The 53,970-nt window shown below is 38.7% G+C and overlaps 1 protein-coding gene across 1 annotated transcript; it reads left to right on the top strand.

Annotated features, from left to right (window-relative positions):
• The first annotated feature begins 21,547 nt into the window (after positions 1-21,547).
• On the top strand, positions 21,548-53,438 carry LOC124281736 (WAS/WASL-interacting protein family member 1-like). Its single transcript, XM_046717709.1, is given in 9 exon segments — positions 21,548-21,591; positions 22,139-22,320; positions 44,604-44,774; positions 45,358-45,671; positions 45,674-45,885; positions 45,941-45,978; positions 46,986-47,093; positions 48,730-51,691; positions 51,756-53,438. Coding segments are annotated over 8 exon segments (1,110 nt in total). The 3' UTR covers positions 48,771-51,691; positions 51,756-53,438.
• Positions 53,439-53,970: the final 532 nt, after the last annotated feature.

The raw sequence follows: 53,970 nt of genomic DNA, 5'->3' as shown, positions 1-53,970 counted from the left end.
TCACTCCAATTACGATTCTAGCACCATACCAGTGACATACATCATAGACCTGTATCACTTCGGGCTTCTCTTGCACTTGAACCTGCCATACCGTGATGTATCTTGAATATTATCCAAGGCGGCCTCAAACCCAACTCACTCACTCACTTTGTTTCACTGTGTAACAGAGCACCTCATTGGCTCTGTTCGTTGCTCATTATTCAGTGTTTGCCCTTAACCCTGAACAGCTGCAGGCCATATGAGAACCCAGAACCATCCATAGAAAGTTGTGGGTCCTGATCAGAATGTGTAGACCCTCTATTTGAATATGGAAATAATATTCTTAGTTATTGGGGATGAAAAAGCTGTCGGACATAAGGCCCTGCAGAAAACAAAAGCTGTGGGTCCGAGTGGTTTTCAGTCGGCTTCGGGCCTAAGGACCGACGTTAATTTCGGTTGATAATGCCCATATTATCAACCACCTTTTTGACTAGTCCAGAATCAACCTGGTAATACATGCTGCCGTGATATATCTGAAATATCGATGACTTCATGCACTTCGCGGAGCTGCATGTAACATGGTACGAAACAAACAAACACGTCAATTGGGCTCTTGGTGCATCATGGATGTAATGGTGTTATATAGATAGTATTACAGATTACACATTACATTTCTATCAACCTTGCTGTTACATAAGGGTGATACAACCATTTAACCCAGGTTAAATAGAGAATATACACTTTGATTGGTCCATTCCGATTATGTAGCCCGTTGGCACGGACGCAACGCCATCACACATAATGTGTCTAACTCACCAAAATGAACGATAAGCAGGTGGCTTCGGGCGTTGGGTCGAGTCCGGAGCAGGTGGTGTTCCTTTATCCATCGGCAAATCCGGCCTAGTCTGTCGTAAAGACTTTGGATAGATGGATATTTCGGATATTTAATGTTAGCTAAGAGTCATGTCGGTACATATCCAATTCACTACTGTAAAACGTAAACTAAAACCGCAAAACTGCAGTAATCTAGTTGGAATACTGCCGGGTGCAGCCAAACACAGCAAACAAAATACAAAATATTGTAGAGGGTGAGTGAGGTTAGTTCTATGCCGCACTCAGCAATATTCCAGCTATATGACGGCGGTCTGTAAATAATCCAGTCTGGACCAGACAATCCAGTGATCAACAACATGAGCATCGATCTGTACGCAACTGACATGTGTCAACCAAGTCAGCGAGTCTGACCACCCTATCACGTTAGTCGCTTCTTAGGACAAGCATGGGTGAAGATCAATTCTAACCCGGACCTTCACGGGTCACGTCCTTGTTTCCACTAGCAAACAGAAACAGTATATATAGAAAACTCAGCTATTCCTCCTAGTACTGTACAAGAAATTTTATCGGTTGTCTTTATTGTTTTATTTAGTTTTATCTTTTGTCTTTATTTTTATGTTGTTTTTATCTTTTGTTGTTGTTGGGGTGGGGGTTTTGGTGTTTAGGGGGTAAATGTTTTTTGGTTTTATATTAAACGCTGAACAATTTTACAAACAAACAATTACTAATGCTAAAACAATTGCTCAAGCAGTGATATATAAAGTATTAATTTTGAAATCAGTGTTGAAAAGGCATTACGCATATTGTATTCACAAGAGGCAGTGGTGACGTTCGGGTTTACCTTTAATAGTTTTGTGTGCAGTAGAGTGGAACATGTCGAACATACAAATTACGAAATGATATCACATGGATAGGCGTTCTTTAGTTTATCTTGCATTCGGAATACGTTGCTAAAACTTTGATGTTTTACGTATGTCATCCATGCAGTTATGTCGTTAATTTGTGACGAGATAAGCAAGGTCAAGTATGAGTGTTTCGATTGCCACAGGTGATCTTCCGTCTGCGCACGCGCAGAAAAGTCCGCCATATTATGACAAAATAAGGTTCCTCGTTTCGAAACCTAAACATCCTTCCGGGTATAAGCTGATCGTGTTCCTGATAGTAAACGGCACCATGGAATCTCTGTGGCACATTCCGGTCGAAGCTATGTCATAACTGTCACGGGAGGATTTTTTTAATAAGGTATAGTTCATGTAAACTTGTGCCATTGAGGTGGCAAGTCTCTCGTTTTTACACATTCAATCCTTGGGATACTCCCCATTTCGTGATATTACAAGCATCGTGTGTATGAATTATTGAATTATTCATATTACATATTACATATATATCATACACATTTATTTGACAAGTAAAACGATGCATGTATGAATTTGATTGCTAGAAATATATCGAAATTGCGAAACGTCAATATGAATCACTTCAATGTTGAAATGTGTCAGATCTCGATGACAGTCATAACACTTAACTTCTGACAGTCATGGAGCACATTCAGGCATTACTGTGTTCCTGGAGACTGATATTTCCAGAAAGAGAGCCTATGCAATTGTGCATTTTTCTTTGTTTGGGTCACAAACAGCCTTGGGTATATCAGTCTTAATTATTCTAACCAGGTACCTATCACTGCATAGTCTCTCTGAGTTCGTTCCACTCATTTGATATATTTATGTAATTTGCAAACTTTCGTGGTCCAAAATTGTTCGTTTCAAGGTCCGTTCCCCAACCCTAAACCTAACCTCTAAACCTAACCCTAACTTAACTTTTGGACTTTAGTCATTTTGTGAGTTCTCTAGTAATTGTTGTGTTAAGTTTTGTTAATAATTTTAGTATATTTATAAATATTATTTGGGATGGGGAAACGGGAGGAACTCTTGCCGTATAATTTCAGTCAGACAAAAATTGAAAATTGAACAAATATATTCCTTCACAGAATGTAACATTGCTAGTTGATTGGTGTGTCTTGGCCTGTCAACTCTGTCACCCACATATCTTATATAGTGTGATTCTGCATTTAGGTGTGCGCACATCATTGGATTTGCTTGAACTTTGATATTTGACAATCTCCGCTGCTGTACATCAATCATATTTCTTGGATGCAGATAAGTGCATGGCAGTGTTGTGAGGGCTGCCTTGTCACTTCTTAACTATTCCCACTGCTATCATGGTTATCTGTAATATGTATACGATAACCTTATAAAGACAACTCAGTTTGTGAAGCATTCTCCAATAATATATCTTGTCAAATTTGAAATTATCAAATAAGTTGTACTGGCAATAAGTGAGTTACTGTTTTTGCAAGTAATCAGTTGTGTCATATTTCTTTAATTGCATCCATTGTGGGCATGGGGTCTTAAAACCCAGATGACTTCTTATCTCAGTTTGACGGAACCTGTGATGATCGGGTTAGAATTTGTCTTCAACAAAATGTTTTGGTTTTATATTAAACGCTGAACAATTTTACAAACAAACAATTACTAATGCTAAAACAATTGCTCAAGCAGTTATATATAAAGTATTAATTTTGAAATCAGTGTTGAAAAGGCATTACGCATATTGTATTCACAAGAGGCAGTGGTGACGTTCGGGTTTACCTTTAATAGTTTTGTGTGCAGTAGAGTGGAACATGTCGAACATACAAATTACGAAATGATATCACATGGATAGGCGTTCTTTAGTTTATCTTGCATTCGGAATACGTTGCTAAAACTTTGATGTTTTACGTATGTCATCCATGCAGTTATGTCGTTAATTTGTGACGAGATAAGCAAGGTCAAGTATGAGTGTTTCGATTGCCACAGGTGATCTTCCGTCTGCGCACGCGCAGAAAAGTCCGCCATATTGTGACAAAATAAGGTTCCTCGTTTCGAAACCTAAACATCCCTTCCGGGTATAAGCTGATCGTGTTCCTGATAGTAAACGGCACCATGGAATCTCTGTGGCACATTCCGGTCGAAGCTATGTCATAACTGTCACGGGAGGATTTTTTTAATAAGGTATAGTTCATGTAAACTTGTGCCATTGAGGTGGCAAGTCTCTCGTTTTTACACATTCAATCCTTGGGATACTCCCCATTTCGTGATATTACAAGCATCGTGTGTATGAATTATTGAATTATTCATATTACATATTACATATATATCATACACATTTATTTGACAAGTAAAAACGATGCATGTATGAATTTGATTGCTAGAAATATATCGAAATTGCGAAACGTCAATATGAATCACTTCAATGTTGAAATGTGTCAGATCTCGATGACAGTCATAACACTTAACTTCTGACAGTCATGGAGCACATTCGGGCATTACTGTGTTCCTGGAGACTGATATTTCCAGAAAGAGAGCCTATGCAATTGTGCATTTTCTTTGTTTGGGTCACAAACAGCCTTGGGTATATCAGTCTTAATTATTCTAACCAGGTACCTATCACTGCATAGTCTCTCTGAGTTCGTTCCACTCATTTGATATATTTATGTAATTTGCAAACTTTCGTGGTCCAAAATTGTTCGTTTCCAAGGTCCGTTCCCCCAACCCTAAACCTAACCTCTAAACCTAACCCTAACTTAACTTTTGGACTTTAGTCATTTTGTGAGTTCTCTAGTAATTGTTGTGTTAAGTTTTGTTAATAATTTTAGTATATTTATAAATATTATTTGGGATGGGGAAACGGGAGGAACTCTTGCCGTATAATTTCAGTCAGACAAAAATTGAAAATTGAACAAATATATTCCTTCACAGAATGTAACATTGCTAGTTGATTGGTGTGTCTTGGCCTGTCAACTCTGTCACCCACATATCTTATATAGTGTGATTCTGCATTTAGGTGTGCGCACATCATTGGATTTGCTTGAACTTTGATATTTGACAATCTCTCGCTGCTGTACATCAATCATATTTCTTGGATGCAGATAAGTGCATGGCAGTGTTGTGAGGGCTGCCTTGTCACTTCTTAACTATTCCCACTGCTATCATGGTTATCTGTAATATGTATACGATAACCTTATAAAGACAACTCAGTTTGTGAAGCATTCTCCAATAATATATCTTGTCAAATTTGAAATTATCAAATAAGTTGTACTGGCAATAAGTGAGTTACTGTTTTTGCAAGTAATCAGTTGTGTCATATTTCTTTAATTGCATCCATTGTGGGCATGGGGTCTTAAAACCCAGATGACTTCTTATCTCAGTTTGACGGAACCTGTGATGATCCGGGTTAGAATTTGTCTTCAGCAAACCATGCTTGTCATAAGAAACGGCTAACAGGATCGGGTGTCACTCCTGGTTGACACATTTGTGTAGACTGGTGCTGATGTTGATCACTGGATTGTCCGGTCCAGACTCGTTTATTAACAGACCCAGGTCTTATAGCTGGAATATTGCTGAGTGCAGTGTTAAACGACAAACTAATTGATATAATTTGACACTATTTGTGTAGACTGGTGCTGATGTTGATCAGTTTAAACGACAAACTAATTGATTGTCTGGTCCAGACTCGTGTATTAACAGACCCAGGTCTTATAGCTGGAATATTGCTGAGTGCAGTGTTAAACGACAAACTAATTGATATAACTGTGACTTGTAGTACTGAGACTAGCAACAAGGCATTGGGCTCTATTGTCACTGCTGGGCTCTTACTCTTAGCACTATGATTGTAGTTTTTGTTACAAGCACCAGTGGTCAGTATCATATTGATATTCCTGTGTTCACTGCACCTGCTGTTTGTTTAATCACCTATTTCATTTTTGTGGGATGACTGGAGTAACTCCAAAGGGTAACACCCAACAGTTACCATGGCAACACGTGAGGTTTCGATTGCCTGCAACCAATTCAATGACAAACTCACCTGAAAAGATTAGGATTTTTTTCCAATCCAGTCCTGCTATTATTATGTAAAGAGGAAAATTGCATATTAATCTGATTGTAAACTATGGCATAATTATACTGTGTAAAATTCATAATATTATATGTGAATTTAGCATCTATATGTTGATCGGGGTATTTCCAGATTTAGGATTCCTGTGAAATCTGAGACTGTCCTACATTCAGATGTGTCTCATTATCAGGATTATGAAAGCATCTGCACCACACATGATGCAAGTATGTTATTGTGGGAATATAGATTTTACATGGATATACACCAGGTGATTGACTGGCCATTCGTGAATAGAAGCTTGTGAAATCTGAAAGCATGGAACTAACACAACAGTATGTGTGAATGTTGTCCCTGTTTCAGTCATGACTTCAACAATTGTGGTTCGATGCATGCTATCTTTGCTTGCTTGAGTGAGTTTAGTTTTACACCATGCTCAGTAATATTCCAGCTATATGGCGGCAGTCTCTTTGCTTGAGAGTCAGCAGAACCCATGTCGATTTAAAGGCACCTTTGAACTCTGGTAAATGTAAAAGTTCACAGGACAAGTTCCATATAAAAGCAAGAATTAATGGATGTTGACTTCTTTATTTTCAGTTGACATCCAAGAATTCTTGCCTCTATGTGTGTCATTTCTAAATGCATTTCAGAGACTATATATTTCAACTAATTGCAGGGTTGTTATGGTCGTTTTAGTGATTCACATTTATTTTCGTAAACTTAATAATATTGCATACATTGTTGTGTGACAAGTCCCACTGACTTATTTTCATGATAGAACGGATGATGATAATTTGGAGATTTTGCATGCGCTTTCCGACATAATGCATATTTCACACAGGGAAGGAAAGAACTGTAATCCCCACATCTCTTAGTTTTAGGTTCAGTTACATGGATCAGTAAATTGCAGTTATGTAATGACCAGATCAGGTAGTAGCTAACGAGTTTAGGTTACTGCCAGTGAGAATGTTCATTGCAGGTATAGCACCTGTATAACCGCATCCAGGTGTGGAATCAGCACCTGTCTGATTAGTTGTCTTATCAGTTGGATTAATTTATGTACGCTGCAAGGGGGGTGTATCCAGTGCAGTGATATGGGCAAAGTCAGGATGATATTTCTATCAAATGGCCACAAGCATGTCTTGTTGACAGCTCATTTTAGACAATGGTATTTGTAAAATAACAAGATTTGAGCCTAAGAGTTTAAAGTCTCTGAATAGCATTAGGGAGTGATACACATAAATGTAACATGTATGGATGTCGGCTTCTGTAATATGAGAAACTCGACATTTCAGAGTATTAGTCTTAGACTATACAGTAAGTAATTTGAACTAGTCTTCATACCAAAGTCATTTGTCTCATATATATTAAAATTATACTGAACTTGAGAAGAATTAATACATTTAGGCTGTTATTTTTATCTTATTACTGTTCACGGTCAGTTGAACAATTTCCAGAGAACAATTGCAGTAAAATGTGTGAATGATTGAGCCACACTTATGTCTGAAATAATTACTGTAATTCATTTTTTGTTGTAAATTGTTTTGACTAAAAATTGTTTGATTAAATATGCAAGACTATAAGGATTATTGGTTGAAAGCATGTCAGGCACAATAGCAATTATCCTTTGCAAGAGAATGTGGGCACATCAAACATGTGGAAGTCAATAATTTCATGATATTTATTTGTAGGTAAAGAAATTGGCTAACTTTCAGAAAACATAACCTGTCCTGTTATGACATCATCACTGACAGGAAGGCACTGTCTATTTCTAGACTAACACTCAGTCTCTGAATATATACGATGTTGACAGTAACAAATAAACCCATGCAAATTGAAAAGGAGCCCCAGTGAGATGCGAGATTCAGAAGCTGAGGAAATCTAGACTTGCTTCATTTAGGGCTGTAACACTGCAGGGAAGGCTAGGTAGTTGGGAAAATAATGTGGTTCGGGGACTGTGCGACAGACTAGGTCTATTTCCAACACTGTACATAAGCAGAGTTTCTGCTAGAAACAGATCATATAGGTCTATAGTGTCTACCACAGTCATACTTGTACTATAGCATGTCTGGAAACAGCTTGCTAGACAATAATAAAATGAGTCCCTGATGTTCAGCAAGCCAGGTGTCCACACACACCACCAGCAGGCCTGCAGGTGACCTTGCAGGTTCTAGGACACACTTACGCTTGGTATCTGAATATGTATATATGTATTGTTGATAGCAACAAATAATACCATTTAAATTGAAAAGGAGCCCCATTGAGATGCGAGATTCAGAACCTGAGGATATCTAGACTTGCTTCATTTAGAGCTTTAGCATTGCAGGGAGGGCTGGGCCGTAGGGAAAATAATATGGTTCAGGGACTGTGAAACAGACTAGCTCTAGGAGTGAGTGATACCAGTGGAGCTCATTTCTATTTTCAAAGGTCCTTTCAGGAAGTATGACGGTTCTGTAAAATAATGGTGTCAGCACACAGGGGTGGAAATAACCCATTGCCCAACGCCCGAGTCCAGTGTTTTATTCTGTCGGGCAAGCAAATTTGTATATCACACTGTACCGGTGTCCAGTTGACTTTCCAATATTAATTATGTTGTTTATTTAAAAACTCAACAAGAAAACGGCCGGTATAGTGGAAAAATTATCAGGGCAAGTGATTTTACATGTGCCACTGTACCGGAGTACACTAGCAATTTTAAAGTTATTTCCACCCCTGGCACAACACAACACAGCACAGCACAGCAAAATGTAATAACTATGTATATAAAAGGTGCTATATATTTCTAGTCAATTTGAATTGTTACACATTCAAATTTAGTATTTTACCTTGCTCCACAAAACTGTTATCAATTTCAAAGATCTTTTCAGGAAATATGAGGGTCCTTTAAAGTAAGGAAATAGTGTAGCTTCAAATAACACATGAATATTTGAACCACAATTTAGTTTTGTATTTCTGTTTTATGCAACATTAAAATATCTTGAAATTGTATTTGTCAGTGAAAGTGTTTTGCTTTTCTCTCAGTTCAGAGTTTTTCCAAGGGAGGTTATGATTCATTCACATATTCAGTGAATGAAAGTACAATAATCTCTCAAACCGTATTTGGTAAAGTGACCTGATGAACAAAAAACTTTCAATTTTCAGTGTGTAGTTAGGAAGATAAAGAGAGAAAAGTAAGCAATTCATTCTATTATGTCAAGCAAGCTTAATGGTCAAAGCGTTCGCTCATCACGCCGAAGACCCGGGTTCGATTCCCCACATGGGTACAATGTTTCAAGCCCGTTTCTGGTGTCCCCGGCCATAATTTTTGCAGGAATATTGCTAAAAGCGACATAAAACTCACTCCCTCACTATCATGTCAACTCATTAGAACTTGCCTTATTTGAAATATGCTTCGTGACTATGCATGAACATGATAAAATGGTGTTTTACTCATAGCCTCTTTTTATGTATATTTGTAACATTCTTTCTCCCAAAGTCTAAACATAGTTATTTAGTTGCAATAGAAAAATGATAATACTTTGTCCTGAAATCAACATATCTAAGAAGTTGATTGTAACATATGGTAATACAGCAACGTGTACTACAAAGTGTCTTTTACTGGCAAATGTGGTAAAAGCTCCTGTCTTTGTGGTGATACTGTCAATAGAATACAGATCACCTTGACAGTCTATTGCTTTAGTTAAAAGTATAACAGCATGAATTTGGAAAGTCTTAATTCCTGTTTTTGAATTTGCTCTGATATTTCATGCAGGCTTGGCTGAATATCAACTCCAGACCATGTTGGAATGAGTCCCAGTAGGGCTGGGCTTTATGATTGCTGTGGCTCTCCATACAAGGAGTACTTCAGTTTGTCAAGGGGCACCCTACCTACACCCCCATACTCATATACATACAATGCGTCCCTGTATGTCGCTACGTCGCTAATACCTGGCCGGTGATGTTCACACACAGAGCGTCTCTTGGCCCGTAGATATTCAATTCAAAAGGAGCTCTGCCAAAAGCTATTTAATTGTTTCAGGCTATATTTTCTTAGTTACGCCTCAGTGTTACAGAGCTCCAGATAAGATTTAGCTCATGTGGGTACTGTACCCACTGTATTATTTTGGAGTGGGTATTATGAATGTTGAGTGGGTATTTCAATTTCCGTTACCCCCTGCTTTCAAATATGTGCGTATTTCAGTCATTTTACTGACCTAAGTATTATGTCATTGAGTAAGTTTACTAAGCAGGTATGTTCTGCCTTATGTCATACCTAATCAAAACCAACTTAAATATAATGGAAATCACTGATCCTATACTGACAGTACAACACTTGCCCTATACTAACAGTACAACTTGATAGCAATCGATGTCATTTTCATTACGCAAGCGATTTTTATAAATATATCCCGTACGCATTTGTTTAAACTTTTTGCGTATCTAACATTTTAATTTAATGCACAATTGGTACGCAACAATTATTTTTCAATGTGTAAATGGGAATTTTCCATGCGTATTTTACCCGGATACGCAGCTTATCTGGGTCTCTGGTGTTCTACACCTCATGCTGTTTGATTATGTGTATTAAGTTGTTCAGTTTATGTGGCATTTTACTTATATACTCTCCTGTCCAGACCGCCTCCGTGGTGTAGTGGTTAGAACGTCCGCCCGGAGAGCGGAAGGTCGCGGGTTCGATCCCCGACCGTGTCATACCAAAAGACGTTAAAATATGGTACGTGTTGATCCCTGCCTGGCGCTCAGCATTAATGGGTACAAAATTGCTCATGGTCGGCTCGGAGTCAGTATAATGTCTGAGTGGGGTATTCATGCTTCACTGCAGCATGGTCTCTCAGTGGGCTAGCACTATAAAACCAGCTTCAGTCTGGGCTAGTACAAGCAGCCGCACATACACATACACACACATGCACGTCGTCATATGAGCGAAATATTCTCCAGCACGACGTTAAACCCAATTTCACCTCACCTCACCTGTCCAGTATTGCATTAGCATATGAAGGCCTATTTCCATTCACAACTACTTTCAACTTGCTCAGAGACTATGCATGGTGTAAAGGTGACTGTTAGGTTTATTTGTTTAGGAAATTGTTTGCAGGTCGAATATAAGATCAGGCATTTACTAAGACTAAGGTTGGGAAGAGGACAGTGACCTATATTAGACTCCTATCTGTCAGACCAACACTGTTGGGACCTGGGTTGAAATTGGTGTGCAGTACCCTGTTGTTTGGGTTATGAACGGTGTGCGAAATAGCCACTGGCCCTCTAGCCCGTGACTAGTAAAAATCCTGGCCAAGGTTCAATTCCCCACATGGGCCTAATGTGTGAAGCCCATAATACTAGTGCTCCTTTCGTGATATTGCCAAAGTGGCGTCATACCTTACTCACTCATTTGATCCCAGAGTCATCTTATTTAAACATATCCACAGTGGAAAGTACAAATGGAGCCCCAAAGTTTAGAGCTGAAGCATACAAGACTTGCCAGCGTTGATTTGGATTCATGTTGGGGTTTTTTAACGCCACACTCAGAAATGTTCCAGCTATATGGTGACAGTCTGTAAATTTTTGAGTCTGGACCAGACAATCCAGTGATCAACATCATGAGCATCAATCTATAATTCACACGAATAATCTGCAAAGTTTTAACTGGCCTTGTATCCTTGCTTGAATTTCAGTGTTGGACGGTGCTCACCGTGTCAACCACTGGTTTGTCTGACCTAGGTTGTGTTATGTGCTGGAATATTGGTGGATTATTGCTGAGTGAAGCGGTAACAGACTTGCCTTTCCTTATGATTTGGGCATAAGGCTTACTATTTTGGTGCTAAATTACAACCTTACACGATCATGCTGAAATTCCTTACGAAATCTACAAATAAATGGTAGAATATTAGATATAGGCATGCCCATGCTATTTATAATGTCATTTACAGTACATTAAGTACAGAAAAACAGAAATCGCATCATAAACATTATAAATAAATAATCTTTGCATCTAACAGTGCTGGTAAAGTTTATTTCATAGTGAAAGACTTTAGAAAACGTAATTACATCGGCACCACATTTTACTATTAAACACTATATTAACATTTTAACCAGAAATGTTCTTACTTTATTTCTTGACATTAACATGTCTTACTATCAAATGCACCTGCCTTACTATTTTTTTTAGCTGATCTTACTATTTTCTTTAAAAGGGGTAGGCAAGTCTGCAGTAATGGAAGCAGGTGAATTGCAATTGTTGTTTAAAGTTTCCTATGCTTATCTTGATTTAAGACAATACCAATCCATAATCCTAGTGGGTAAAGCGTGTGCTGATCACACCGAAGAAATGGGTTCGATTCCCCACATGGGTACTATGTGTGAAGCTCATTTCTGGTGCCCCCTGCCATGATATTGCTGGAATATTGCTAAAAGCGGCGTAAAACTAAACTCACTCACTCACCAATCCATAATCAGACTGATTAACACTCTTCATAATTAGTGACATAGATTAGTATCAGAAGGTTTCTTAAGTTATTTTCAACCTTTTAAACCTCAAGAATGAATTTAAAAACAAATCCATCAGGTTTTCAATATGTAAAATGTAGATTTGATGATGAAACTTATCAGACTGTTTATATCTGACAAGACTGTTGTATCACTTGCAAGTCAAATCCAACAATTAAACATATAATGATAAGACAAAAGTACGCCAATTATCAGCATGATTAGTGTAAGACTATTAGTGCAATTACAAGCCAGGTATGTCGGTGTCTCGCCCCACCAAAGTAAACAAACATGGTCTCTATAATCAGGCCCCTGTTGTGTCTCAGCAGTCTGTCAGTGGGGCAAGCTAATCTGCCTACAGCAGCTGGTGATGGTCTTCTGTGAAATCCGATCTGTGCTCAGTGCTGTTGGAGGTGGGGTTTATTCACCAGATGTAATCATTGCACAGGCTCACTTAGCTTCTTATGACCTCTGACCTTTGACCCTGATGAGGTCCTTCCTGTATTTCGGTTCCTTAGCTTTCAACAGCCAATTTATGATTAAAACATTTTCTGACAGTTGATCTTGACATCATTTTAAGTTTCAGGAGAACAGTATAGTATCTTCTCAATAAGTGGTGTATATTATGAATATTGTTCATCCTGACGTTGTTGACTGCATGTCAATTTTATTCTTTTGAACCTTGACCCTAGTCATGTGAATAGGAAACAGCTGTTTTGGGTGAACTCAGACATCATGTCTTGGGAATCATGTGAGTGTTTTTTGAAAAGTTGAGGATGGATGGCAGGAGAACTTCCACAATCCAGATGTGACTGTTGGCTGATGCTATTTCTCCTCTTGCACAACTTTTGTTCAAGGATGACATTTTAATGTCAAACTGTGAGTCATATTGGGTTTACATGTTTGACTCTTGAGAAATGTAATTGAACTGATATCTCTTTGCAATCATCTTGTTTGGAGGTACGTAAGGCTGACCATGAATGACATGGAAAACAGCTTTGCAAACCCCATCTATATACTGTTATCAGTTAACCTTTTTGGGTTGTCTCCATACAATCTCTATTGGAATAATGATGCTGTCTGGTACTGAGACAAAAGAAGGGGTTAACATAGTTTACATTGAAAGCTGTCTTGATTTGTTTTTTCTACACAGGTATCAGGGATTTACCTTGAGTCCTGTTTTTGAGGGTCCCTGGGACTCATACTCTTAATTTTCAGGGATCCTAGACTACAAAATGGGGGCCCCAGACACTTAAATATTATTATTAATAGTGTTATTGTCTTGTGTATCATGATGATCACATTATTTGTTGCAGTAATTGAATTGCATATGATACCATAACCCAGCTTGTAGCAAACTCTTTGATAACTTACTCAAAGTTATTGTTACTTGATTGAAATTTTTACAAGAAGTATTTGGACTTTTTCTGCGTCCCTGTGGATCCACTAACAAATTTTGTTGCATCCATTGTCAATTTTTATGCATATAGGACGCAGGAATACGCGTCCTGTAAATCCCTGCAGGTATTACAAAAGACAGCATATGCTTGTAGGTAGAATCTATAATCATGAGAGAAGAACGTATTTGTTGACAGTGATATATATGCTAATCAATTGAAGTTATTGACAGCTGGAATCTTTACTGTAGTTAATCTGTCATGTGATATACTAGTTCATTTACTGTCCTTTGATGATAGGATTTATAGTCTGAAAATATATTATAAATGTATTACTTGTTGTATTATGATATGGCTGAAATATTGTTGATGCGACCATAAATATTAACTCAGCCTCTCGCTAACATTTGATATAGCAATATGAAAGAATAAACTGTTCTTTAAGTATTTTATATGAAATATGTACTATATATTTTAAGAATAATTTGATCTTTTGTCTTTTTAAAATGTTCAAGCTCTTTTAATGGTTGAGTAAGCCAGACTATTGTATTTCGTTTTGTTTTGTTTTGTTTTGTTACAGAAGTAAGACTAAGACAATGATTAATTTTAAGGGATCTAGCTGGTAACGTGAGTGCCCTTGATAGTGGTGAAATGGTGTTGTTTGGTGTCCATGAATTAAGGAGTTACTTGAGCAACTGAGTGAGAATAGTTTTACCTTGTTTTTAGCAATATTCCAGCAATATCATGACAAGAAACACCAGAAGATGGGCTCCACACATTATACCCATGTGGGGAATCAAACCTTGTGTCACATGACTAACTTAGTCGCTTTAACCACTGGGCTACCCCGGCGTCCTCTCATGACTGGAATGAATCAGGGTTCATTAGGGGTGGGTATTGCAGAGAATTTTCATATTTCGATATATTGCGATGCGAAAGCATATATTGCGATATGTATTGCAATATATTGCAAGAATTTTTTTTTAAACAAAAAACGACTTGTGATCGAGTTACTGCTTGATTTATGAAGCAGAAATACAACAAAATCACTATGCTTGATTAAGCTTTGATAAAAACGTTTAATTATGACAAAATATAAATGTAAATAATATTTGGCACAAATGAAACAAGGAAAAGAACAATTTAGCATTAACACAGTGTTTAATGGTTACTAGTTTGAACTAGTTTCTCCACTCTCCAAAAAAAAGCCCTGAGATTTGAGACAGCAACTTGAGCTGGTCAGTACATATCAGAGATCACTGGTCATTAATGAATAAATATTTAAAACATTCAGATCCAAAACATTGCGAAACACTTGAACAAAACTTAAGAACACAAATTCAAACCGTACGTAACAATCCAGTTAAGTGTAATTTTCACCACGCTCATACCCACCAAACATTACCACAAACGCCACAATCATAAACATCTTCATCACCATCATCACCACACCATACAAAACGGAAATATCCGAAGATTTCCGAGTGTTAGGAAGTTTTCCGAATGCATGTCAAAATACCGGTTTTTGGTCAGAGTATCGCAATACGTATCGTTTTCATGTCTGAACCGGTAAATACCAGTAAACCGGTTATATTGCGCAGCCCTAGGTGAGGTGAGGTGAGTTGAAATTGGGTTTTACGTCGTGCTTGAGAATATTTCGCTCATATGACGACGTGCATGCGTGTGTATGTGTATGTGCGGCTGCTTGTACTAGCCCAGACTGAAGCTGGTTTTATAGTGCTAGCCCACTGAGATACCATGCCGCAGTGAAGCATGAATACCCCACTCAGACACATTATACTGACTCCGAGCCGACCAGTCCTTGTTGTACCCATTAATGCCGAGCGCCAGGCAGGGACAACAAGTACCATATTTTAACGTCTTTTGGTATGACGCGGTCGGGGATCGAACCCACGACCTTCCGCTCTCCGGGCGGACGCTCTAACCACTACACCACACCACGGAGGCGGTCGCGCAGCCCTAGGGTTCATGTGGACAGTTGTTATGTAGGATGTATGAAGTAACACAAACCCATGACAGATCATACTGGACATACGTGTGTGCATGACCTAAAACTGTGGTTAGCAAATAAATACAAATCTTATTTCCTCATGAGAAAACTGATAACACTTGCTATCTATTGAAGTTTGAAAATTTTACCTTGGTCAGCTTTAAAAGAGAAAATATAGATCAAGGCTCTTGATAATGTTCTGATCCTTTGAGCAGAGCTACAGATAACTTTCCGGGTCATTGAGTTATGTACTGCTTGTGTTCATCTCAATTGGGTATCCTAATTTTCCTTTGAGTAACGAAATAAATTGTACTCACCTCAATCAAACTCATTTGGGTATTTTGCCATTTTCCATTAATTTTAAAAATATATTATAGTTTAAATGTTAGTGTTTGTGTTTTAACATTTGATCTGTAATATGAGAAACGATAACAAAGACTGCAAGTTGTCAAGTTCATGTCCTAAAATAGAACCTATCAATATACGTCAGTTATTTTATCTATCCACCGGTACGCAAGCTACGATTGGACATTTTTGTGTGTACGCATGTAAGATCACATTTATTGAGTATTTACAAAACTTCAAGCGTACTTGTACGCAATAGACTTAATAGGAATTGAGTTTTCACATAAATGTTTGCGTAATTTACGCAGATACGCAGCTTATCTGTACCTCTGTTTGAGTATTTATTCACATGTTTGTTTTCAGATTGGCTATTGATGGATGGATTTCTGTTGGTTTTCAACTTGTTTGGGCCAAGTCTTTACACTTCAGTTGACATATTTTGTGATAATTCTGCTTAAATTGTTGTTAGGTGGCTTCTAATTAGTATCTATTAAATGCTGATGCAAGTGTGAAACATACTGCATGAACTGACTACAGCAATGCAAGTCAAGTTAATAATAAGCAAGACTTAGGTAGCCTGAAGACCCGGGTTCGATTCCCCTCATGGGTACAATGTGTTAAGCCCATTTCTGGTGTTCCCTGCCTTGATGTTGCTGGAATATTGTTAAAAAGCGGCGTAAAACTAAAAGCGATATAAAACTAAACTCACTCACTCACTCTAACCCAATGATATCAGTCAGGAACGGCTAGCCATAAACATAACTTCAGCTTGCTTTGTTTGGTTTACAAGGTCTTTGGTCACAGGTTCTCTGACTTAACTGTGTACAGCCATGCTCAGTTATTTACTCACTTCAACTCATTCACTCACTAACCCACACTCACTCGTCCACCCTTGCAAGTGTTCACCTTTTCACTCACTCATCCACGCTCGCAAGTGTTCACCTCTGTGCACTCACTCCTCCACCCTCACAAGTGTTCACCATTTCACTCACTCGTCCACCTTCACAAGTGTTCACCTTTTCACGCACTCACTCCTCTACACTGTCAAGTGTTCACCTTTTCACTCTCATCCACATTCGCAAGTGTTCACCTTTTCACTCACTCACTCACCCACACTCGCAGTAGTGTTCACCTCTGCGCTCCTCCACACTCGCAAGTGTTCACCTTTTCACTCACTCACTCATCCACACTCGCAAGTGTTCACCTATTCATTCTCACTCATCCATGCTCGGAAGTGTTCACCTTTTCACTCACTCATCCACACTGCGCAAGTGTTCAACTCTGCGCACTCACTCCTCCACACTCGCAAGTGTTCACCTTTTCACTCACTCACTCATCCACACTCGCAAGTGTTCACCTATTCATTCTCACTCATCCATGCTCGCAAGTGTTCACCTTTTCACTCTCATTCATCCACCCTCGCAAGTGTTCACCTTTTCACTCTCACTCCTCCACACTCGCAAGTGTTCATCTTTTCACTCACTCATCCACCCTGGCAAGTGTTCACCTTTATACTCACTCCTCCACCCTCGCAAGTGTTCACCTTTTCACTCACTCACTCATTCCTCCACCCTCGCAAGTGTTCACCTTTTCACTCACTCATCCACACTTGCAAGTGTTCACCTCTGGCTCACTCACTCATTCACTCACTCACTCACTTATCCACTCGTGCATGTGCTCATCTTTTTGCTCACTCGTTTGACCACCCCCACACACAATTCACTGACCAGCCCTTTCAGCTTGTAGACATGTCATGTAACACAGGTCTAGTTTGAGATGTATGACACGCTGATGCCCAGCCAGATCTGTCAATATTACTGCAGTCAAAGTTCACGCAACACTTACTGCACCTGCAGGGCCTTCAACTTGTGGCCTGCAGTTTATAATGACTGTCTTGGTCCGGTATTGTGTAGAATAGGACAGTCTCATGTACAGACAGGTCAGACTGAAAGACAGCCAGTATGTAAGTGTTAACAGGGTCAGACTTGTTTAAGGAGTCTGTGCCCAAATTTCTTTGAAGGGTCATTGCTCTTATGATCATATTTAGCATAGTTCATTGTTATCAAATATACTATTCACAATGTGCCAAGGATCAGATCATTGATTCAACAGAAAACTATGATGTGGGGTCAAATTTGGTTTCAGTATCTAAGCCTATTGTAAGCATGGATCCAAGGTTTCAGTATGTCACTGCATCTTGTGGATCCCATACCTGCTATTGACAGGTGCTGTGTGCTTGTCAATGACCCGTGCCATGATTTGCAAAATGGTCGATAGGTGCCATGAAAGCCATTTATGGTTACTCATGCATCAAGTGCAGACAGTTAGCTTAAAGGGGCTGTTTTCCTAAAGATCTGTTACCATATCAACAGTTATCCAGTTTTAAATGGATATAATTTCAAATTATAAATCTACTTTTAAGTAAAGTTGCAAATTTTTGTGATCCTTGTAGAGAGGTGAGGTGAAATTGGGTTTAACATCATGCTTGAGAATATTTCGCTCATATGACACGTGCATGCGTGTGTATGTGTATGTGCGGCTGCTTGTACTAGCCCAGACATAAGCTGGTTTTATAGTGCTAGCCCACTGAGATACCATGCCGCAGTGAAGCATGAATACCTCACTCAGACACATTATACTGACTCCGAGCCGACCAGTCCTTGTTGTACCCATTAATGCTGAACGCCAGGCAGGGACCAACAAGTACCATATTTTAACGCTCTTTATGACGCTGTCGGTATGACCTTCCTCTCTCGGAATCGACCCACAAGACCTTCAAAAAGCCACAACAAAAGCCTCTCTACCTATGGATGTCAATCAAATCTAACCGTCAAACTATAAAAAGGATACAATGCAACAGGTTGAGGTTGGACATGGTCATTTAGTGCTAGGCTTGCATTCAGATCAGAACAGATATATTAACCTACAGTCCGTTTGATTTCATTTGAGACCTATGAATTGCTCACTAACTCAAAATCTAATAATTGCAACAAAACAGTTATTTTTATGAGGGGGGCCACTTGCTGGTAGAACAGCCAAGTAATCAACAAGTGTGTGTAGTGAAATTTCAATTTCACACATGAAGCTCGCACACCTGGCTGTTCTACCGGCAAGTGGTCCTCCTCCGAAAAAAACAACCAAAAGTGACAGCAAAATCATGATCGTTTGTTAAACAACTTATTTATTCAGGTGTCCAAAATTATGAGACAAATCATCAGAGTTGGTTTGTAGACTGTCGATCTAATGTGACTGTGCCAAATTTGGTTTTGTTGTAATTATTAGATTTTGTGCTTGTGAGCACTTCATCAGGTATCAAATGAAATCAAACGGACTGTAATATGTATGCTGACATGGCGAGAACTGAATTACTGGTTCAAAAACTTTTCCTCTCTGAGAGACACAGTGTGTGCATGAGTTCTCATTTAGTATGTATAGGACATCCAGGGCTCGATTTAGTGCTTTGCTACTTGCACTGGTGCAACCCAATATTTCAAAGTGCAACATAGTTATCAGTATAACTTGCACCAGGTGCAAGTCAATTTTTGAGTGGGTAAACTGCTGAATACAACATCTAAATAATTGCATCTACATACTGCAATATAAGCAGTGCAACTGGAATTGAGTTTTATCTTAAGTTGCACCTGGTGCAAGTAGGTTAACATCTGTTAAATCAAGCCCTGACATATGGATGTGGTCCAGAACGCAGTATTTGGTGATTGGAAACACCCAGCTGACAAATAGATATTTTGACTGTGGAGTAGTGGATTCATGACACTGGCAGTCTGTTGTGTAATATGCACTAACTGGTGAATACCCACACCTTTCCTGACTGCTTATTCAATGTATGCCACACCCTATATTGCTACTTCACCTGGATAGTCTTTGAATGGTGAAACTGGCTATTTATGATGTGCTTTCAGATAGCAGATAGTATTGTCAGGACAGGCCAGGACAATCCCTGATACTGTGTACATTGATATCGTACATGTACCGATTGAGGAAGTACCCAGAAACACTACACATAGTGCAACATAGATAGCATGTTATCATTGCTGTATACATCAGCAACAAACTCACTTGCCCAGCCCAGCCCAGCCCAGCCCATCCCAGCGTCCAGCCCAGCCCAGCCCAGCCCAGCCCAGCCCAGCCCAGCCCAGCCCAGCCCAGCCCGGCTCAGTCCAGTCCAAGCCCATGCTAATGGATTTTGTCAAAATGTCATCATCCAAAACTAGCATCACTTTGAACATTCAATACACATTATGGTGAATGAATCTTTCTAAAATGTTGTTTAAGTGAATCCGGGGCGGCAGGTTAGACTAGTGGTTAAAGCACTCACTCGTCCCGCCGATGATCCGGGTTCAATTCCCCACGTGCTGGAATATTGCTGAAAAGCTGCATAAAACCATACTCACAAGAGTGAATCCAATTTTTCCCACTGACGATATTTCCAGCTATCCACATTTTTAGCCAGCCCTAATTTCAATGGCATGCAATCAACCAAGTCACCTTATCTGACCACCTAATCTAATATTTACTCAAGCTAATCATCTCTTACTGTCTTTGACTTTTAGAAACTAATCTGAAAACTGAATCAATTCAAGCCTAATCATGTTGACTCGGAAGTATTAGCCTATCACTCACTCACTCCTCACTCACTCACTCACTCACTCACTCACTCACTCACTCACTCACTCACTCACTCACTCACTCACTCACTCACTCACTCACTCACTCACTCACTCACTCACTCACTCACTCACTCACTCACTCACTCACTCACTCACTCACTCACTCACTCACTCACTCACTCACTCACTCACTCACTCACTCACTCACTCACTCACTCACTCACTCACTCACTCACTCACTCACTCACTCACTCACTCACTCACTCACTCACTCACTCAAGTATGTTTGTATATGATGCTGTACCTGTGTCCAGTTGACTTTCCAATGTTAATTATGTTGCTTGTTTAAAAAATCAAGAAAATCGGCCGGTATAGTGGAAAAGTTATGATGGCAAGTGATTTTACATGTGTCACTGTACCGGAGTACACTAGCAATTTTAAAGTTATTTCCACACTCACTCACTCACTCAAAGTATAACTGTCGTTAGTAGGTGACTCACAATTCATGATGTGAATCCCAAGAATTTACTACTCATGAAAATAGAACTGGCAGAAAGAAAGTGTCCTTATTGTTGTGAGGCTGAATTTCCTGGTAAGACAGAATATGTAGTACAATCACATATATCTGAACATTTCCTGATGAGGATGAGAGGCTGTTGCACACAGGATGTGACAGATTATGGTGATTCATCTGAAACTCTTTGAAGATCTATGTAAAGTTCAGACCCATAACAAATCTGAAGCTAGATTAACAATGATGTGATGAGTGTTCGAGAATAGATAGTGAAGATTCATACTGGTCGCAGGTAGGTAACATTAGTCCAAACATATATATATATATATATGGTGTGAGAGTGATTACTGAATGCAACTGTTTTCTGTTTCTTTTTAATACTACTTGGGTGCATTGGGAGGCTTGTTTTGGCAAGTTGATATTCTTTGTAATGACCTTGTATGTGCAACACTATGAGATTCGATTGGACAAGAGGTTAGCTATCAAAAATTCACATAATGAGGGATGAGAATGGTTCGCAGATCCACTGATCACGCTGGAGTCATTCTTGTGGATTGTCTAAATCCAAGGAGAAAGACCCCCAGCTCATATTCCTCCTTATACACTTATATAAAATAATTGGTTAGTGTCATTGATGAAATTTGTTAATGCACACAAAAATAAGGAAAAAAACATGTGGTCCTTTGGGGTTTTATTGGCACAATTTTACATCTTTAAAGGATGACTAGTATGTTAGGAACATAAAATTCTTGGAGTCTTTAAGATAAATTCAATCTTGGAACGAGCTTGTAATGTTTATGAAATGTAACAGACAAAACCAACCTTGTGAAAACTACTGTTAATGAAAGCTAGTGTTCCAGAATTGTTTGTGTTCGATTATGAGAAAACATGATCGATTTCTTGGTTGTTTAGTCACTGCGACCAATCTTCGATTATTTCAATAAATCGCACCACCACTAATATGTTCCATTCTGCTCATGTTTTCTTCTTGTGCTTCAGCGTTAGGATCCAGACTGTAAAGCCGGGCAGGATGCCGCCCCACCCCCTCCCCTCCTGCCCTGCTGCACCCCTCCCCTCCTGCTGCAAAGTTTGGAAAGGGTGGGGGAGGAGGAGCCGGTCGTGGGGCTCTGCTGGGACAGATCCATGGCGGAGCCAGGCTGAAAAAAGTTCAGACCAATGACAGAAGTGGACCGGCAGTTGCTGGTGAGCTCAATATACTATCTCTTCAAGTTTTCAAGTTCGCTATGCAGAGTTCAGGCTCTTAGATATGCCAGGATTATTATTTGAAAAGCAGAATTCACTCGGCCCTGGATCTCGTAGTTTAATAAAAGATAAGAGAAGCTGTGTCCTTAATGTTTGCTGGAATTCGATGATCATTGGTTCTGAATCTGAAACCTCCCTGACTATGGTCATAGCCTTGTGAGACAGCACAGTGGCAGACATCGTCTAGACCTGCATCACTTCCTATAGTACTGTCGGAAATAGAAAAAACTGTATTTTCTGATTTATTTCTACAATTTATGTAGTTTATGTGATAGTGTGAAATATCTGTTGAACTAAGTTTGGCCTAACTACAGTCTCAGTGGTAAAGAGATAGGAAACGGAGAAAAAGGAATTTACTGAGGGGAAATTAGTGCAGAAATGAGCATTGCGGCTTTTTGCTAAGTCCAAAAAGATTTATCTGGAACAGACCATGGCTTTATGCAAATTAGTGTGCGACGATATTGTTTTACAAAGGACACTTTTTAAATGCCCAATTTGAAATTAGACGTAGATTCATTATAAACGATAGCTGACATAAAAAATAATAACTTTTATGCCGAAACTATTAAGAATGTAGCTACCATACAGTCTCACTGTCACTATAAAAAGAAACATAGGAGGGGTCGTCTCAAAAGCAAAACCTGGGTTCTGTAGTTCATTGTCATTGTCATAATCATCATCCCCATCACCCTCCTCCTCATCATCATCATCAAACTGACACCTCATCACTGCAGCACACATTGGTTTTAGTTCCATATCTAGCCTCAAATAGCTGCAAAATTGCTCATGCGGGTAAAGCAACATTCACAAGTTCACTCATAAGTTCCATATCACTTGTCTACTCATCTTTGATTATAATCCAGTATATGTTGTATCTCCATACTTTGACGATAAATACTCTGCACTCACTCACCCAGCTTCGTTTATGAAGAGTTTTCATCATCCAACCTCTCTGCTATCACAGACAATATTCTTACAAAACTTCTAAATCAATTATGTCATTGCCATAAATATTTCAAATAGCCATTTCTTTTATTTTTTTAATGTTATACACTTTCCAAAAATTCTAGTCCTTAAAGATGAGAAGTGGATTCTCAGTTACCTCCCTTGTGTGCATACTTATAAAGTTATTCCTACACATCCTTCAACAACAGGGGCGGTGGGGTAGCCTAATGGTTAAAGCGTTTGCTCGTCACGCTGAAGACCCGGGTTCGATTCCCCATATGGGCACAATGTGTGAAGCCCATTTCTGGTGTCCCCTGCCATGATATAGCTGTAATATTGCTAAAAGCAGCGTAAAGCTAAACTCACTCACTCACTTCTTCAACAACATCCAGATCTCAAACATAACTCATGGTCGTTTGTTATCACTAGCGTCTTGTTTTGTTCTTTTTATATACTTCTATTCATGCAATGATGTTTCTTGTTGTTTCTGAATAAAAATTTGGAATTATACAAAATATCATGAAGCATATCACAATACGGCAAATATTGCAGTATATATTGAAACACTTAAAAGCTCCACTACCCATGCCTAGTGCTTTGCCCAGTATCATGATGTTAGTCTACAAGGAAAAGAAAAGAAAAACCTATTTAGAATAAGGTTATTGATAACAATAGCTACCTTCACTGAGACTTTAGTGGCTAAGAATATATTTCCTTTTAATACGCAACCTCTATTATACATAAATTCTACAGTTTCTATCACTTGAAGTCTCTTTTTGTTAAATTAAAGGATTGTAGTGTAGCCAGTCCCACAAAACATGTTACCAGTTATAGTCCGTTTGGCTCAAAAGCGGACAGATGAATTGCAATCTAACTCGAAAACTAATAAACATAAAATACTCAATGAAACACTGATCATAATCAAAACATCATACCAACTCTGTGAGGTTTTTGCAGAATGTTTGTCCTAAAAATTAAAAATTTGTTTAACAATCTATCATTAAAATATTGACACAGTTCACCATTTGTTACGAGGGAGGAGTGCAGAGAAAGGGACAGCCAGGTGTTCGAGAACGGATGGAGACAGCACAGCACAGGTTAATGAATAAATAACTTTGTCTGTGAACGTGCTTCTCGAACACCTGGCTGTCCCTTTCTCTGCACTCCTCCCTCGTAACAAACTGAACAGTGTCAATATTTTAATGATAGTTTGTTAAACAACTTTATTATTTTTAGGACAAAAATAATGAAAAAAATAGGAAACATACATCCCAGAAACCCCAAATCTGTCATGTGGAATATTGCAGAGAAGGGCATTAAAGAACAAGTAAACTTTAATGTTTGTTTAAATTTCCGGCGTTGAATGACACCCATTGAGGTTGTTTAAAAACCAAGTATGTGAATTGCATAAGCTTTCCTTCAGCAATATGTGTAAGTATTCAATGCTAAGCTTTATTCTGATAGTACCTTATAATACCCAGAAAATGGGTCAGCAAAATGCTGGTCATATTAGTAATGGTGTTCCGATTAATTGAAATAATCGAAGATTGGTCGCAGTGGCCAAACGACCAAGCAATCGATCACATTTTCTCATAATCGAACACAAACGATTTTGGAACCGCTGTAATGGAGTTTGAAATACTTGATGACGGAACATATTAAGGACGTTGTCCGTGTTTAATTCTTAGAAAACTCACTTCACTTTCTGAAAAGTTATGACTGAATATTTCTTGAAGAATCTGGGAAGTTTATGTTACAATGGAACTGAATCATTTTACACTGGATGTGAAATTTGCAAATGTAATTTGTGCAGTTTCTAAATAAAACAAAAAACAACAGCAGAGAACCAAATGTTTTTTTCTTTATACTTATCTGCAACTACAACCTGAATAGGAAAATCTAAAAAATAATGCTAACCAATTTCTTTCGATGATTGGTCATTGGTATTGAACCAATCATCAATTGTGAGATTTCAACTAATTCCCAACACTAACTAGTAGTAACTATTAATACAGACAATCTGCAGTTGACACAATAGGGTGATATCATAGCTGTATTTGAAAAACTAAGAAAGTAATTTGCTATCATGCAAGTGACATGCATTTAAGTAGCATTCAGAAGAACTGCAACATTAAAACCTCCCCAAAATTGTGTAATCTAGTTCCGTGGCAAACCTCAACCCCCATCCCATTTGTGCTTGTTAAAAATAGCCGTCTGGTCAAAGGGAGATAACTCTATCTTTACTATGTGGTCAAATGTATCTTCTCTGATGTGTAATGCCTAACTTGGCACTATTTTAACTATAAGGTGCCCCCCCCCCCCCCTCCAAAAAAAAATGTTGTTCCGATTTCCTACATTTCAGAAATAGGGTAGGTAGGTAGGGGTTTTGTTTTGTTTTTGCAAAATATTTTTACATTACTCATATGTCAGAAAATAAATTTAATTTATTATGTGGTGAGTAAAATGTTAGGCTCGGCGGGAATATTTAGGGTCGGTCGGGAAATCGGAACCACAAGCTTTTGTTCAAACTGAACATCCGAGTTTGATTCTCATATGGTTAAATTGCTGAGACAATAATTACTATCTTGATAGACTGACTGAACATCACCCACCCACTCACCTACACTCACACATCATCATACTCACTCACTCACACTTACACCCCCTCATGTTCACATGCTCGCAAACACCCACTCTCACTCAAACACTCAAAACTCAAAACTCACTCACTCTCACTCACACACTCACTCACTCACACTCACTCTCACTCACTCACTCACTCTCACTCAAACACTCTCACACTCACTCACTCTCACTCAAACACTCAAAACTCACTCACTCACTCACTCTCACTCACTCACTCACTCAAACACTCAAACACTCACTCACTCTCACTCACTCACTCAAATTCACTCACTCAAACACTCTCACACTCACTCACTCTCACTCAAGCACTCACACTCACTCACTCAAACACTCTCACACTCACTCTTACTCAAACACTCACTCAAACTCACACTCAAGAACCCCACACTCATTCACACCAACTCACATTCCCACCTTTCCTTTCAAGCTCCCTGTCTCTCTCTCTCTCTCTCCCTCCCCCTCTCTTTCTCTCACACACAATATAAGTATCACTCAGTCAGTCTCACAACATAACTCAATTTTCCTTTTTCACACACACACACACACACTCACTCACTCACTCACTCATTATAACACACACACTCAAACACTAACTGTACGACTGCCTCCGTAGTGTAGTGGTTAGAGCTTCCGCCCGGAGAGCGGAAGGTCGCGGGTTCGATCCCCGACCACGTCATACCAAAAGACGTTAAAATATGGTACTTGTTGGTCCCTGCCTGGCTCTCGGCATTAATGGGTACAACAAGGACTGGTCGGCTCGGAGTCAGTATAATGTGTCTGAGTAGGGTAGTCATGCTTCACTGCGGCATGGTATCTCAGTGAGCTAGCACTATAAAACCAGCTTAAGTCTGGGCTAGTACAAGCAGCCACACATACACATACACACGCATGCACGTCGTCATATGAGCAAAATATTCTCCAGCGCGACGTTAAACCCAATTTCACCTCACCTCACTAACTGTACAGTAACTTATCAGCAAGTACACCATGACCCGACCCTGCTAGAGGAGGACAGAGGAAAGCTGTGTAGATCCACCATTTCCTGGTTGCCAGATAAGGCAGCCATGTGTTCAGTACCGAGTACACAGTGGTATTTACAGTACCGAGTACACAGTGGTATTTACAGTACCGATTACACAGTGGTATTTACAGTACAGAGTACACAGTGGTATTTACAGTACCGAGTACACAGTGGTATTTACAGTACAGAGTAACATACAGTCAATAATCATCATGATCCTCACATGCTTATCACACAGGTCGTCATGTGGGAGTGGTAGAGTGAGTGAGTGTGGCTTTGCGCCACATCTAGAGATGTTTCAACAATGTCAGCATTTTGGGGACAGGAGAGGGGTCACACAATGAACTCATAAGGGGAATCAAACTGGTCCTTAGCGTGATAAGCAAGTTCTCTAACCACTAGGCTACCATACCACAATTTGTAGGAAGATATGGTTACAGGGCTTTCAAAACTAGGGGACGTTTAGTTGTTGGATATTGATTATTCAGTAGGGTCTAAGAAATATAAATGTCCTATGCCTAGAGTTTCGAAGCTCTCTTAGCACTAAGATAGTCGTAAGTTAATGTATGGCACTTACGACTAGCTTAACGCTAACAAAGCTTCTATTATCTAGGCCCTGTTAAGTAGTGAAATGGTGCTGGATGGTATACTTAGATTTAATAATTATATTAATGACAGTACCTTTATGGTTCTTGTGAATAATTTGGTACAAATCTTACAGTGAATATTCTTGTGGGAATAACGGACATCCAGATGTTTTGGGGGCATCCATTCGATAGTTTTGTGTGTTCTGGATGCATATTTATGGGGGCCATGGGGTAGTCTAGTGGTTAAAGCATTTGCTCGTCATGCAGAAGACCCGGGCTGATTTCCCACATGGGTACAATGTGTGAAGCCCATTTCTGGTGTCCCCAGCTGTGATATTGCTGGAATATTGCTAAAAGCAGTGTGAAACCATACCATACAAATTTCTGTCTTTTGATACCCTGTGGTTTTGAATAAAACGAAATAATATAGGTGATAATAACCTGAACTGACCCAGTTAATTAGGAATTGTTTAACATCAAATCACTGAGCATTATATCCTTAGTTTGGCTGGCTATCAATATAGATCAATGAGATCAATAATCATTAACTGAAATATTGATTGGTTATCGATAAATTGTTGAGAAGTAACTTGGAGCAAAAAAAAAAAAAAAAAAATCTTAAAGGAATCATCGTATTTCACATCTCTGGTGAGAGGTGGCATATTTAGGCTTGGATTTAATACTAAAAATAGGTCCAGAACATTATTTAGAAATGACCCATGAATAAAGACTTAACTTTTTATATTCTGTGAGTAAATTTAAACTTTATTCCATTAATGTACGATATTATTAATGACAATTTTCATAGCATTAATCATTTAATAATCATTTTTCCAGTCGATGATGAATCTTATTACCGATATTTGTAGGCAGAGCTAATCCGTAGATCAAGATGTGATGCATATCACCTGTGATATGATACAATTCATATCATCATCCAACAAAGGTGGCACAAGATCTGTGATTGACGTGTCAACTTAACACAAATAGTTTTTGTCTGTAGTCCATATTTTCGGCGGAAATGAAACATTTCTACATGATAATGTTATGATACATGATGACATTCCCTAATTATTCCAAGCACATCCCTGAAACTTTCTACACACCAGGGCATATGTTTACAGTGAATGCATGGACCTATGATATGATACCATATTGAAACTTTACCTGGTATCATTGAAGCATGCCTAATGCTTATGTAAGTCCAGAAATCTGATTTTTGGATGTTTATTTAATGTTTGTAGTTATCCTTCATAGTACCAATGTGATTAGTGATTAGAAAATCCATATACTAACTGTTATTGTCAGTTTTCATTTTTGTTTAAGTTAAACATATATTCAGCATTGATATAAAATTGTCTCTGAGTTGGTTGTAAATTACAATGTCGTACTATGTTGGTATTAGAGTACTTTGGGTCCATGTATTCCAACCTCAAATCCACTTACAGCATTAATCTCGACCAACTCGTCATTCACTAGGAGGAAAAAGTTAAAAATGTTTTGTGTTACTTCTGACCTAGCAAGCTGAAGATAAACCCATGTGGTTCAAGGAATGTTTACCAGCTTATCTGTAACGTCATCAGGTGTAAACACCAGACTATTATGGCAAGGTCTTGTGCACTTTATTGCTTGTGAGAGGTGGTGTATAGCCAAGTCAGATTCTGGGACTTTCTTAATTATGATCACTGGGCCCGTACTTGGTGTGATATGCTCATGATATTTACCACTGGCTGTTCTGGCTAAACTTCCGTTATATGTTTCATAATGTGGTGTTGCAAGCATATAGCTAACTTTTGAAAGTCTATGTTAAAACTGATCTTCAGCAATCGGGCCCTTGTGAAACGGTATACCTCAGTATAAGTAGAACCGCGGTATTTTGCCTTCGGTTCGGTATACCGTAATGCAATCCAAAAATCCGTATTTTTGGTTTTCGTACCGTCATTTTATTCACCTTTTTTAAACCTTTTCTAAAATGTCTAGAATCAAATCATTTTGTCAAAATCTATGCTTTTCTTTTCTGCATTATGATCATGTCTCATGAACCGAACCGAACCGAAACAGACCGAACCGAACCGAAAGCCTTGTACCGCAATACATACCGTACCGTGGTAAGAACGTACCGTACCCTAATCAGGCCCTTGCACCGAGTTCACAAAGCGATCTTAAGAGTTTAGATGGTCGTAACTCCCATACTTCAACATATGCCTACAACATATACTATCTTGATCTGGACACTCATCTGTAACATTGCAATGGTTAGAATTCAAGCATCATAATACAGCTATGCACAAATTCAACATTAGCCACGAAAGACAATTCTGAATCATAAAATGACAACAGAGAAACAGAATGTAAATTACGTACGAGACCAATCTTCTCTTGAAATGATGAAAATACCATCAGTGTTGTCTACTGAGAATCACTTACAGAACAATGGCACATACACACTGACCTGCTTTTATAGCCAGCTTGTTGATTGCCGTCATTACAGAAACGTGTTAATATCAGCACTGTGATAATAGTCTCTTGAATGTCAGAAATATGTTAATAACTAGCGGTTATGAACTAGTACATACTGGAACCAGGGATGTTGAAATTTGTTCAAGGTAATCTTTCATTTTCATTGATCATTTGTTTCCTCCTTCTCTTCTTACTTCTCGTTCATGTCATCTTCCTTCATCCGTCTATTGTTATGTGCTTGTTTCGGTTTGTTTGCGATATGATCCAATTCGGTCGGGGTTTGAGTGTAGAAGTGTGATGTAGGATTCTGTTGTCTCTGTCACTGGGGATGTTTTCAGTGCTGGTAATGAACAATATGTTCATTGTTTTTGTTACAACATAGTATGGTCCTGTTGGACATAGATCTCAACAGTATGTGAGAGTTGTTTTTCGTGGGTTTACAAGTTTGAACAGTAACCCTGTGAAGATCCAGGTTAGAATTGGTATTTGTCAACCCAAGCTTGTCGTAGGAGACTAAAATGGTTGTGTCGTCAGTTGCATACTTTCTTTTAATGCTTTTCTTTCAGAGGCATTGATGTGATACTGCATCAAATGATTCATTGTAACCCAATTGCATGGATCGATGTTCTTGGTGTCAGTCACTGGATTGTCTGGTCTAAAGTTATTTTTACAGATTGCAGGGATTGGGAAATGCAGGGGCCATGGGCCATTTTGCAGATTAGAATAAAATATGGCCCATTAAAATTTTGAAGTTTACTATTGATACAAGGGCAGTGGCCCATTCTAAATTCAGAAAATGGCTAATAATCCTGAAAATGGCCTATTGTCTAAGTTCTCTATCCCAATCCCTGAGATTGCTATAATTTTGCTGGAATATTGATGTGTTCAGCAAACAAACAAACATTAATATGGGAGAAAAGGATAAAGTGATGCAGGTCCGAGAATTTTAGATCGTCATGACGAACCAGTGATCATCAGAGATAACGTTTTAGGTCATTGAGTTATGTACTCCCTTGTGTTCATCTCAATTGGGTATCCTAATTTTCCTTTGAGTAACCAAATAAATTGTACTCACCTCAATCAAACTCATTTGGGTATTGTGCCAATTTCCATTAATTATAAAAATATAATAAGTTTAAATGTTAGTGTTTGTTATTCAACCTTTGATCTGTAATATGAGAAACGATAACAAAGACTGCAAGTTGTCAAGTTCATGTCCTAAAATAGAACCTATCAATATACATCAGTTATTTTATCTATCAACCGGTACGCAATCAACGATTTGACATTTTTGTGTGTACACATGTAAGATCACATTTATTGAGTATTTACAAAACTTCAAGCGTACTTGTATGCAATAGACTTAATAGACACATACATGTTTGCGTTAGATTTACGCAGATACGCTGCTTATCTGTACCTCTGGATCATTATTATTCCAGCTTGTCACTGTTAGATGCAATTATTGTTGATTGATGTGCTGCAATTGTTTATTTGAACTGTAATTATTTTGATAATTGCAGTCTTATGATGTAGAGGAAGTATCGTTTGATTTGTTTAGTATTTATAATGTGTATGCACAATGCAAATGTTAAGCAGGTCAAAGCAATGTATCATGTGACTAGCTTCCTAATCTGTTAAGATCGCTGTCTTATACATTGAGATTAGACACGATATGACCTTGTGTTTTCTCCATCTGATACTAAATCTCAAAATTTGTTTATGCATAGCGATATAAACAAAGGTTCATCAGTGTCCCGAGTGTGATTAGTGCTCTGGGACTTGAATACTTTGGTGAAGATCTAGCGAGGGCTTGCCACAGCCTCTTGTGTTCATATTTCATTAGTGCATGGTTAAACTCCCTCACTTAGATCAGTGTTAGAGGTGTCACCATTATCTTTATGCAATTTCTCTTTTCAGTTTTGTTTTTAGACAGTGTTAAAAAGTTCCTTATGTGAAATGTTTTAAGTCCCTAAAAGAGTTGACATACATCCTGTGATGATGCAATCATAACATTCCATTAATAGGTTTAAAATTAAATTAATTTAAATTTAAAGTTGAATTGGATACCCAAATTTTAATGTTCATATGTCTTTAGTCCCTAAACAGAGTTGTCATGCTTGATATGATCAATCATAACATCTTAGTATTAGGTTAAAATTGAATATAATTGAAATCAATTTGAATTACATACCCCAATTTAAAAGTTTAATTTATAAGCTGAAGAACACTTCCTGATAGCATATGTTTTAAACAAGCATTTCAAAGCAACTTTTTAGCACTGTCTACAGTACTTACGAACAAGCTTCCACTCCTGGTTACACTGTCTTCGTCAGGTTTATTTGTGCATGCCTTGTATTTTTGTTGTTTGCACTGTGTGTTTTACTGCAACAGGGTCTTCGAAGCCGGCCAACAAATTTAACACTGTGGCGAGCAATCCTGCTCGCATGCCACCGAAAATGCCGAAGTGGGCTGGTTCGAAGGATGATGGTAGTTTTATATCCTGCATGAATATATAGCTCATCCATACTATACAGCTCAATGTTTGGTAGGGGTGACGTAATGATGGTGTTACGGCCAAACTGACAGAATGATCTGAAAATGTGTCGATGCAGGGATTTTATCTCAACCTTCTCAGACTTATCATTTGCCCGAGGTCTACTAAGGTATTTGGTAAAATCCTTTTGATTGGAATTCATGTCTATGTTGTCCATTTACTGAAGTGAATTGTCTTTTGTTAACCAAGGGCAGTATTCATGAATCTAGTGTGAAAATACTATGTTCAAACACCTGAAATTAAGGAATTAAATTTTTACTTTTATGTCAAAAAAGGCAATTTGGAACAAACTGTTGATTATTTAAAAAAAATATCTTTTCCTAATTTGACTGACACTTAGTTTGGAATTCTGAATCAATCCCTGCAGTAGGAAATACTATTTACATGACAACATATTCAATAGTCAGTCATGCACCAACTGGAGACCTAGAATATCCCTATAAAACATTGAGTTGTATGTCCCATATACATTCTAATCCCATTATTCCCTTTTTCTTTACTTGGCTATGAGCTCTTTCTGTGTTGATTTTTAACCATATATCCATATTTCTATTGAACTGAAGTGTTATCCTGTGGTTTGAAGTGATGCTTGCCTTGAAGTGCATCCCTGCTATTAATAATTCTGTTGTACTGAATGTGATGTTGTTTATTTCCCTGGTTTGAAAAACTGGGGGATATAGCTATCAGCGTGTCTGTCCGTCAGTTTGTTGAAAGTAAATTATCTGTACTTAATATGCCATATATGACTGTAGGTAAGCCAAATTATGAGGACTAAAAAACTGTAGAAAGGGGTCGGCTTATCAAAAGGTTATACTTTCATGAAATTCTTTTCTGGTGGTAAAAAAATAACATTGTGTGAACCAACGAGAAAATGACTGCATAGTTTTGGTTATGGTATCTAAGGCTGGCATGAATGACATACTCTTATATCAGAGAAGAGAACATTGTAGTTAGGTTACTCTTCTTTATTCCTTTAGGTAACCATTTGGTTGCCTGTCACAAGAGATGTTTTAGCTATGTAATGTACTTACTTTACCCAGATTTTATCAACCCGTGAAGATCCGGGTTAGAATTGGTCTTCAGCAACCCTCTTGTTGTAAAAGGCCACTAACGGGATCAGGTGGTCAGGCTCGCTGGCTGGGTTGACACATGTCATCTTATCCCATTTGTGTAGATCGATGCTCGTGGCATTGATCACTGGATTGTCTGATCCAGACTCAATTATTTACAAAGCGCTGTCTTATAGCTGGAACATTGCTGAGTGCAGCGATCAACGACAAACCAACCAACCATCAGAATTTATCAAATGCCTGTTGAAGAAAGGTATCCAGAGACAGTATACAAACGGTTGGGTATTGTCTTCTCCTGGCGACTCTTTGTTAACTTTTTAAATACCTGGTTGAGTCTCTATTTCTGTGAGGAATTTTAGTTTGAAAACACTATTGGATAAGCCATAGATTTGTGTAGCTACAAGTCATGAATGAAACTCGTTCACAGGTAGCAGCTGAGATATATGGTTACCACCGATTTACAGAATTATGTATTAACGTTTTTATAAGTTATATAGTTTTGAGACATGCATAAATGATTTATTTCCGGCTGCGATGATATACAAGCTGTCGCAGCACTGTTGGCTGACGTTCTGGAGACATTTATGTTATGCAACAAAGTGTCTGGTGGTCCTGTATGTTGCGAGATATCTTTTTCCTTCTGCATGTTCCATGGCCACATCATCAATGAGGACACACTGTGTTTTAACCATTTTCGAAATACCATTTCACTTTTTATGATCTCGGTTTGCATATAACATCTTTTCCCCATGTAAAACCCAAAGAAATTCACTTATTTTGTAATTATTTAGTATTTAGTAGTTTCAATATTATATCCTATCATAATATGTGTTTTCAAAGAATTGCATCACGATTTACTGCAATTCCAGTATTACTGTTCCGTTTATTACGTCGCGCTGTACATCAGCTGAAGATGAAATGAGCCTATAATTTCATGCTTGCTAAGCTTTATAATAGTTTTGCATGGGATATTTATGTCATGCAAATATTGTGATGTATGATATTGATATTGTGCACAACTGTATGTTTTCATGATTGTCATGTAAATTTTGGCATGGTCATAGAGGAATGTTTTGGTCATTCTCCTCACATCAGTGTGCCTGTACTCAGAATGAAGATGGTCTTATTTGTAAGGTGACAACTTGTAAGTGCTTGGAGTTTTTAGACTGACGCTTAGTCTCTGAATATATATAATTATGATAGTAACTAAGTTTAAATTGAAAAGGAGCCCCAGTGAGATGGGAGATTCAGAACCTGAGGAAATCTAGACTTGCTTCATTTAGAGCTTTAGCATTGCAGGGAGGGCTGGGCTGTATTGAAAAGGAGTGAGTGAGTGAGTGAGTTTAGTTTTACGCCACACTCAGCAATATTCCAGCTATATGGCGGCGGTCTGTAAATAATCGAGTCTGGACCAGACAATGCAGTGATCAACAGCATGAGCATCGATCTGCGCGATTGGTAACCGATGACATGTGTCAACCAAGTCAGCGAGCCTGACCACCCGATCCTGTTAGTCGCCTTTTACGACAAGCATAGTCGCCTTTTATAACAAGAATGGGTTGCTGAAGACCAATTCTACCCCGGATCTTCACGAGTCTGAAAAGGAGCCCCAGTGAGATGGGAGATCCAGAACCTGAGGAAATCTAGACTTGCTTCATTTAGAGCTTCAGTATTGCTGGGAGGGCTAGGCTGTATTGAAAAGGAGCCCCAGTGAGATGGGAGATCCAGAACCTGAGGAAATCTAGACTTGCTTCATTTAGAGCTTCAGTATTGCTGGGAGGGCTAGGCTGTATTGAAAAGGAGCCCCAGTGAGATGGGAGAGATCCAGAACCTGAGGAAATCTAGACTTGCTTCATTTAGAGCTTCAGTATTGCTGGGAGGGCTAGGCTGTATTGAAAAGGAGCCCCAGTGAGATGGGAGATCCAGAACCTGAGGAAATCTAGACTTGCTTCATTTAGAGCTTCAGTATTGCTGGGAGGGCTAGGCTGTATTGAAAAGGAGCCCCAGTGAGATGGGAGATCCAGAACCTGAGGAAATCTAGACTTGCTTCATTTAGAGCTTCAGTATTGCTGGGAGGGCTAGGCTGTATTGAAAAGGAGCCCCAGTGAGATGGGAGATCCAGAACCTGAGGAAATCTAGACTTGCTTCATTTAGAGCTTCAGTATTGCTGGGAGGGCTGGGCTGTATTGAAAAGGAGCCCCAGTGAGATGGGAGATCCAGAACCTGAGGAAATCTAGACTTGCTTCATTTAGAGCTTCAGTATTGCTGGGAGGGCTGGGCTGTATTGAAAAGGAGCCCCAGTGAGATGGGAGATTCAGAACCTGAGGAAATCTAGACTTGCTTCATTTAGAGCTTCAGTATTGCTGGGAGGGCTGGGCTGTATTGAAAAGGAGCCCCAGTGAGATGGGAGATCCAGAACCTGAGGAAATCTAGACTTGCTTCATTTAGAGCTTCAGTATTGCTGGGAGGGCTGGACTGTATTGAAAAGGAGCCCCAGTGAGATGGGAGATCCAGAACCTGAGGAAATCTAGACTTGCTTCATTTAGAGCTTCAGTATTGCTGGGAGGGCTGGGCTGTATTGAAAAGGAGCCCCAGTGAGATGGGAGATCCAGAACCTGAGGAAATCTAGACTTGCTTCATTTAGAGCTTCAGTATTGCTGGGAGGGCTGGGCTGTATTGAAAAGGAGCCCCAGTGAGATGGGAGATCCAGAACCTGAGGAAATCTAGACTTGCTTCATTTAGAGCTTCAGTATTGCTGGGAGGGCTAGGCTGTATTGAAAAGGAGCCCCAGTGAGATGGGAGATCCAGAACCTGAGGAAATCTAGACTTGCTTCATTTAGAGCTTCAGTATTGCTGGGAGGGATAAACAGTAGGGAAAATGGTGTGGTTCAGGGACTGTGAGACTGGAGCTTTTAGCTAATTTCTTTTTCATTCTAGATATATACATGTTAACTAGGATTCTAAAATTAGGCTTAAATGTTATTGAAATTTACTAGTCAGCGCTTGACTTGCTGAAGGGGCAGTTGCATATATATGTTTCATGACATCATTGCACCAATTGACGAATGTGAGCATGTGTTAATTAGGTGACAAACACGTCTGTGGGTGGCAATTACTCTGCCTTAGGCAAGAGTGAACGTACTCCAACTGGCCTTTGTGACAGGTGCTTGGTTGAAGATTTATGTCAAATGTATTGGTAGGTTGTTATTAGGTTTTATATTTTCATTTATTAGAAGCAAATGATGGATAGATTGACACAAAACTTGTCAAAATACCCAAATGGAATTAAAAATGTTTAACTCAAACAAGTTTCATGTAGATGTGCAACAGCAATGTAGATTGGACTGCAGTGGAAACTGATGTTTGTAGTCCATTGTTGTTACAGTGATACCATAATAGAGCAACCTTGACCTTATGATGTGAAACTGTTGGACAGCTTTGCAAGGACTACAGTTAATTTCTATGCATACTGCTGTACGCTTTAATGCTTATCAACATAGAGATTATTCTTCCTGGTTTAGATGGGGAAAAGAAATTTGGTTTGAACTCAAACTGAAATGAGCCTGAACAATCCAAAAGTTATTTACAGAGAAAAAGTATGAAATCACGTCTTAACATTTTCACCTATATTTGTATCATCCTGACTTTAATGTTTTTTTAAATTTCAATGGACAAGTTTTTTTGCAATTTCAGTCCTTTAAGCTGCCTTATTCCCAATTGATCAGTAATTCTTCGTGTAATTTTGAGCAGAGTTGCATAGACACAGGCCATTCTGATGACTCATGCTTTGTAGAGGTTGTCATGGTTATTTTATGAAACTATGTTCTGGTATACAACAATTTTGGAAATCTTGACAAGATGGATGTTGAAGTGTTCCTGATTCAGGTCAAATGTAGACATGGTTTCCTGGCCCAGATGAGCCAGGGGCCACTTGTATGTATTGACTATTGTCCACCAGCAAACTGCCTGTTGGATACACGTTTGTTACTTCCCTGTTGTCTTTGTATGCAAGAATACCACGGAAAGGGTGATGTCAGTGCTGACTGATAATCCCCCGAACAGGATACAACTTTAGCTGCCATGACACCAGCGATTGGACTGTACTCACTGGGAGTATAAGTATGATATTACTGGACTGTATATGTTTTCTGTGCATGTAATTATGATATCTTCTGGGCTGTATACACTGGGAATATATGTATGATATACTGGACTGTATATGTTCTCTGTGCATGTAATTATGATATCTTCTGGGCTGTATACACTGGGAGTATAAGTATGATATTACTGGACTGTATATGTTCTCTGTGCATGTAATTATGATGTCTTCTGGGCTGTATACACTGGGAGTATAAGTATGATATTACTGGACTGTATATGTTCTCTGTGCATGTAATTATGATATCTTCTGGGCTGTATACACTGGGAATATAAGTATGATATTACTGGACTGTATATGTTCTCTGTGCATGTAATTATGATATCTTCTGGGCTGTATACACTATGAATATAAGTATGATATCTTCTGGGCTGTATACACTGTGAATATAAGTATGATATCTTCTGGGCTATATATACTGAATAAAGTATATATCTTCTGGGCTGTATACACTATGAATATAAGTATGATATCTTCTGGGCTATATATACTGTGAATATACGTATATCTTCTCAGCTGTATGCATTGTGAATATAAGTATGATATCCTCTGGGCTGTATACGCTTGATAAATTCTGTGAAATTGTATGGCAGTATTAAGAGTATGTTATAATGAGGTAACTGTGAATACAACTGTGATATGTTTGATATGGTCCCCATTATTATCAGTGAAGCTATTACTTAACTATCAAGATAGCGCTATAATGGGAGTGTTGTAATGAGGTAACTGTAAATACAACTGTGATATGTTTGATATGGTCCCCATTAATATCAGTGAAGCTATTACTTAACTATCAAGATAGCGCTATAATGGGATCGTTGTAATGAGGTAACTGTGAATACAACTGTGATATGTTTGATATGGTCCCCATTATTATCAGTGAAGCTATGACTTAACTATCAAGATAGCGCTATAATGGGATCATTGTAATGAGGATGTGCGGTACATATCACTGGAAATATTTGTATATCTACTTACAACATGATTACCATTGTGAACAATGAAGTCAAATTAAAATGTTAATATAGCTACTTAAAAAGAACAAGCCAAAAAACATTCAGATTATGTTGGACTATATTTCTACTGTAACATTTACCATGATATCTGCTTAAAAGATGCTTACAATCTCTTTGATACAAACATCAAATTGTTAGTATGAGGAAAATCACTCAATTTGGTTATGGCTGATATTGCAAACACTTAATTTGGTTATGGCTGATATTGCAAACACTTCCTGCATGGGTATAAAATATGCTTGATATCTTCTGGATGTATACACTGTGAATATAAGTATGATATCTTCTGGACTGTATACACTGTATAAGTATGATATCTTGGACTGTATACACTGTGAATATAAGTATGATATCTTCTGGACTGTATACACTGTGAATATAAGTATGATATCTTCTGGACTGTATACACTGTGAATATAAGTATGATATCTTCTGGGCTGTATACACTGTGAATATAAGTATGATATCTTCTGGGCTGTATACACTGTGAATATAAGTATGATATCTTCTGGACTGTATACACTGTGAATATAAGTATGATATCTTCTGGACTGTATACACTGTGAATATAAGTATGATATCTTCTGGACTGTATACACTGTGATATATAGTATGATAATATAAGTATGATATCTTCTGGACTGTATATAATATAGTATGATATCTTCTGGACTGTATACACTGTGAATATGAGTATGATATCTTCTGGACTGTATACACTGTGAATATAAGTATGATATCTTCTGGACTGTATACACTGAATATAAGTATGATATCTTCTGGACTGTATACACTGAATATAAGTATGATATCTTCTGGACTGTATACACTGTGAATATAAGTATGATATCTTCTGGACTGTATACACTGTGAATATAAGTATGATATCTTCTGGACTGTATACACTGTGAATATATAAGTATGATATCTTGTATACACTGTGGCATGATATATTCTGGACTGATACACTGATATAAGTATGATATCTTCTGGACTGCATACTCTGAATATAAGTATGATATCTTCTGGGTTGTATATATTGAATATATGTTTGATATGTACCACTGTTACTTCATTATTGAAATGGAGGCTTCCAAGCTACAGTAAACTGCATCTATGACCGACACATTTACAAAGAATTGAAGGATATAACAAACTGGGGGTTTTCCCTGACCATTTGCTGCATATTTTTTGGTATGAAAAGTTAAAATGTTTACAACAAACTATGGTTTAAGAAAGTTGATATTATTGGTCCTTGAGTCCACGACAACCATACTTTACAATACAAGACCTTGGACGTCAGTTTGGGACAACCATACTTTACATGTCCTTGGGCATCATCAGTTTGGGACAACCATACTTTACAATACTTGACCTTGGACGTCAGTTTAGGACAACCATACTTTACAATACATGTCCTTGGGCGTCAGTTTAGGACAACCATACTTTACAGTACTTGACCTTGGGCGTCAGTTTAGGACAACCATACTTTACAATACTTGACCTTGGGCGTCAGTTTAGGACAACCATACTTTACAATACTTGACCTTGGACGTCAGTTTAGGACAACCATACTTTACAATATTTGACCTTGGGCGTCAGTTTAGGACAACCATACTTTACAATACTTGACCTTGGGCGGCATCAGTTTAGGACAACCATACTTTACAATACTTGACCTTGGACGTCAGTTTGGGACAACCATACTTTACAAAACATGTCCTTGGGTACAGTTTGGGAAATAATTGGCTTGGTTTTTAAGCTAAATTGGACAGTGAAATACATCACCTCCTCAAAGCTCTCAACATTAATTATTGTTTTATTACGCAAAGGAAGTTTCTTTCATATGCCATGACAAAGTAATTACAGAAATATGAAAGAATCTTGTGTTTTTAAACTTCCCGTGTGTAGGATAATTTATTTCATTTCCTCTGAGTTTTAAGTTCAAGCCAACTTGTTTTTCCCCCATCTAGACCAGGAAGAATAATTTCTATGTTAATACACTTCAAAGTGTGTGGCAGTGGATGTAGACATTGACTGTAGTCCTTGTAAAAGTACCCACCAGTTTCACATCATAAGGTCAAGGGTGCTATATGTTACTGCTGTAATGATGGACAGACTATAAGCTTTAAGTCCATTTGTATAGCGCCATGTATCCAATCACCAAGTGGTTGCTCAAGGTGCTGACATATTTACATATTTACAACAGTTCATTTAGATGTCATAGTGCAACTTGAACAGGAAAGTTTTTAGATTAGACTGGAAGCTGGCTATTGAGGGTGATTCCTTGAGACACATGCAGATTGTTCCAGAGGATAGCAGACATATAGGAGAAACGTCTCTATACGTCTTCAGTCATGGGTTTGGGACGGTGAGCAGCGACTGATTGGCTGATCTCACAGTCCTGGTAGGAACATACTCTGGGACAAGACTAGAGAGATAGGATGGAGCATCTGTAAGAAAATAATTTCAAGGGACAATTTTGGGCATATAGATTCGGCACAGTCTAATATTTGAGGTTTGTGGCTGCGTCAGATGTAATGACAAGCCTTGTCAATAGAGTTTTCAAGTGGCCACTTCACTTTCTGTTTTTAATTTCAGTTGTTGCAAGTGAAAAAGAAAGCCATTACCACGTTACACTAATTAGGCGACTTCATCCAATTTGCAATAGTATCATAATTTTCATTATTTCAGGAATAATAATGAAAAGACAAAATCATTTCAAGTGTATTGTCATTCTCAAACTGAACCATGTTCCAAAAAAACATTATTGCAAATATTTAGCTATTTGTGTGGTTTCATTGTTTTAGAGAATACCTGATTGTGACCCACAGAAATATTTGGCGTGAAAATCTTATTTAATCAGTCCAATAGCCAAGCAATTCTATATCCGGGATTGCATAACATAATGGCTTGAAAAATGTTGTAATGACTTTTGACATGTCCCCTGTGTACATGTGATCCATCTTGAAGTGGTACAGGAAGTGTGCTGCCTGCTGTGGTGTTATGAAATGTTATAACAGCCTGCCACCAGCACGGGCCATGTACGGGATATTTCCTGTGACAGGGATCAACTTATGTAAAATATGCATCTCTCAAAGTCAAAGATCACTTTATAATCACTTCCACCAGCTTATTTTAATTGAAAGCAATTAGAAAGAAAAATATTTTTTCCATAAAAAAATTTCTTTCAGAAGATATTAGAAGAAATGTATTTGCATCAGGAATTGCAAAACAATTATGGGCTTTGTTGGTCATTCTGGTTGAAAAAATAGTGTTTGACAAAAATATAGTGTTCCAAAATGTAATGTATTTTACATTTTAATCACCATGAGGTTTATATTTAATGTTGCAATAGAAAGTAGTGTTGACAAAATATAGTGTTCCAAAATGTAAAGTATTTTACATTTGAATCACCAAGAGTTCTATATTTAATGTTGCAGTAAAAAATAGTGTTGCATCTTTTTTCAAAGTATAATTCATAATCATAAGGATTATATAGAAGATAGCATTATTTGAATGTTTTTTAATATTGTCACTTGAAAATAATCTTTTAAACATCTATTCACCTACTGAGGAGAATAAGCAGAAAAGCAAATTTTCTGAGATCCACAGAATTCAGCCGGTTTTTGTTCTGTCAAGTGTCACTTCTGAGATACGTTACAACAATATCTATATTATTGTCTCCCTGGCTCCTGGCTAATAATTCAGTGTTTCGTTGTTGGTCCTATTTTTTATTATCTTCAATGCTAAGGATTATTACTCCATAGTATGCTGTCATAGTTTTTGTGATTGGAGTTTGTGAGACAGAAAGACACAATATATTTTATGTATCGAAATATGTCCAAACAATTTATTTGTTGAGTGAAGTGTCACAATTTCCAGTGCAAAGGTGCTTCTCTTAGGCATTCCAGAACCTTTTTTTTTTTTTTGTCCGAATCGTGGTTCACACGTATCCAGGTTTGTCAGCGCCACACCCATGTTACCAAAGTCGTCACCCGTAAAGATCCGGGTTAGAATCGGTCTTCAACACTTCATGCTTGTCGTAAGAGGCCACTAATGGGATCGGGTGGTCGGGCTCATTGACTTGGTTGACACATATCATCGTATCATGATACGTATTGATGATCATGTATCGATGTTCATGCTGTTGATCACTGGATTGTCTGGTCCAGATTTATTATTTACAGGCCACCGCCATATAGCTGGAATATTGCTGAGCGCGGCGTTAAACAAACGAAAACCGAAGTGGTAAACATTTGAAACCTGCATTACTTCAGACTTTTCTTCCACATTAAGCTGACACACTGCTATGTAACTGGAACACTGTTAAAAGCGGCTTTTAACTAAGCTGACTTATTCACAAACACATCCATTCATTATCTCCCCGACTCTAGAATGACTTCACAACAATGTTTTTATCTGTTACCAGTATAATTACCCCTCAGGGCCTAGTGTACTGTTTTAGACACATTTGTAAACGTTAGTTGTAAGACACAGTCACCCCTTGTTTTCAAAGTCAAAGATGTGTAGTTTTCACATGTTTTCTGGTCAGTGCGAAGGCTAAAACAAATAGACTGACCAGGTCACTAAGAAGCGGATGAAGGCCAGAAAATAGCAATAGGTATTTGTCTCTTTCCGCATTGCTCTGGTTTTCTTCCTCGCAAAATGTTAGCTTGGCTACAAGTGAAAGATGTTCTTTCAAACTGTATGTATGATGTTTTTGTATTATTTATTACATTTGAATATTGAAATTGTTTTCAGATTCACATTTTTTACTACTGACTTCTACGCAATCGGTTGTGGAAGATTTAATGTTCACTTGTTAACACTTCCAGTTTCTTGTTCACATCTAACAGCTGGGAGGCTTTGGCATATTTTCTAACTTACATATTTTTAATGTTTAACTATTCTGTGTTATAGTCATTCTGCTTAACTACATCTTGATAAAAGGTTTTGAATATATTAATTGAAATACAAGTAGTATCACAAGATCAGGTTTTTGCCCTGACATGTTTACCTTGTTGCTATAGTGCATTAAGTCTCCATTTTGATAAATATCTGATATTCATTCACTGCCGTAACTTTGTTTTAAATAGATGTAAAATTATCTGACATTATTCTCTGATGTTTGAATCAAGTTAGCCACTGACAGTCCTCGACTTGACTTTTGTCTGCATCTTACATACAACCGGGACATCTTAAATCATTAAGACTTCCTTCCCTTAATACTCAGGAAAACATCTCTCTCATCTCATTCATTCATGACAGTTTAGTGGTATGTTTTATTAAATCACAGGTTCACTTGGGCAGGTACTATTTTGAATTAGATATTTGCCAACTCATTCAGAACAGCCACTCTGATTGGTTGTGATTTCAAACTCATGAGTAACCTTTTCTCTCACTTTCTCACTTATTCTGTGTAAATGCAATCATTGTTTACAATATAAAATTTAGTGCATTTAGCGAAAGATTTCAGCTATATTCAAGCAATATCATGGAAGGGGACAGCAGAAATGGGACCCATGTGGGAGCTGAACCTGGGTCTTCTGTGTGACAAGTGACCCCACAGCCCTGCACAAACCATAGCTATGTTTACAATTAAGGCCTGTCTGTGAAAAACAAGATATGGAGTTTTAGTGACCACGATTGAATGAATGAATCCAGTATCTGTTAATTCTAAACTGATTTTTGGCTTCACATTTGGTTTATGTAATACAACCAACCTAAATATACTGAATGGACTCTTCCATGTTTTTCAGGTAATACAAATCGAGGAGGTGGAAGTGGACCTGGCCCAGGAGGGGGTGGAGGAGGTAGTAGTGGTGGAGGAGGAGGTGGCGGAGGAGCACCTATTGGAGGTCTTGGCGGTTTGTTCGCTGGAGGAGTACCTCGATTACCTAATAAGGGCAGAACTGGAGCAGCAAATAGAAGTGAGCCAATGTGGTTTAGATGTTGTGTAATCATAATATTATCCCCAACAACATGTTTTGCTGGTTATATAAGTTTGGACCCTGTCCATCCGTGCAATTCATGTTTTCCAGAGCAGAACATAAAAACTGTTAAATATTTCTTCACCAAACTTTCAAAACTTTGCACCGAGATAGGTCTGGTGGTGAACTGGTGCCTTTGGATAGTTTTGGATTTCTGAATAAAATATGTTTTAGTGGTTCCATGGCAACAAGTTTGACTTTGACTTAAATTGGTGGTAGTGCTCTTTTCCGGTGCAGAACATTAAAACCGTTCAATGTTTCTTCACCAGATTTGGCACGTATATGTGGCACATTGATAGGTCTGGTGGTGAACTGGTGCCTTTTGTTAGTTTTGGATTTCTGAATAAATTATTTTTTTTTTCCATGGCAACAAGTTTTACTTTGACTGAAATTGGTGGTAGTGCTTCGGAGCAGAACTTTAAAACATTAATGCTCTAATTCCACTTAGTGGGTATTCAACAACCTAGTGACATAAATACAACAGTGAGAACCTGCCCCTCACACACAATGTTTCTGTTTCCAGCTCCTGGTCCAGCTCTCCGTCCCCCTGGCCCCCGGCCACCGGTGACCAATAATCCTTCCCGCCTCAGCAACGGAACAACGCCCGGTGGAGGACCACCACCGCCGCCACCACCACAGAATAAGAAATTTTCAATCCCAAATACCACAGAGTCTTCTAGCCGACCTACCCCTCCAGTGCACAACAGTACAAACGGGGTAGGCCCAGGGGTCCCGATGAGACAGCAGCCCCGGAGTCAACCTCCCCCTCCCCCTGCACGACCAGCATCAGGGAGCATATCAGGCAGACCCAGTAGTATGGTCGGAAGACCCCTGCCACCCCTCCTCCCCCACATCAGAATCAACCCCGCCACCCCTTCCCGTACTAATGCTCCCCAACCCCCAGCCGCCCCGCAGCCCCTCCCCCACCAGCTAGAACTACATCTAATCAGAGTGGGGGTACTATAGGACGATCTTACGGGCCTCCTTCTGCGCGCCCCCCTCCACCTCCTGCAAGGAAGGATGTACCTCCGCCCCCCCCCTCACACCCCTAGTGCTCCCAGTAGAGCTCCCCCTGCTCCTTCATCAAACCCTCCTCCGTTGAGGAGGCCAAGTTCTTCAAGCTCTTATGGATCAGGAGGTGATGGTAAGTGTCATGGTTCCCCATGCGGAGTTGCAATCCTTTGTTATGCCAGGATCCATAGATGATGGTACAATCTGTGTTACTCTGGGATTTCATACCACATTGAGAAGATAAGTTGGAGATAATGAAAATATAATTAACTGAAAGTCATAGGATTTTGTTGTGAGAGTCAACTAAAACAGGGCAATTACTTTGCATGACCTTGCAAGTGTGTAGCTAAAACAACATTCATTCATTCAGCTGCTTTACGGTTTAGGTCATAATGAATTCAAATTCAGGACTTTTCCCATTTGCACAATTTCCAATTCTGCAGGTCGATGCTCATGATTTCAATCACTGGATTGTCCAGTCTGGACTCCAATATTTCCAGAGTGGCTCACATTGCTGAAAGCGGATTGATCAACAATCACATTAACACATACAAACTTGAATAAATATTACCTCAACTCTTATTTAAATCGGGCGGTGGGGTAGCCTAGTGGTTAAAGCGTTGGCTCGTCACGCCGAAGACCCGGGTTCGATTCCCCACATGGGCACAATGTGTTAAGCCCATTTCTGGTGTCCCCCGCCGTGATATTGCTGGAATATTGCTAAAAGCGGCGTAAAACTAAACTCAGTCAGTCAGTTAGGCTTATTTAAATCAATCATGATGGCCAGTTCTTTGTCGTATTTGCCAACTTCAGAAGGCTGATACCTTGGAAGTTCCGACTTACTGTCTTCAGCAACCAATGTTTGTTTTGGAAAGTGACTATCAGGATCAGATGGTCAGGCTTGCTGCCTTGGTTAACACGTCATCATATTCCAATAGTGGAGATTGATGCTCATAATCCCATTGAACGATCACTGGATAGTCTGGTCCAGACTCCATTCATTACAGACAGACTGCTGTCACATAGCTGGAATATTGCTGAGAGCTGTGTAAACAATTTGGAAGTCTCGATTTATGCATTAATTTTGATGGTCTACGTTATGTTTATTCTGTTTGCATGTTAAACCATTTTCTTTTTCAGATTTTGAGAAGAATTTCCGATTCCATAGTATAAACGAGCTGCCTCCGCCAGAGCCCTTTTCAAATAGTAATAAAACATACCCCAGTAGAAATCCCAGAGGTAGTGATGGTAAGTACATAGCCACAGATGAGTTTTTGTGTATAGTACGGGAAATTACGGCTGGCTATCCATAGAGATCGAGAATCGTTAACTAAATATCAATCGATTATCAATTAATATCGGAGAATTAACTTTTAGCAAAAATGCAAATGAAAGGCCTAAAGAAATCCACATATTTCACACCCGTGAAGGTTTCAGGTTAGAATATTGATCTCCAGTAACCAATGCTTGTCGTAAAAGGCGCCCAACGGGATCGGGTGGTCAGGCTCGCTGACTTAGTTGACACATGTCATTGGTTCCCAATTGTGCAGATCGATGCTCATGCTTTTAATCACTGGATTGTCTGGTACAGACTCAATTACTTCCAGACTGCTGCCAGTTAGCTGGAGTGTGGCGTAAAACTAAACTCACTCACTCCACATATTTCACACTATTAGTGAGTGGTGTGATTACTATGAGTGCATGGATCACTAACAAAACAGCGTCCTGAACATAATTCAGAAGCAGCCCTTGAATATAAACATCACTTTGTGTATTGTGGGAGTAAAGTCAGACTTTATTCTGTCACAAAAGTTCATGTACAATATTATTGATGGCATTATTTTCATATCGATAATTATCCCCCGCAATGCGTTTTGCGGGGGGTATTAAAATGGACTCCATCTGTCCATCCGTGCGTGCGTGCGTGCATCCGTGCACATTTGTCTTTTCCGGAGAACTTTTAAACCATTCAATATTTCTTCACCAAACTTAACACATAGATTGGTCTGGTGGTGTACTGGTGCCTTTTGCTAGTTTTGTATTTTTGACGAAAATATTTTTTGTTTCCATGGCAACAAGTTTGACTTAGACTGAAATCGTGGTAGTGCTCTTTTCCAGAGCAGAACTCTAAAACCGTTCAATGTTTCTTCCCCAAACCTGGCACATACATACATCTGGTCGTGTACTGGTGCCTTTTGGCAGTTTTGGAATTCTGAATAAAATATTTTTTGTTTCCATGGCAACAAGTTTGACTTAGACTGAAATCGGTGGTAGTGCTCCTTTCTGGAGCAGAACTTTTAAAACCTTTCAATACTCTCCTTCCACTTTTCTATATACACACCTAAATATTTGACATAATCATAACTAGTAGACATATTCATGAAGAGTATTTTGCCATTGCGGGGGATATTGATGACTTTGTCTTCTTGTTATTAATATTTTCCTATCGACAATATTTCCGATTATCGATCTTTTTAGCCAGCCATATGATAAATACATCACAGTTACACAGTTATATTGTGTTGCTTGTGTGCAAATATACATGGAAATGTTCTGATTATTGTTAGTTAGATGTATATATCACAGTCACGTTACACATTTGGTGCATCACATGAAAAGGTAGTAATTAGCAGTCATCTAGCACAGCATTTCAACCAGAAATATTATTAAAAATGTCTTCTCCAGAGAGTAAAATACAGTCAAGCACTGTTGTTCGAACATTGATGTGTCAAACTTATTGTTGTCTTAAAGTAAAACCATGTTCCTGCATATTCTTTCATAGTAATATTTTTAAAGTTGTCTTCTCAGTATATTTTAATAATTCTATGAATTGTTATTTACCTATACAGGTGTGTAATTAATCTTGGGCCCATGTCTTTTGCAGGAAGTCAAAGAAGAGCGCCCCCGCCTCCTCCCCCGCGGTGAAAACACGGCTGATTGACATAGGAGAAACATAGAAGTCGTATACTATTGCTGTGCAATTGTGACCCTATTGTATAAAGAAGACTGAGAAGCCGTCTTGGATCACATCTGCCTCGAGATCTATGTGCTCATCTCAACCCCTCGTCCAGGATCGGTTGAATTTCTGGGACGCTGGTTTCATTTCTTTTGAGGAAGATTTTGTTTTTCTTTCATCTGCGATTTGTAACATTGACCATGTATAAGTAATTGATGAATGTGTCGACGCTGTTTCATCGGAGTGGAACGTGTCGTCGATGTCAGTGATTGACACCTGCCATGTTTATATCAAAACAAGACTACGGCATTCAGTTCTGTTTCCCCGAAACAAACTAGGTGCTGAGAAACGAAGCACAATATTTCTGGATACTGGACGCTTATTCGCTATTGACATGTATATAGGTGGCGCTACGCTGGACGTGTATATAACACAGCAAACAGTCATTCATCTCTGCTTGTAGCTTCCTCGTAGGAGTGAGATTGTGGAATGATTGCATTCACATGTACTCTGTGTTTGGACCTATATGTTGCATCTAGTTAATTATTTGCATTATTCCAAATACTGCTGATGTTATGTTCGGTTTGCATGTATAACTTGTATTCAACCGTCTTAATTCCATCATTTCATGCTTTTTGACTAAGCCTGTACTTTATTTAATAGAAGAACAATACATTTTTTAAGCTATTGAGAAACATACTTGCTATATGAATTACCGGTATTTCTCAGAGTGTATCTGACATGACAAAATTGTTTTTAAGGTGGCGACAAATGATTCTTGTTGAGAACTATCATGAAGTATTCGATTTCTCGCTATGCAAGTTATAAATAACCTTTTTCTACTTCTTGTAGCTACTCAGATGTAACTATGTACCTTTCACTTTGTAGCTTTAAGACCAAGGCACAAGACTAAAGCCCTTCCATATTCAGTGTAGATACATAGGGCGACTTGATGGTGCAGAATCATTCCATTCCAAGTATTTAGTGGTATTCATTTGCATGATGACTTGTATTTATCTCCCTTTGGTGTTCCTATCAGGTATGATCCTCAGCTTGTGTCAGTTACTTCCCTTGACAATTAAGACTGGATACCAACCTGTACATTTAAATATGTTATTTAAAATTCATAATCTTTAAAACTAATGTATTATGTTTAAAATTGATCATTCTTCCGGTATCATCATCTTGAAAAGTTATTGCATGCTATGATATTAGTGTTGTGATGAAGGCATGAAATCAAGGGGAGGTAACTCACATGAGACAGGATTTAACACCAGCATTGTATTCTATTGGTGAAGGAAAGAACATTGCTCAAACTGAGACTTTACTCTGCATTTAAGCCAATGCAAGAATGCCCATATTTGTTTCAAAACTGACAGTAGTTGACTCAGTGATGTCAGGATTAGATGTAGTATGACATGGGATAGGTCAGCCTGGTCTGTTTCAGTATTTCACTGTCAGTGAAGAGAAATACTTCACTTTACAGAGTTATCTCCCATAGCTGTGCCAGTATCTGATGTTCAAGGGTTTTCATGCTAGATTTGCATCGATTATGGTATTTGGTCTTTCATCATAATCATCATAATTCTGCTTGTTAGCTTCTAAAATTACCGCCTATGACATGTCACTCCCTGCACAACCTCCACATTGAGGTTACATGCTATAAGTTACATAAATACTGTTGGGCGTGGTCTTAAATCAACACCCTGGAATATTGCTAAAAGCATCATAAACCATACTCGCACACTCATACATCAGGAATACCAGCTTACATAATGGTTTAGACATATGTTAAGTAGATTTACCGAATTGTGTAGATAGATGCTCCTGTTGTCAATCACCAGATTGTCTGGTCCAGAATCGATTATTTACACACTGCTGCCATATAGCTGGAATATTGCTGAGTGAGTGGGGCATAAAACTTAACTCACTCACTCACTAAAGTAGGTTTAGATTACTACTATATATGTATGATATGAATGACAAGACCAGCTGTGTTGGGTATTCTTGTATTGGCAGAATGGCATCCAAAAAGCTAGGATGTTTTTTTGTAGCATAGCTTCACATCAGCAGCAGCCAGATTTGGGGGATGGGGGAAGGATATCTTATCATGGAAGGAGGACTTGATGTTTTAGAGGGACGGTGTCGAAGGTTAATGGTGAAAACATTCACTTGTTACACTGAACACCTTGGTTTGATTCCCCACATGGGTACAATGTGTGAGGTCCATTTCCGGTGTCCCTTGCTGTGATATTTCTGGAATATTGTTAAAAGCAGCATAAGACCTTACTCTGATAATTTAGGATGTCCACTAGTCTGAATTCAAAATGTGCAACTTTTTCTGAGGGCATTTTTTTTTTTTTTTCAAAACTAGATAACTTAATACCACCATTGTGCACGGGCCAGTATTACCTACTGTGCTTTGCTGTTAAGGCATATGTCAAAATCACTTTTTTTTTCACAGATTTGCTCAAAGTATTATAATTAGTATTAAAAACATTCTCAGTGCCAATATAAGAAGGAATTACATTTACCCTTAACTCCTCCAAGGTTTGAATGATTGATTGTTTAACACATTGACAAGTGACTAAAACGAAGGATGATCTAAAGAATTCTTGACCAAACAAAAATCCTTCACAATTCAGTAACATTGTCCCATTAACATTCAGACCCTATCGTTGTTTCAGGGGCTAGGTGAACGTTTCAGGAGCTGGGTGAATGTTTCAGGAGCTGGGTGAATGTTTCAGGGGCTAGGTGAATGTTTCAGGGGCAAGGTGAATGTTTCAGGGGCTAGATGAATGCTTCAGGGGCTAGATGAATGCTTCAGGGGCTGGGTGGTCATTTCAGGGTGGTCATGATTCAAGGGCAAGATGAATGTTTCAGGGGCTGGGTGGTCATGATTCAAGGGCAAGATGCATGTTTCAGGGGCTGGGTGGTCATGATTCAAGGGCAAGATGGATGTTTCAGGGGCTGGGTGGTCATTTCAGGGTGTTTCTTTCAGGGGCTAGGTGAACGATTCAGGGGCTGGGTAGATGATTCAGGGGCTAGATGGTTGTTTCAGTGGCTGGTGTGAAGCTATGTATACAGGGAGTAGTACAACAGGGATCTTTCTTCCAGGGCTCACTGTATGTAGTGGATATAGTAGTTATTCCACACTGTGTATAACCATTATACAAGGCAACATGACATATCTTTTATATTGTACAGGTCGGGTGGCACTCTATGCCACAGTTGATTTTAATGATGCCAGACCTTACACAGGTCTTATATGTTACAGATGACAATAAGGGCAACCGTATTCACCTAATAAGCACTCGCTTGCATTAGTATTGAGTTTTAAGGTCCCACTTAACAATAATTTCAATATTATACCAGGTTTCATGAAACTGCACATGTATAAATATAAATATGTTTGTATTAAAATGATCTTTCACAAGTCTGAACATTTGCCCCTGTCTTCTATATTGTTATAACTGCCTCTCTTGCATTATAAATATCGGCAGAATGCCTTGTGTGCTTATTGGGAGAACGATGATGCCTGTATTTAGGATACATCTGGAAAGAGGGATTCTTGCGTGAGATATTACGATAATTGTTTCAACATTTGTGAATTTATCTTCAGTGAAAGGAAAGTATATTAATCTCTCAATTTCCTTGATGCTAATTACTGCAGAGTTGCTGATGTGGCTTTAGGATGTATTTGCTCTCACTCACTCACTCTCACACTCACTCACACACACACACACACACTCACTCATGTTTGAGAAAATGTTGCTTCTTTTAGTATACATGACAGCCTTAGTTTCGATGAGATTATCTTTCCAAATCACTTATTTGCAGCAGTATCTAATGCCTAAATTTTAGATGAAAATTTACGGTTTCTTCTGTGCAGAGTTCGTTCCCTTTGACGTGAAAGGCTCTGCTGATTATGGAATTCAAACCCAGATACTCACGGAATCTGTCATCACCTTATCCTGTGGATTACATGTTAAATGTTGAAGACATAGGGCCCAATGCACAAAGTGAGCATAGCACTAAGACACTTGTTTATCTATGATAACTACGTAAGTTACGATAACTTCTAATTCTGTGACCACTTTGTGGATCTGATCCTAGGATCGGTTCCACAAAACTGTTCTGGTACTGAGGTGGTGGAAACTCCATATTTAAACACAGACCGGCAACTCATTGTGCCACAAATGCTTTGTGGAATGGATCCTTGAGGTCGGTTCCACAAATCTGTTGTAGCACTAAGGCGATCGAAACTCCCCTACTTTAACATAGACCAGTAAATCATTGTGCTACGAACGCTTGTGCAATTGGGCCATGGGGTCAGCTGTTCTAGCACTGAACCGATCGAAAGTCCCACACTTTAACTTAGAATTACGACTGTTATAGCGCTATTATCACTTTGCAGAACTGGGCTCTGCATCACTTTGGGCTTCCTCTCCAGATAAGGCAGTGGCATTATGGTGGCATTATGATACACCGTAACACTTTGAGTGTTGCCCGGACTTATTACAAACATGATATTAGGTTTAACTACCTGGTCCTGCCTCTGTTTCCAGATGGATCATGAATACTGACACGTGATCTTACATTCTGTAGCTCTCCTAGATAAAACTGATCATATCACCCGGGAATTATTGTGTGTTATTTATACTGATCATAATATACACGTAGTGATGCTGAGAGCTTGAATGTCTCACAGTATGGATTGTGAGAGACTGAGTGTGGTTGGGTTTTGTCTGGGAAGTTTTAGAATATTTGATCCAGGTCCTGTTTGTTTGCATGCGATATAGCTACAAAGTCCCCTAGTACTTTAAGCATATACAGAAGTATCTTCACCAACTCTCAACTCCATGTCATGTTTTGTTTGATTACCCCACACTCGGTAATGTTCTGGCCATATGCTAATGATCTGTAAGTCAGAAAACCTGGACTAGACAATCCCAGTGAGAATTGTTGTGGACAAACATCCATGCCATCAACCAAGTAACTTAACCAGACCACCTGATCCCTTTGTTGCTTCTTACGATGAGCAAGGAACTTCTGTTGTTTCCAAGAGTACCTAGGGCAGTTGGGTAGTCTAGTGGTTAAAGCGTTGGCTCGTCACGCCGAAGACCTGGTTTCGAATCCCCACATGGGTACAATGTGTGAAGCCCATTT

Source organism: Haliotis rubra, unplaced genomic scaffold (genome assembly GCF_003918875.1).
Source record: "Haliotis rubra isolate DU_JTF1 unplaced genomic scaffold, ASM391887v1 Scf108, whole genome shotgun sequence".
In the NCBI taxonomy this organism is placed as follows: Eukaryota; Metazoa; Mollusca; class Gastropoda; order Lepetellida; family Haliotidae; genus Haliotis; species Haliotis rubra.
Note: the sequence above shows the minus strand (reverse complement) of the source record. Positions and strands in the feature narration are given on the sequence as shown.